This window comes from Quercus lobata, chromosome 5 (genome assembly GCF_001633185.2).
Source record: "Quercus lobata isolate SW786 chromosome 5, ValleyOak3.0 Primary Assembly, whole genome shotgun sequence".
NCBI classification, from domain to species: domain Eukaryota; kingdom Viridiplantae; phylum Streptophyta; class Magnoliopsida; order Fagales; family Fagaceae; genus Quercus; species Quercus lobata.
Genome location: NC_044908.1, coordinates 70,824,994 through 70,897,082, shown reverse-complemented (window position 1 = coordinate 70,897,082; position 72,089 = coordinate 70,824,994). Strand labels below are relative to the sequence as shown.

General features: G+C 36.6%; 3 protein-coding genes and 1 pseudogene across 6 annotated transcripts; all 4 read right to left on the bottom strand.

The window, feature by feature from the left end:
- Positions 1–20,700: 20,700 nt before the first annotated feature.
- On the bottom strand, positions 20,701–26,696 carry LOC115992620 (ankyrin repeat-containing protein At5g02620-like). 4 transcript variants are annotated; one of them, XM_031116845.1, is made up of 5 exons: positions 26,014–26,696; positions 25,648–25,803; positions 22,527–22,733; positions 22,162–22,493; positions 20,701–21,627 (listed from the first exon to the last, which is right to left on the bottom strand). In XM_031116845.1, the coding sequence occupies exons 1-5, from the start codon at positions 26,693–26,695 to the stop codon at positions 20,851–20,853; spliced, it is 2,154 nt and encodes a 717-aa protein (XP_030972705.1). In that variant the 5' UTR covers position 26,696; the 3' UTR covers positions 20,701–20,850. The 4 variants fall into 4 exon arrangements, with proteins under 4 accessions (XP_030972705.1, XP_030972704.1, XP_030972706.1 ...); XM_031116846.1 differs by having other exon boundaries at positions 20,702–20,986; positions 21,158–21,627; positions 22,162–22,733; positions 26,014–26,695; XM_031116844.1 differs by having other exon boundaries at positions 22,162–22,733; positions 25,654–25,803.
- A 6,114-nt stretch (positions 26,697–32,810) lies between these two features.
- Positions 32,811–34,631, bottom strand: LOC115991051. Its single transcript, XM_031114803.1, has 2 exons — positions 33,528–34,631; positions 32,811–33,368 (listed from the first exon to the last, which is right to left on the bottom strand). The coding sequence occupies exons 1-2, from the start codon at positions 34,629–34,631 to the stop codon at positions 32,811–32,813; spliced, it is 1,662 nt and encodes a 553-aa protein (XP_030970663.1).
- A 13,503-nt stretch (positions 34,632–48,134) lies between these two features.
- LOC115991050 lies at positions 48,135–50,638 on the bottom strand (annotated as a pseudogene).
- A 4,999-nt stretch (positions 50,639–55,637) lies between these two features.
- On the bottom strand, positions 55,638–64,424 carry LOC115992670. Its single transcript, XM_031116896.1, has 4 exons — positions 63,856–64,424; positions 63,482–63,651; positions 57,031–57,582; positions 55,638–56,464 (listed from the first exon to the last, which is right to left on the bottom strand). Exons 1-4 carry the CDS (start codon positions 64,391–64,393, stop codon positions 55,688–55,690), a joined length of 2,037 nt encoding a protein of 678 aa, XP_030972756.1. The 5' UTR covers positions 64,394–64,424; the 3' UTR covers positions 55,638–55,687.
- Between the last annotated feature and the right edge of the window lie 7,665 nt (positions 64,425–72,089).

Here is a 72,089-nt window from a genome sequence, read left to right as displayed (position 1 = left end):
ATGCAGTGTTTCGGGAGCCGGTGCAATAGGTATCGGAGAAGATAAAGAATGAGCCCTTTTTTAAATGACCAAACAAGATAGCAGGAGAGCCTAAGAAACGCAACCTGAACCTATAATGCCACTATCATCAGAATCATGAGCATACGACGGAGGATTGCAGGAATTTATGGGACCACTTGGAGCAGCTGGTCCAAGAAGGGAAATTGAAGCAACTCTTGCATCATTCCAGTGGTAGGGGAGGCCAGGCAGGCTCAGAGATGTGTCAGGACAATTCTTCACGACTCCCCCTTAGCACAATAAACGTTATCTTTGCCACCCCCGGGAGGACCGTATCTTGTCCTTCCAGGGTATTATCGGTGTTCCGACCTCCGACCGAGGATCATTGCCAAGCGTCGAAGAGAGTCAGAGCAGACGTCCCCTTGATTTTGGGCTTTTCGGATGAAGATAAGGTTGGAACCATACAGCTCTATGATGATGCTCTGGTGGTCACACTGAGAATTGGTGGGTACGATGTTAAAAGGGTGATGATTGATCAAGGTAATGTTGTTGATATAATGTACCCAGATTTGTATAAGGGGTTAGGTCTGAGGCCAGAGGACTTAGCAGCCTACAATTCCCCTCTGGTGAGTTTTGAGGGAAGGATGGTCGCTCCAAAAGGATAGATCAGACTACCCGTGCAAAACGGTATGGATGTGGTGGAGGTGGACTTCATTGTCGTAGACGTTTTCTCTCCATACACGGCTATTATGGGCAGACCTTGGCTTCATACCCTGGGAGTAGTCTCATCTACTCTACATCAGAAAGTGAAGTACCCATCTGGAGGCCAAGTATTGGAGATAGTAGGAAGCCAGGCTGTAGCTCGACAGTACCTTGTAGCAGCTATACAACATCAACCAGAGGCAGAGACCTCGGCCACCACCGACAATGGATTATAGAAATTAAAACCCCTAGCATTACCCTTAGATGGACCAGCCAACGAGGTAAAATATGAAGATTTGGAGAGGGTAATGGTTACTGATGATCCAGAAAGGTTCTTCCAGGTTGGGGCTAAACTGCCTTTGCAAGAGAAGGAGCGATTGCTGGAATTCTTGAGAGCAAATGTGGATGTGTTCGCATGGAGCCCATATGAAGCCCCAAGTATAGATCCGAATTTCATTTGTCATCGACTCAATGTTAATCCTTCCGTAATTCCCAAAAGACAACCACCTCGGTGACCATCAAAAGAGCAGGCTGGGGCTATCAAAGAAGTTTTTTATCCTGAATGGTTGGCCAATACAGTGGTGGTAAAGAAGAAGACAGGAAAGTGGCGAGTGTGCGTGGACTTCACGGACCTCAATAAGGCTTGTCCTAAGGATCCATTTCCCATGCTGAAGATAGACCAGTTGGTGGATGCAACCGTTGGTCATCCTAGGATGAGTTTCTTGGATGCCTTCCAAGGATATCACCAAATACCGCTAGCATTGGACGATCAAGAGAAGACTGTTTTGTCACCCCTATTGGAAACTATCATTACAAAGTGATGCCCTTTGGTTTGAAAAATGCAGGATCCACCTATCAACGGATGATGACTAAAATGTTCGAACTGCAACTGGGCAGAAACATTGACCTCTACATTGATGACATGGAAAAGTAAGGTGGTGTCCGAGCATGTGGAAGATCTCACGAATATCTTCGGAATACTGAGGAAGCATAAGCTACGCCTGAATGCTTCAAAGTGTTCCTTTGGTGTAAGCTCCGGGAGGTTCTTGGGATACATGGTGACTCATAGAGGAATTGAAGTGAACCCAGATTAGATTAAAGCCATCAACGATTTACAAGCACCTCGGAATCCAAAAGAGGTGCAGAAACTGACTGGAATGACTGCTGCTTTGAACCGATTTATCTCTAGATCGGCCGAAAGGTTTCGTCCCTTTTTCCCTCTACTGCATAAGTGGAAAGGATTTGAATGGACCGAGGAGTGTGCTGTGGCATTTTATCAGTTGAAGGAGTACCTGTCCAGGCCGCCTATCATGTCTAGTCCTGAAGTGGATGAGGTGCTATTTGCTTATCTGGCAGTTGCCTCTCATGCAGTTAGTTTTGTCTTAATACGAGTGGACAGCGGCGTCCAAAGACCAGTTTATTACGTAAGCAAGTCCCTTCATGAAGCCGAGGTGAGATACTTGTCATTGGAAAAGACCATCTTGAAGGTGGTCCATGCAACATGCAAACTTCCGCATTACTTTCAAGCCCATACTGTGGTTATCTTGACTCAGTTACCTCTCAAGTCCATACTTAGAAGTGCAAACTACACTGGGAGAATTGCTAAGTGGGGCACAATCCTAAGTGCTCTCGACATCAAGTATGTACCTCGCACCTCTGTGAAAGGCCAGGTCCTTACCGATCTGGTTGCTGAGTTCGCCGAGTGCCCAGAAGAAGCTAACATGAAGCAAAATGACATGGATGAAAAATCGGTTAGTCTGATATCAACACAAGGTGGTTCCTCTTGGAGGGTATATATGGACGGAGCAGCAAACCAACGGGGGGCAGGATTGGGGCTAGTTTTGATATCCCCTGAAGAGATCATCATTAAGAAGTCCTTGAGGTTAGGATTCTCGGCTACTAACAACGAAGCAGAATACGAAACTTTATTGATGGGAATGAGTATAGTCCAGAAAATGGGTGGGAAGATAGCAAAATTATTCTCGGATTCAAGATTGGTAGTCGGTCAAGTAAGAGGAGAACTGGAAGCCCGAGATCCAAGAATGCAGGGGTATTTGAGTCAAGTTAGGCATATGCAAACGAAATTTGAATCTTTCGTCTTATTGCACATCCCCCGAGGTGAAAATACCCATGCCGATTCCTTGGCAACCCTTGCCACCTCTTCAAACACGAAATTTTCCTCGAGTGATAATCGTTGAAGATTTGCATACACCCACTTCACCAGAAAAGGACGTACGTCAGGTTCATCAAGTTAATCTAGCGCCGAGCTGGATGGATCCCATATTGAAATTCCTCGAAAGTGACACCTTGCTTGAAGAGAAAATAGAAGCTGAGAAGATACGGAGGGAAGCTCCTCGGTTCTGGTTATCCGAGGACAAAAAGTTATACAAACGGTCCTTCTCTGGGCCGTACTTACTTTGTGTATATCCCGAGATGTCAAAGTCACTCCTAGAAGAGCTGTATGAAGGCATTTGTGGAAGTCATACAGGGGGAAGGTCCCTATCACACCGGGCCATTACTCAAGGATATTGGTGGCCAAATATGCAGAAGGAAGCGCAGGAATATGTTAGAAAATGTGACCAGTGTCAAAGGTTCGCTCCAAACATCCACCAGCCTGGAGGGATTCTTAACCCTCTGTCCAGCCCTTGGTATTTTGCTCAATGGGGGCTGGATATTGTTGGCCCTTTTCCTAAAACCTTAGGAAATAAAAAGTATTTGCTAGTCGGCACGGATTATTTCACTAAATGGGTTGAAGCTGAACCTTTGGCTAACATCAGAGACGTAGATGTTAAAAGGTTTATCTAGAAGAATATTATCACGCGATTCGGAACTCCGCGCACTCTTGTCTTAGATAATGGCCTTCAATTTGATAGTAAGGCCTTTAGGCAATACTGTTCAGACTTAGGTATAAAAAACAGATATTTCACTCCGGCTTATCCTCAAGGGAATGGGAAAGCTGAAGCTGTTAACAAGGTAATAGTCAATGGACTTAAGAAGAGACTGGATGATGCAAAAGGAAAATGGGTAGAGGAGTTGCCACATGTTCTCTGGACCTATCGAACAACGCCTCGACGATCAACAGGGGAGACTCCTTTCTCCATGACCTATGGAGCCGAGGCCGTCATCCCTTTGGAAACTAGATTCCCAACATTAAGAACTAGTACATTTTCCTCAGATAGTAACGACGGGCTGTTGGGGAAAAGTTTAGACTTGATTGAAGAGCGAAGGGAGAGCGCAATGGTCCAATTGGCTTACTACCAGCATAAACTCAAGCAAGGCTATAATATTAATGTGAAGCTGAGATTGTTAGCCGTAGGAGATTTGGTGCTGAGGAAAGTTCTAGGAACCACCAAGAATCCAACTTGGGGAAAACTGGGGCCTAATTGGGAAGGGCTTTATCAGATCACTTCAGTAGCCGGAATAGGAGTCCATTATCTGGAAGACCTAGATGAAAAAGCTGTACTACACCCTTGGAATGTAAAAATCTCAAGAGGTATTATTATTAATAAAGGTAGTCTAGTTTGAGTTTTTTCCCTTTAAATTATGCTAATCGTGCATCTTGTGTTTCCATGTCTAATGACATCTATTGAAGTATTAAATAGAAACTAAGTTATGCCAGGTCCTCGAACCACAAGCTTAGTGGAAATTAATACCCTATTGCATCTTGTGAAGTATTAAACAGAAACTAAGTTATGTCAGGTCCTCGGATCACAAACTTAGTGGAAATTAATGCCATATGACATCTATTGAAGTATTAAACAGAAACTAAGTTATGTTAGGTCCTCGGACCACAAGTTTAGTGGAAATTAATGCCCTATGGCATCTATTGAAGTATTAAACAGAAACTAAGTTATGTCAGGTCCTCGGACCACAAGCTTAGTGGAAATTAGTACCCTATTGCATCTTGTGAAGTATTAAACAGAAACTAAGTTATGTTAGGTCCTCAGACCACAAACTTAGTGGAAATTAATGCCCTATGATATCTATCGAAGTATTAAATAGAAACTAAGTTATGTCAGGTCCTCGGATCACAAACTTAGTGGAAATTAATGCCATATGGCATCTATTGAAGTATTAAATAGAAACTAAGTTATGTCAAGTCCTCGGACCACAAACTTAGTGAAAATTAATACCTTGTGAAATCTATTGGGTCACTAAGTGGGTTCCTTGGAAACTAATACAGCCTTTTGATATTAAAGTGCTCGGGCCATTTAGGCTTATGCATTCCAAGATAACAAATTCTCAAATATCGTCCTAAAATCATAGGATTTTTAATCACCTATTGGAGACCTAAACCCCACTAAGCCTATGAACATCATCTAATGTACAATTGAAGTACTGTAAGATTAACTTTATTCAACTTTTAAGCATTCCCTAAAGTTTCAATTGATTAGAAACCATACGTATATATCCAAGATGTCTCCCTGAGACCTCATAGTATTAATGGTTATCACCCATTTTTAATCCCCAATTGTTAATATTTATAAGTTATTTTCTCTTGCAAACAAAAGATAGCCAAAATGAGTCCATTCAAATCTGTTAGGTTCTAAAGTCTTAGGATTTTATGTATTTAGAACTCTAATTTGTATTGTTGGAAAACCATGATCAAAACAATGTGTTTAGAAGTGTTTAAGTCTAGCTCAAAGTTGTGCATCTATGTAAAGTTGGAATCGAGTTAAAACAGGAAAGGATTGTGCCTTTCCGCCTAGCTCGATCGATCGAAAGACAGGCTCGATCAATCGAAGCTCGGGCAGAATGTTTTTTCTGCAGATTCGTCTAACTCAGCCTTAAGTGTTTTAAAACATTTTTAGGGTTTCTTATTTGTCCTAAGTATAAAAGAAAAACCCTAGCCACGTTTTAGTGTTGCTCATATTGCAGTTTGTGTAAATCTCTTGTGAGACCTAGAGAAGTTTTCCTTTACACAAAATTAGGGTTTTCAAGGAGAAGATTTATCTACGCCTTGATGATCAATTTAGTTGCTGTCATTGAAGCTTAAAGAAAACACAAGCGGGTATGCTTGTATCTGGTGGTGAATCCAAGAAAGAAGGAGTCCGTGGATTCGGAGCTTGCACGTGGTCGTGTCAGTAAGTTCTACTGGTTGGTAGCAATAAGAAGTTGAGCGTGGAGGCTTATAAGTCTTATTGTATGAATTTCGATTCTTTCAAGATAGTGGATTCAAGTTTACCTTGAGGATAGCTAGGTCAAATCCTCCCCAGGTTTTTAGCGGTTTGGTTTCCTGGGTGATCATATCTTGTGTTATTTATTTTCCGCTGCTTTGCATGATTTGATCTTTTATATTGTGATAACCTAGACTTGTTTAATTGGACTAAGTAACAACTTGGCTAATTACCTAGGTTTAATCAATTGTTTAAGGGGTCTAAAAAATATCAAAATCAAGATAACACAGTGAACAAGTACAAAAATAAGATAAAACGGCAATAACAATAAGCAAATAGACATAAGAATCCTTACAAAATTCCTAATCAAACTACAAAACAAGTCCTATTTTTTCAACTTGATTTGGAGCTTTGGAGCTTGGCTGGCTGGTTTGTTTGCCTCCGAGGTGATGACTCCCTCTTTATCTTTAGTTGCTTCCCCAGCTGGCAAGACTGTGGAAGCCAAATCCTGTTGAAAGCTTTGGGAGGCCACCTCTGCCTCAAAAGCTGCTGCAGTCTTGTCCAAGGAGGCTTCTGGAGGAGCAGTATTCTCTTCAGCTGGTTCTGGTTGGCCAGGAGGAAGGAGACTTGGAGGCAAAACCTCCTCATTGGGATTAACAGTTGAGGGAGTGGCTTCAGCTTGATTGGATGGAAGAGCTGAGGGCGGATTGCTTCAGGGTAGAATACGTTCTCTGGCCTCCTTAACTCGGATGAAGCCTCAACCCCAGCTCGATTAAGGGCCTTATCTCAAGTTTGGGCGCAGTAGATGCGGTACACCATTGGCACCTCGGCCCTCAAAATCTCCTCGGTCTCAGCTACACCGATCTCATAGCTTTTCTGCTCAGCTTCATTCATTGCCTGTTCAACCTCGGTTTTTGCTTTCTCAGCTTCTTCCCTGGACTTTTCAGCTTGCTCCCTCAGCTTTTGGGTTTCCTCCAAGTGCTTCTTAAGGGCTGCAACTTGCTCCCAAGCTTTCTTCAGTTCTGCATTTGCCTCACGCAAGCGCTTCCCCTGGTCCTCAACCTGCTTTTGATAGCCTTCCAAGGCCGAGTCAGCACTCTTGCGAGCTTGCTCCTCAACAAGTAGCTTCTTCCTTACATCAGCCAAGTCCTGCTCGGATTGTGTCAAAGTCTGTAAAGCCGTTACTCGTTTCTTCCTTTCATCATCTAGTTAACTGGAGCAGATATTGAGCATCTCATCCAGCTTGAAAGTACTTTGGATAACCTGCAAGGAAGAGGTTAACACTATAGTCAGTAAAAAGTACACATCAGTGAGTAATAATCATAAAAAGAAAAAGAAAAGAGTTAGCACTTTACCAGGCCCAAATATCTTTTATTATTGAGGATGAGTTCATTCTTCCTCGCATTCTTTATCTCGGCCATATCTCTAGGGAGCAACAAGGCCTCCTCTATAGCCGAGGCTACGTGACACCCAATGCCACCGTTGAAGTCCCTAATAGATGCATCATCTCGTAGGGGCTCCCCTAGCATTCATGGGTGCTGGTAGCCAGGCTTGAGGCTCAAGAGGTTGAGTGTCAGACCTCTCCTGGCCTCGCTAAGGAAGATGGCTAGTCTTTTGCTGCTTTGCAGTTCGCTGGGCATCCTCCTCGCGGGTCGGACGAGACTTGCCAGCATCCACCACATCCTTCCCCTTCTGCTCCCTACGCCTTTTTAACTCGGCAGCATCAGCTCTGACTGGCTGGGGAGGATGATGAAAAGGTTGGTGAGGAGCAGGAGGAGGAGACTTGAAGGGAAGAGAAGGAATCTGGGATTGCGTCGACTTTGCCGACGCATTCTTCCTGGGCTGATTCTCCATCAACTCCATCAAACTTCTTTGGGGCTTTGTATCCCCATCTCGTCAGGATCTTTTTCGGAGCGTATAGGTTGATTAAAAATCCCAAAGTCGTCCAAGGAGTCTGAGAGTTCTACAACTTCTCCTTCTTCTTCCTCTTCTTCTTTTTCTTCCTCTCCCTCTTCTACTTCTTCTTCCCTGAAGGCAGACTGGGATGAAGAGGCTCTTGTTGAGACGGCGGCCACAAAAAGGGGCTTAGTGCGGGACGTATCCTGGGGAAGTGGGATACCTTCTGGAATGATGAACCCCCTGAAGGCAACACTGATACGGTGAAGCCGAGGATCGCGGGCTCTGATCACGTACTTCGGTGCCTGGAAAGCAAACAAGAGGGGAGTGTAGCCGAGGATTAAATGGGCTGCCCAGAGTTGACCGTCAGCTTTGTTTTCGTATATCTCCGCTTTCAATACCCTATCCAAGCTTTCTTTGTTAACTAACTTAAGGTTGGGTTTGGTGAAACGTCTATCTGCAAAATCATTGAATTAACATAAAGCGTTATTAGGGATAAGAATGCTAAGACTCAAAACAAAACAAAACAAAAAAAAAGGGAAAAGGAAAAACATGTATGAGCTGAACATTATGAATCTATGATTGCATCCCCACCTGGTGTTCCTTCCTCAATGGGGCATGGCAGACCATCATGCCATTCCCTAGAAAAGATAAGGAAATCCTCCTTTAAGTTCTTATTTGAGGTGGGAACGTACTGAATTAGCCTTACCTCGGGATATCTCGACTTGAGATAATACCCTTGCCCCTTCAAGTGGTGGAGGTTGTACACCCAATTCACGTCATGATGGGTCAGGTTTAGGTCCATTCTCTCGTTCAAAGCTTCTATACTTCCCAAGACCCTAAACATATTTGGGGCACACTAAGTGGGGGATAACCTAAAGAACCTAAGGTAGCTCCTAGTAATCTTACCCATGGGGATGGTCATCCCGCCTTCTATTAAGGCAATCATGGGAATAACCACTTCCCCTATTCGTCTAGCGTCGGCCCATTCCCCTTGGGCTGCGTACCTCATACCCACCGTTGAGAGAATCTTATACTTAGAGCGGAAATTTCTCATACTTTCCTCGGACTCAACTAGATAACGAAACTTACCCTCCTTTTTCCCCATTTTTCTAAAGGACTTAGTAGAGAAATTAACGAGTTTAAGATGAAAGTGGTAAAGGTTTTAAGAAAACTTACAGGTTTGAAAGAGGGTCCTCGGACAGGATTTTAGTATTTGTAGATGCCAGGAAAACGACGAAAATGGAGAAAGATAGGTTTAGTGTATAAGCTCTAGAATTGTGTGATTGCTGAAGGTAAGAAAGAGAATTGATTCGAGAATTCCTTTATAGTCGTGCAGAAGTTATGAGCGGGAAAGTTTCCACTCGCAAAACGAGATAGACCCCTTACCGTTCGATTTACATCTCACCGTTGAACGTGGGAGACAAGGTGTCACGCCCCAAACCCCAAAGGGTCTAAAGTATGAGAGAGACGTCTCAAGTACCTGTAAATTTTTTTTTTTTCTTTTTGACAATTCAATCCACATAATTATTATCAAGTGCCAACAACAAGAATTATCATAATCATCCCATAGAATATACCTTCAGAGTAAGTCAGAGCTCTAAGCATTAATTACAAGGACCATAGGCCACAAAAGAATAGAGGTCTGAAAACAACAATTACATAACAACAGCTTGTCCCATCAGTGGAAATACAGTCATAACCACTATAATATACAAAAGAATGAGTCAAGCCTAGTCTAAGATGTACACCATCTAATATATCCATTACACAAAAATTCAGCCTCCATCAGTAGTTAGTCTAACTACTATTAGCCACCAAAAAGTTGTCTCAAAAGATTGTTGCCTACTCTGAAAAGTTATAAAAATAATAGAATGAGACAAAGCCCAGTAAGTAGCACAATAATGGGGGTGGGGGAAATGTAAGTTTCATCTTCAATAATAATAACATGACAAGAATGATTACATAATGAAGCACAAAGTTTCTCAAAGTAAATACCTTGAAACTATATACCATAATCTGTGAGTATCAACAATATAATTTCTAAAACCATAATATCTAACATAAGATAAATTATCACAAATCTACCACACTACCACATAGACCGGTCAGGGGATCCACCCATTCACAACTGGCATGATATTATCCTCTCTGGTATGCAGACTCTTGGCCCCATGGACAGCAACCTCACCCATACCCTCAAGGTTTTTCTCTCCCCCCATGGGCAGCAGAGAGAGCGCGTCAAATAGGACCTCTCTTGCATGTGGTCTCTTGGCCCCATAGACAGCAGCCTCACCCACACACAATCAAGAAACCTCTTCCCCCCATGGACAGCAGGGAAGAACGCGTCATCCAAAGTGAAAGGGCACTGACCTAAATTTGATTCCATTGTCACAAAGACTACGGAAATCAAATCGGGTGATCACCGGGAAATCACACATGGCATAGGGCTAAAATCACATAAACTCACAGGTTACCTTACTTTGAAACACATAGTTCATATCCAAATAGTTTCAGAAAACCTTAAATAATCTAACTTCTACAAAGTTTGTAAGGTTTTCAAACTTCATTCTTGTCAAAAGATTTTCTAACAATTTCTCAAATAATACAAGACAAGATAAGCATCTTTAACTTTTCAATACACCATAAAATCAATGATTTTCTTATCAAAGATTAATTAAAAGATGCTCATTTTTCCATATAACAATTCATGCATTTCCCCAAATATAATATCAAATATGATGCATTTTTCATATATAGTAAGGGTCACAACACAATACTTTTAAGAAAGCATATATCCATATATATCATTTTCCAAAATGTGTTTGACTCAAAGACAATATTTATAAGATATGGTTATTTTTCAAAAATACCCATTAAAAAGCTACTTACCTCGCAACCGCAAAATCCTAATTCTCCAAGCTCCAGGGGGAGATTAGCTAGAACCTAAACAATGTCAAGCAAATCTATCACAATGAGCACAAAGCTTGAAATTGTATCTAACTACAAATTAGGAATTGCCAAGTAAGAACTCAATTAGGCAAGCCTAGTATTCAACCTCACATGTAATGTATTCTACTTCCAAAATTTCTCAAAACACTTTAATTTGCAAGGCATAGACTCCCATTTATACTCATAAATCTTTCAAGGTGTCATATCTAACATCAAAACCTCCACACTTTACAAGTGCTTCCCACAAGATTTTTATAACATCATCAAGTGACTCATGACACCAAAATCATAATTTTCTCCAAGACAAACAATTTAAATCTTTAACTAGCTCCAAATAATCAATAAAAATTATATTCATCATCTATCACATATTCTAACTCAAAACCTCTAAATTTTCACCACAACAAGCCTTAGATAACTATCAATGTAAAAATCATGAACTCACTCATCAAATACATCCACCAAGACCAAAATCCATACATATAAACACATGAATATCATTTCCAAAGCTCTTAAATCACATGAATAACATTATTAAAGCTTGAGTAAAATAACCTCAAACAAGAACATAATACTCATCAAAAAAAGATTTGAACTTTTACCTCAAATAAAATAATGAAGATGCTTTGGAATTCCTAAGTATTTTTCCGGTGATCTTGCCGGAAAAATGATGGTGAGATAGTGTATTTTGGAGTGGAGGCTGGCGGGTGAGTGTGTGTGTGTGTGTGTGTTTCAGCAAAATGAAAAGAAAAGAGAGAAAATGAAAGAAAGAAAGAAAGGAGAGAGCCGGCCAAAGAGAGAAGAGATGTGGGTGAAATTGAGTGGATGAGAATGATGGGTAGTGGGGTTAGGTGGGGGTACACGTGTCCACAAAATTCTGACTTACCTTTTTTTTTTTTTTTTTTTTTTTTTTTTTCAAACTCACGGGATGTTACACAAGGGCGTCGCCAAAATTTAATGCTGCCATGCTCGGGATGCTGAAGCGTCAGGAGCATGCCCAAAACAAAACGGGCATGGGCTTATGACATCAAAATCAATCTTTTCTCTCGAGGAGTCGAAAAGCAAGATTTTGAGGGGCTATTATGGGGGCCAGTTAATCTATAAATTATTAAAATCGTGTTAATTGGGCATGTGGCCCATCCGAGGACATAAAACTATCCGAGGAGGCCCATATCAGGTTATAAGGGTAACCAAACGAAAGGAAGAGTAGGTATCACGTGAGGTGAGTTCAGTATTCGTCCAAAGAAAAAATCCTTCTCGGCAATATGAGTCCGAGGACGACCTGAACTCCATGTTGTTACAAACGCACTTCAGAGCTACGTTACCACTAAAGGTGGAACATAGGACCAAGGGTAAGAAAGAAAAGGTAAACAAATATCTTTAACAACAGCTGCCTCCACATTAATTGCCTCTCAACCAACTCTCTGGCCACATTAATATGGAAGTGATGCCTGAACAGTGATAAGGCAGCCTTACAATTGCTGGTTGGAGGTTCCAGAAGGTGTTGGATGGGACAGGAAGGGATCTCCCGAACCCAACCTACATGTGTGTGGTGAAGATGACACCAAGAGGGCAGTATATAACATGGAAGAATGCATTAAGATGAGGGATCAAAACTTCTAAAGAAATAGGACTTATGAATAAACCTTTTGAAATAAAGAACTGAACTTATTTCAAGGAGAAATTGATCGTTATATTAGTGGTAATCCATCTATAAACATGTTGTTTAATCGTTTTTCTTTTGGAGTTAACCTATCTCTTTGACATCCACGCTCTATAAATTTATTATTTGGGCCTTTAACGTTCGAACCCAATACCAATTTGAGATCGTTAAAAATTGAGTCCTTACAACATATATATATATATATATATATATATATTAGAAAAATAGCATATAAAATTGTGAGACCTCAAAAAATTATAAGGTATAATATTATGAGATAAACTAAAAGTTATATAGTTTTATTTTATATATGTGGGTACCTGCCCCCCATTAATCGGTGTTTGTCCGCTTTGGGAAGCCAGGCCCTCACGGTTTTGTCACGAAAGGGTGGGAGCTAAGGATTTTTTCCATGAAGTGATTGACACCTAGGCTCACCCGAGTCCCACATCGCCTAAGTAACCCTCCCACTCATGGTTTATAAGCTTATGGAGCGACCATAAGTGTACCACTACTCAGCAGCTAAGTAGTGGTACACTTATGGTCGCTCCATAAGCTTATAAACCATGAGTGGGAGGGTTACTTAGGCGATGTGGGACTCGGGTGTGCCTAGGTGTCAATCACTTCATGGAAAAAATCCTTAGCTCCCACCCCTTCGTGACAAAACCATGAGGGCCTGGCTCTCCAAAACGGACAAACACCGATTAATGGGGGGCAGGTACCCACAATATACATTATGAATTATAGGTATATATGTTTAATAGGTTATTTTTTAGATTTCAAATTTTTTAATGATATAATTTGGCACCCTAAACAATATTTCTATCCCCACGAACAAACTTTTTTTTTGTTTTTTTGTTTTTGAAAACAACTCCACGAACAATAGTTATACTCTCGTCTTTCATTTGGGCATGTGACATAAGTAGTGGTGTAGAAGGAATCAGAATTTCTTCTGTGTTTCCATGGAGAATGTGAAAAGGTACTTTAATTAATGGCCAGGCGTTGGGGCATGTATTCTCCAGTATGGAAAGGTACTTAGAACCAATTATTGAGCTGGCTTTGTGAACTGCTTTTTGCTTCTTTTTCTTTTTTCTTTTCTAAAAGGATAAGTGCTTTGTTGAATTGTTGAAAGTGGAAATGTACAGCATCAACTGACTTTTGTGCATAACAAAGATGCCAAAACAGGTAATTGCTAATCTTTTGTTATCAAAAACAATTATTATTACTATTATTATTTTAGAGATAGTTTCAATTTATGGCTTCTATTTTTAATAATTGTGTTTTTTTATCATTTGATCAAGATATTAATTGATTTTTGGTATAAATAAGGGTTGAATCTTAGATCTTTTACTCAATCATAAAAAACTTTATCAGTTGAAATAATTAGAACTCATATTATCAAAACAATTATTCATTTCAATATTTATCATTATATAAATCAAGTTATTTAACGCTTCCATCCGGCTCTTGTTTAAGATCAAAGTCAAATAATTCTCTAAAAACAAATTCTAAGTCAACTATTATACCTATTTGTTTAATACATAATTTTGAAAATTGAACCCAACTAGGAACCAAACTCTTAAAAATAAAAAATAAAATTTAAGACTAGGCACCAAACTCTTAAAAATCAATTTTTTAAAAAGAAAAAGTAGGAAAAAATATTGTCAGTTCAACTAGTAAAATTAAGAACCGAACTAATTCAACCTGTTCTTGGTTGTCATTGAAAGAGAAAACAATGAAATTTGTGTATAATTCTTCTTCCTCTTCAAAAAATTACTAATACCAATCTAATACTTTTTTGTTGAAGACAAATGCTAGGATCATAATAAATTATACAACTTTCACTACAATTTGCTATATGGCGAGTTGTGAATGGTGAGTTTACTCCTCCACATGGCAAGTTGTGACCAAATTTATATAATTTGTTGCAGTCCTAGGCTCCTAGTATTATTGCTTGTTGAATTACGTTCTGTTTGTTTCAGTATTAACGTTTTCTGAAAAATGGTTTTTTTTCCAAAGAGCATTTTCTAGAAAACTATCTCATTTTCCAATGTTTAGTAACGACTTTAAAAATGAGCTTAAGAATGTTTTATGGTATTTGGTATGCAATTTTATAAAAATATTTTTTGTATAATTTAAAACATGTGTATTATGTAAACCAACTAATGTAATCATTATAAATAAAAAACCAAGAATGAATTTAGTTTTCACACTAAAATTTTGACAATAAATACAATCAAAATTAATTAGTTACCAAATTTTCATGATCTCTATCACTCATTTTGCTCATATATATGGACAGTAATGTACGTACGTATGTAAGTACACATAACACACACACACACACACACACACACATATATATATATATATATTTGATAGGGGAATACATTTTCAATATTACTCTAAATTATGTATTTACATAATGTATCAACATAATATATCATTACTGCATAGTATCTGCAAAATGTATCTGCCAACAAAAAAAGTATCCACCAACAAATGCAATTCCCCTAAACAATTATCATTCATTATATAACAATATTATTAGTCCACGGTAAAGATTGTCCCATGTAAATTACTGCATAGTATCTACATAAAGTATTTGCCAACAAAAAAAGTATCCGCCAACAAATACAATTCTCCTAAACAATTATCATTCATTATATAACAATATTATTAGTTCACGGTAAAGATTGTCCCATGTAAAAGCAATTTAGAGCAATATAGGTACTATGTTTAAAATTTTCATCTTTTACTTCATTCATTCTTTCTTCTTCTTCTTTTTTATTTTTTATTTATTATTTTATTTAATTTTTTTGCACTTTATGTACGAAAAAGAAGTAACTTCTGCCTAGAATCCATCAAACGGAAAATTTCTTAGAGAAAAAAGAAAATCAAGCATGAAATTCTAGAATTGAGATTTTGGTAGAGAGAAATAAAATAATTATCGTTGCAAATTTTTTCTCCTTTGTAAGTTGGAGCTATTGATTGATCAGTGAGGGGTAAAAAAATCTAAATAGAGAATTGTGTTACAAAGGGGAAGAGAAACATGTAGAAAAGAGAGAGAGAGAGAGAGAGAGAGAGAGAGAGAGAGAGATCTATGGGAATAGGAGAGACCTGAATTAGTGACAGAGAGGGTGTGAGAAGAAAAAATGCAAAGGGAAGAGAAAACAAAATGAGAAAGCTTACCATGAGAGAGAGAAGGCACCAAAAAATTATGTTTCCCATGGCTACAGACAAAAATAATATTTATAGGAGATGCAACACGTGAGAGAGAGATTGTTTTCCAAAATAATTTTTTGGAAAACAACCTATAGAAAATAAACCTTATTTTTATTAGGATTTTCTGTTGACCAAAGATAGTTTTCCATTGACTAGTTATTTTTGTGCTATCAAACATTGAAAAATGTGGAAAACTATCTTTACAGAAAGTTTTCCAACAAAACAAATAGAGCGTTAGTGAATTGTCACATCCCAAGTACTACTTATTTGGAGTTTTAGAAATGCTATGTCCACAAAATTTTCACAGCAAATTCTAAATGATAAGTTGTTATTAACTGATATTGGTAGATAAAAAAGTTAATTAAGTAGTGGATTCAAATTTTAAATTAGAACGAATAACAATTTACTCTCTAAAATTTGTTATGAAAATAGTATGGACCTAACACTTTTTGTTAAATAGTTTATCAGGGGATTAGGTGAGGAAAATAATTTTTTATTATTTTTAATTTCCCAGTTGAGTGGGTGACTTAATTAAGTCAGTGGGTTATCAAAGTTTTATTATTTTTTTCAATTTCTCAGTTCCCACGAAATCACCATCCCATTTGAAAACATTTTCATAATTATCCTCGTTCAATATATCAGATAAGTATAATATATAGTGTTATTAAATCTATAAATATTATCGTGTAATATACTACACCTAAGATAATGTAACTAAACCTAAATTGTTTAATATACACACACACACACACATATATATATATATATATATATATGCCTATCAGGCTATCATCTTGCTTGATGAGTCAAAAAAATAATCCACAATTGTCAGTCCCCATAATGACGATCAAAGCAAGCATTACACATTTATTGCACGCATTGATAATAAATAGTAACAGATGGAGTAACGGTAACAAATGGATTGTACATCAGACCATCAATTTAGTAACGTACTAGTCATTGAATATAAATACAGGAATTCATTATCAATTATGGCGATGAACAACTATAAAAAGAAAGGGTAACTAAGTCAATTTCTCTTTAGACAACTTTATCTCTTTTTGACTTAAGCATCGGAGTATTTTTGGCTAACTTTCTTTTCAAGCTTTATTGCAGGTTTACATTGAAGACATGACCAACCCAATGTCGTCCATCTACTGAAACGAGGAGGGAGATGGACGAGCTCCGAAATGCAGTGAAGGACAGAGCTGTGGATAACATGGATAGAATGATTCGAAGGACGAACTAACCATTCACCATTGAAGTATTGAATCGCCCTCTCCCACCAAAGTTGCACCTTCCCCAGCTGGAGTCATTTGACAATTTAAGAGATCCCTTGGATCACATCAAGTTGTTCAAAACTTTGATACTTTTGCAAATGACCCCGGACGAAGTAATGTGCAGGGCCTTCCCAACAATGCTGAAGGGCACAGCCCAGCTTTGGTTCGGCAAACTACCCTCACGTACCATTGCAAACTTTGAGCAGCTCAACAAGGGTTTTGTTCATCACTTTATTAGAGGACAACAACACAAGAAGCCAACTGAACATCTTCTCAACATCCGCCAAGCAGAGAGAGAGTCATTGAGACAATACATGATGTGTTTCAATAAAGAGCTACTGCAGGTGGACGAAGCAAAAGATTAGGTCATCTTGACAACCTTCCAAGCAAGATTGCTACCAGGAGATTTCTTTTTCTCAATCACCAAAAGTCCGCCAAAAATAGTAGCGGAACTACTCCACAAGGCCCAAAAGTATATGAATGTAGAGGACACAGTGGCTGCTAAAGAAGTGATGACCAAAAGAAAACGAGACGAAGGGACTAGTCACAACCCCAACAAGAAATAGGAAGTATGAAGCACTGGGCATGCAACAGACAAAAAGAGGAACCTCCTAGATCAAAGGCCAAAATTTACCAACTTCACTCCCCTAGTGATGCCTATTGAATAAGAATTAATGTAGATAAAGGATGAACCTTCTTTACTAGTGTGCATACCGAATTTTGGCTGGTAAATAGGTGCTGGCTCAAAACAAAAATCTTGACTTATTTTTAAAATTTTTAGAAAGAAGATGATTGTTTTGTAAATTTTTTAGAAATGGGAGAATTGAGAGAAGAAGAAGAAAATTAAGAAAAAGAGAAGAAGTAGTTGAGGCTTTCATAAAACATTGTAATTTTACTCAATTCTGGTTAGTATGTCATGTTCGTGTTGTGTCGAGGTAGGAATATTCAACTAAATAGCTCAACTCAAACCCAACCTACTTAATAATCATGTCATGACCCTTCTAATCTAACCTAACCTACTAATAAGATAGGTTAACATGACCCGACTTACTTGATGCGCTTAATAAATGGGTCGTGTTGGGTTGACATGAATGTGACATAACCCATTTCAACTCACTTAATATTAAATGTCACACTTATATAGAAATAAGTTCTTTACATCCCAAATGTAGTGTATATACTTCCAGTCTTCAACCCACATTCAAAATTACATAGTTCAACAAAATATAGTATTCATCTAGATATAAGTTCTTTACACACAAAAAAAAAGTTCATATATTTCAACGCAAATTCAAAATAACATAGTAGAGCTTAGAGATCTAGAATTTGTAAAGTTTCAATTTACAATTATTTCACTTATAAGTTTTTATAATTACTCACTTTTCTTTATAAGTCTAAAATATATATTGGATATAAATTTATTTGACAAATAGAAAATAAAATGAATATTCATTTGTTATACGAGTTAAACAAGTTTTGTTAAATGGGTTGTTTCAGGTTGACAAAAATAAATTGACGTATCACACGTGTTTATTGCAAGTTACGCGAATTGACCTACTTATAACATGTTTTTTATCATGTCAACTTTGGTTCGACCCGTTTATGACCCAAACCCACTAAGACCAAACCTAACCCTTAAAAAGCTGTGCCATGTTTACGGGTTGTGCCAAACATTAAGACAGTACTGTTGCTGCTGCTTCTTCTTCGATTGTCTCCTCTTCCACTTCTCCTTCTTCTTCTTATTTTTTTATTTCACTTTTTAATTTTCCTACTTTTACCTTGTCTTATTATACATCTGCCTATGTGTTTCACTAAGCAAGTTTGAAATTTGTGGTCGAAAGTGAATAGGATATGTCATTATCTTGTATCTTCAGCCGCCCACTTGGTCACAATTGCTATGGTTTTTTTTTTTTTTTTTAATTAAATAGGTTCAATAGTACTCGTTTGATTTTTAACTAAAAAACTGTACTATTATATATATATTTATATATAATGGGGGAAGATTTTTTGAGATATAAAAGGATTTTGGTTATAATTATACAATATAACTGATTGTATCAAGTGTATATATATTATGTATTTTGTTATTATTATATAGGTGAGTATTTTTTTTTTTTTTTTTGAGAAGAATATAGGTGAGTGTATTTAAGGAGACATTAAGATTTAAAATTTTTATTTTTGATAATTCATGTAATGGTTGTCAATTATAATGTATGTGAACTTTGAGTGATGTAATTACTTATGAGGCTATATATATATATGCCTATCAGGCTATCATCTTGTGTCTCGTGTTGACTGTACTGACTATAAGACAATTGATAGTCCAAAGGAAACCAGCGCTAAACTAGGTGCCACAGGTGGTGAACCACTTGGCTGAGAGTTTGATTTATTTCACCAACACACGACTGGATATTGCTTATATTGAACACCTTGTCTGTCAGTTCATGACCACACCCTGATCTGCGCACTATGTTGTCAATTTTAACATTTAATCACATAATTTTAACATCTTATTACCATACTAGAGGTCTCTAGCCTACCATCTTGAGTTTGTCAAACACTCCTCCTGTTTCTCATAAAGTGTAACAACTGTTATGTTCAAGGATTATCATATGTGTGAAAGTGATTGTAAGGACCAGATTTGGGTCTCTAACCCAAAAGTTGGATGGACTTAGGCCCAAATAGCCCAAAATAATGAATTTGTAAAGAGTGGATTAGAAAACTGGACTTTAATGAATCAAACAATAAATAGGGTAGATCTTGATGATAAGAGAATGAAAATAGACAAGTTTTAACTAAAGAAAATCGTCCTCGGCAAAGTCTGAGGAGATTAGTTCTTATATATTACTCTCAAGTTTGGTTACAAATGCAATTCTTGATTGCTACAGTATTTTTTTCTTCTTTTTTTCGATCTCCCCTTCCTCAGGGGTTTCTTACATTATATATCTTCCTTTCAATGATTTTGGCCTTCCATTTGTTGATCATTCAGGTCACTCCTTGAGTGTTTGTCCCATCGAACACCCCCTCTGACCTTTTGTGAGTTGGGGTAGTCAAGACAACATTGTTTAGGAGTCTTCTCCATATAAATGCAGCTAGAAAGTTAGCTGCAGAGCATTCAATGCGATGGTAGCAGTTTTTCCTTAGATATTTCTTAGCTCCCATTCTTCCAGTACATTCATAATGTATGTCCCTATTGGTGGAATTTCCTAGAAGGTTACTTTGAGCAATAGGATATACATTTGATCTATGCTTCGTTTATCCGAGGAGACACTCCTCCTCAGACCATCTTTTCCAACCTCTATTTGCATTTTACTTATGAGACTCTGAGTTTAACACCCTTACAATTGTTTATTCGTCCTCGGACCAATCAACATCTTCGGCTAAGGCTCAAGGCCCAATATACAATTTTGGGTCCTTATCCCTACAGTGATTTTACATTTTTTTTTTTGGTAAAATCAAAATTCTTTCGAGAGCACTAAAAGATACAGTATTATTTTAAACTCATACCAGGTGGAACTCATCACAACCTCAAACATTCTTTTTAAATGCTAAGGGTTTTTTTTTTTTTTTTAGGAAACTATATAAATTTATTTCACGGAATGTTACTCTATATAATGAAAAAAAAAAAAAAAAAAAAAAAAAAAAAAAAAAAAAAAAAAAAAAAAAAAAAAAAAAAAAAGAGGCATTCCTCTAATCAGTTGACTGCCTCTATATTCTCTTTAGCAACCTTAGGAAGCTTTGGACAGTTAAGACCCAAGAGCGAGTCCAGATAGTATTTAAATCGAAGTGTTTATATAGTTTTTTTTTTTTTTTTTTTTTTTTTGGGCTAGAACAATTCCATAGTAACCAAAAATTCAAGAGTCGATTAAATACTATATATCAGACCAAAAAATATTATAGAAACCATAAATTCAAGAGTTATATACATATCAACACTGTCTGTCTCTCTAGTGCCCATGAAGAATTCCCACGCGTATCAAGACAGAAGACTGTTTTTCATAAGTTCAACAACTTGGCTTTCTTAAACCGAGAATTGCATGGTCTGTGATGTATCATGGCAACCCCAGTGTTCTCCCACTGAGTTGTCTCGACAGGAATTATTATTGCTCCCACCTTGAAGGCGAATGGAGGAACTACGAGTTTCGGCTTTTCGATTGCTGTAGAAGAAATAGGTGTCCGTAGACATAGTAAGGCAAGGAAAAGCCTCTATTATTTTCTTGAGCAAGTACTTGTAAGTTTTTGACAGAGAAAGATAAAGAGGGAAATATGCTAGTGCAAAGATGCCAACTGGAAGGAAAGAAAGGGAATAGAGGAGAATTTTTGTCCACCTTTCTTTGCTACGTATCATTAGGATGATCGTTGCAGAAAATGCTATCATCATCATTGAAACGGAGAGAAAAAGAAATGTGAAGCCTAGCATGAGCTTGTTGGGAAGCGAATGCTTGAAGTCTTCTAATCGAAATGGTGCTGTGAGGATTGAAAGAAATATAACCACTGAGGTCAAAGCACAGGTAAGTGAGAGTACATCAGTTGCTGTGAAAACCACAAAGAAAGAATGATTGAGAAGGACAGGAACACCAGTATTCTGATTAGGACCTCCTGGTATTGTGTAGGCTGCGGCAAAGGCAACTGTCGCGATGAGAACTGCCACAATAGAGCATCCTTCTGCAGTGTGCTTTAGCCAATCTCTGGCAGCATTCCGGAGCTCTGTGTTGTTTTTAGCAAATAAGCCTTCAGCAGTAAGCTTCTTCTTGTTCCGATGATCAATGAAATGGGCTTTTGTGATAGACTTTACTCGCTGCACGCATAAACATATACATGAGAATCACATTGATGACCAGCCAAAAATACATCCTTTGAAGAGGCCATCTTGATTATATATACATCAGAGGCTAAATCAATTAAATCCCTCTGGATTAAGAGATTGTAAATTCCCCAAAACTAAGTATAATTTCAATTGAAAAGTTTAGGATACAGCACCAAAGGAATTATACTTAAATTTTACTATTTTTAACTAAATAAGGCTATTGAGGGGATATTTGAGAAACTGAGAAAAAAATAATGCAGTTAGCCTAAAAGCCATTGCTAGTTGCAACTACTTTTATATGTTGATTAGGATCTTCTACATTTTAAATTGACCTATTGTATGGTTCAGATTACAGAAATATGTACCCAATATCATATCAGCTAAAATTTTAAACGAGATTACAGTATGTACACAATTAAATATAAGAAACAGGCATCTATCGATTTCAATTGAAACCACACACACACAAAAGTAGACTGATAATGTTTTTGTAATAAATGAGAGTGGTGTTATTAAAAATAGCACCTCAAACCAGAGCAGCTCCTCCTGCAATTCGAGTGCAGGGCCTCGCAATTTTTCAGGGACATAATCTTCTCTTTTTATTCCAACCATATGCAGAATGGAGTTCCCATCATTGTCAAGCCTCCGAACCAGCCACCTCATTGCTACTTCCATTGTCAACACAAGCTTGAAAACCTCCAACTGGCGGTACTTGATAGCTACATGCAATATGGTCCGCCCTTCATTATCAATGTGCTCAACTGCCTGAGGGTATATTTCAAGTATTTCTCTAACGATCTCTATGCACCCTGACTTAGTTGCTAGAAACAATGGCGTAATTCCTCCAAGTTCCAGTACTTGTTGCAAAGAAATAGAAGAGGGCAGCTGATCTGGGTTATCCACATTCTCATTTGTAGTTGAAACATCAGTACTTCCATATTTGTGCAGCCTTGGTTTACTCGTGTCAATTCCAGAACCAGTGATCTCCCACGAGGTATCTTCTTTTACTAACAGTTTGGCAAGCTCTAACGCTGATTCATGGCTTAACTTTTCCTTGGAAATGTCATTGCTCTCGGCCGAACTACAGCACATTTTGACTTTTGAAGAGTGAAAGTAATTAGTAGCTTTATATAGACATTATAAACACATAATTGCTAAGAAAATTATAAGTAAATAAAAAATTCCAGGCTCTTCTAAATTCATCCATCAAATCATGCAAAGATTTTATCCTTGAGTAACCTGAAGCAATTTCATTGCTAAAGAACTATTCAATATTGTATTTTAAAGGTCTGTAAGGATTTGTAGGGTTTAATATCTTTTTTATTATTAATAAAAAGAATAAAAAAATCCCTCTAAAAAAAGGCTTAAAGATGAACTATAGTCTGTAAACGACAAATTCTAAGGCAAAAACAATGCCTTTAACTACAATTTATATTTAACGATGTAGCCTTAGAAATTATAGTTATATATAAAAGTTATAAAAAAAAAAAAAAAATGTATTAGCCAATAAACTAAATAATTGTACTACAATATTGTTGGTCCGAAATTGAAATTATGCACAAAAAAGGACACGGACTGGTAATTTAATAAGTTTATATAAAAACCTCTCCTTAACTTATTAAATTATTGGTCAATGTACTTTTTAAGTTTAGGAGGAAGTTCAAGATTGGAAGTTAGCAGCATATTATTGTATTTATTTTTAATTATTTTAATAAAAATTTGCATTTTTAAGAGAGCATATAACGTCAAGAAATTATACAATTTTTGTCGCATACGTAAACACTCAACACAGTATATCTGTATATGTGACCCGTCAAATCATTGATGACTCTTTCATAAAAGTTTAATACATTTAAAAATGAATGACTTTCAGTTCACCTACCAAACTATTGGACATTGATTAAATGTGACTCAAACCATTGGCAGTGAGGTCAACATCATTTCTACATTTACAATGCAAAAAACAGAGTAAAGGAATATCTTAATGCTTTGGACCATGAGCAGGACAAAGATAGGAGAGAGAAATTGACTTCATGGATTTCCCCTCCTAAAAACTATATAAAACTAAATGTGGATGCTGTTGTCTCACAGACTTTTACCTTCTTAGTTGTGGTAGCAAGAAATGAGTTTGGAGAGGTGTTAAAGTTATGGGTTAAAATTCATGATTTATGCACTCCTACTCAAGCTGAAGTAGCTGCAATTCTGTGGGCTCTAAACTTGGCTATTGCTGAAAATTGGTGCAACATCATTGTGGAGGGGGATTCAAAAATATGTTTTGATGCCCTATCCAAAGCAAAAGATCCAATTGATTGGTCCATCTCCTCCATCATTCGTGATGCTGCTGACATGAGTGTATCTTTTGATAATTGTGAGTTTGGCTGGGTTAAGAGATCTCTAAACTCAATAGCTTATTCTGCTGCTAAATATGCTATTACTCTTAAAGTAGGTTTCTTGTGTAATAACTGTAATTTGCCTCCCCCTATCTTGAAGGCTTATAGACAAGATTGTTGTACCTCCTGTTGTTCTGCTTAATCTAATGAAATGGCAGATTATCAAAAAATAAAAATAAAAACTAAATACATTTAAAATGATTTGACTTTCACCCAATGAGCTATTGACATTGATTACTACACAAAATGTACACAATTCATGTATTAAGTGCTGATACAATGCTAAAAAGTTACTATCAGAAGCAGATACAATAGGTTGAAACTTTTTCTAGAAAAAAAAAATGTTGATATACTAAAATAAAATATGGCCAATATGTGTGAAATTATGTAGGGGCAAGGGTCAAGGTTTAAATTTTTAGGAGAGAGTTTCATACACATATACACTTAAATTAGACTGAAATAGAATTTTTATCTTGTATCAAAATGAATTATGTAAGTATTGAAGTTTACATTAATTATGATGTAAGAATACTTCCCTAAACTATTACAATCGCACACATCGACACACTCAAATAATAATAATAATAATTTTAATAATAACAATAATAATATGGTTTAAATCAACAATAGAATATTATGTCTAGCTCTATGATTGAAGGAGTTCAACCATGGATAGGTGGAATTGGATCAAGGTGTCCCATCCACTACATATAGGGTGGGAAAAACTCGGAATGGAAACAAAGGGGGTTGGAGTTATTAGTTATCCATAATTGGGTAGCTTCGACATTAACAAGAAAGTCAATATTGTACTGATACCAGTCATATTTGGTGATATAAATTTTACATCAACCATAAAATCGGTACTCGTACTTTGTACTCTTTTAAATATATTGGATAAAAAACTAATAAGAGATTTTTTTGGGTATTTTAGTTGTTACAATAAAAAAATTAAAATTGAAAAAAGTTATAAAACATTTTATCTAATCTAATACATTAGTTTAATGTATTTAGGTTTACAAAATATGTGAATTTTTTTTTTTTTGAGAATAAAAAAAATCTGAATTTTAATAACATGTTATAAAGATATAAATAAATACATTCATACAACTATGTGTGTGTGAGTTTATAAATAGCATTAATCTCGAAACAATATACTAGTATCACAATATACTAGTATCAATAAGCATTAAAATATTTTCTCCTACCAAAATTGCAGATACGAAATTTACTCTCTTGAACAGTGATGTGAGAGAAAGTAAGTGAGTAGTTATGAGAGCATAAAAATGAAGATAAAGCAACAGGGGCAAGAAGGAAAAAAGACAAGACAGGACAGGGGAGCAAAACCCATCCTCACCTAGTCACCTCTACAAGACGAGTGGGACATAGTTGGGCCAGGTGGAATAAGCAGGACGAGTAATTTATATGGTTTTACCCTCCCTTAGCTGGATCTTGACATTAAAGAAGTATTATATATGAAATAAAAAAATTACCTTTTTTATTACCAAAAAAAAAAATTACCTTTTGACAAGAAATATAAAATGGAAAATCACACCATTTATATCTGCTGAGAAGGAGAAAAGAAGGAAAATAGTGTTGATTATGTTGACTATATGATATTTACCCTTACTGGAAATTCTCTTGAGGAATCCACGCCTGCGCACCGGTTCAAAAGCTTTGGGGTTGCATGAGAGAAGCTGAAGAGCGGTCATCCCATCTTCGTCTCTTTCACCAACCAAATACTTGAACCGTCCGTGTGTAGCGATTTCCAAAGCTAAACCTGCTCTTATGTCATTTTGTGTATGGAAACCACAACCCAAAACACAAAGCAAATTCAAGACAATCAAAGGAGAAATTATGTAAATACAATTAGAATGGTGATATAGCTAGCTAGTTACACAAACACAATATGTGTACTGTAATCGGGTTTTGAAAATACGATTTCACAAGCTGTTTCCTGCGACTAGTACGCTAAAGTGAGGGAACTAACCAAAGTGCTGAGAAAGGATGGCGATGTGAAGAATAGTGGTCTTGTCATTCCTCTGAACAAAATTTTGCATGTCCTTTTCACCATAGTTTAAACTTTCATCTGCCAGAAAGTTGAAAATCTCAGTTTTACCATAGCGAGCTGCTCGAAAGAGTGGGGTTTCTCCAAGCTCGTTGCGCATTCTTAACAACTCTTGATCTCTCTTTATCATCTCTTCTGCTACCTCCACCGAGCTTCCGTGGTCGAGAGTAGCTGCCTCGTGGAGGATTGTGTTTCCAGAACGGTTTTTGCGGCCCAATTTGTTGTCATGGCAGGGAGGCAACTCTTTGAGAAGACTGAGTACCAAGTCAGCTTGTTTCGAGTAAGCGGCCTTGTGGAGCACTGTGTCTTCGTGTATGGTCAGTATGTGTAACGCGTGGTCCTCCATATCTGCACAGAGTTTTAAAACTGCTTTCGTGTCTTCTTTCAGTAGAGCTTCGTACAGCTTTCCATTTGATTCATGATCTTTATAAACAACCCTTTTTTCTCCCGTGGAAGCCATCAATTGAAGCTGTGAAGAGGAAAGGGAGGGAGGAAGGTTTTCAAAAATCAGAAAAAGCTGGTTTATAGGTATGGAGGTTTGGTTTTTTTGAAGGAAAATATTAAAGTAAAGAAATTTATTCAGATAATGCTGCTTACTCCTCATCAATTATATTCGTGAGATTTAACTTTAGCTTTATAGCTTTATAGCAATTATTGTTAGATTTTTTTAGACATTTGTGGGCTCAGATAGTGCAGTATACTTTATATGATTTGTACTATATTTCTTCTTTTACAGTAATGCTATTTATGTCGTGGAAATGTACAATTGTCCTTTAATTTTTTTTTTTTTTTAATGAATGGAAAAGGTCCTTATGTGGATGATTATTGACCCGACTTATTTAAACACGCTATTAATAGCATGGGGTACTTTTGGGCACATTAAGATTATTTATATTGTGACATAACATTTTTATAAAATACACTACTTCAACTTGATAACTTCTAAACTCATAATTATGACCAAATTCGAGACTCACTATTTTTCCTTTTTTGGATGCCCTATAAAAGCATTGGTTAATGAAAAATAAAAAAGAAACTTATATTTTTAATAGATTTCTATATTTCTTATATATTAAAACTTTTTAAAAAGTGATCCATTAATAAATAGTTTAAGAGCACATGTTAATAGATTTTTTTTTTCTTTTTTTGTACAGTAATGTTATGTTTGGTGCGGAAATGTGCACATCTAATGCCCCAACCAAAATTTCTAATTCCACTGGGAGAGGCATTTCTCAATCAATTCATATTTTGATTCTTAGGTGTTGGGATCAATTTTGGAATGGCAAGCTAATTAAGGGAACTTGAGCTCATCAGCCTGGGTTCAAAGATATGTATATATAAAGGAATCAAATCCACTACTTATCCCATTATAAGGATGAAGGCTAATAGTGCATGGTAAAGAAATACTCAAAAACACTAATTAACTCACCAAGTGACAAGTATAGCTCAAGGTATATTTGTCACTTGGTGTTTTGATTTTGCTTACTATAATCACATGACACTTAACACTACCTTATTTATCATACAAATTCCATATCCTCACTCACCTGTTATACTGACAGCGACTGGATCCATTATCATTCATAACAATTTGCTCCTGATCGATGTTTACCTGGTACCAAAAAATTTTCTTAATCTTTTATCTATATATGCCAACAGTCAACTAACCGAGCTAGGACTTGAACAAGACAGGTGATAGGGATCCATTAGATTATTACCCAGTCCACTTCACCCTTTCTTGAGTTGTGGCATTCTTATCTACGTCATGCTTCCGTATCTTGTGTTTAATCTTTAAATTATAGGAGTTTGTTAGGTCAAGTCAATTTATGGTCATTTAATTGTACTTCATATCAATTAGAATAACAATTTGCATTACCATCTAATATATACTAATATAAGTGAGCCTTTGACTCTTGTTACATTTGATTTTTTTTTTTTTTGGTCCGGCTTCTGTCCAGTGGAAGTTTTCACTGGACACTTTTAAATTCAGATACGTGCCCAAGAGTAGACACATGTCCACAATCCAATGTGCTCATTGGACACAATCCACACCCTTTTTTTTTTTTTTTTAATCTACTATGTGGAGTCTCTCCCTATCCCTATCATGGGACTGTCATGTTGTTTTGTTATATTCATTTATGACATTTGGCAATTTTAATGGATTTTTTTTTTTAAAAAAAAGGTCATTCCAAATTTTTTAATATATATCTTTTTTTTTTGTTTTTTTGGTAAACCTTTTTTAATATATATCATGACTTTGCTCAAATGATTGTTTTGTCACATTAAAATATTGTGTCATGCTAATGCTATGGAATATAAGTTATAAACACTATTTTCCCAATTCCCCATACACTGTTTTGTGGCACTATCTTCCTCACATTTTGCCCATGCGCATTTCGGTGAAATTTGTTCAAGTTGAACGTAAACTTCACCATATTATACACTTTGTTGATGCTCTCGTCCATTCTACTCACACGTTCCTATGACTTTTTGGGGAAGTAGTTCTCAATAATGTCTATTACTGATGAAGTGTAAACTCGTCAATCGTAGTAGGCAGATAGAACTCCCCGTCAGCACCTGTGTATCTTCTAAAAGGGGTCATCGGTATGGTGCATACCACAACGCCTCCGATGCCAAAGTTAGAACAGTAAAGTAATTCACAAAACTAGAAAGTAATAGGTATTTTCTTAGAGTCTCAGTATCTATGTACCTTATGCTGCCAATGTAAGGACTTTATATATGTGATCTTGACTGCTAGCTGTTCGGGTGTTAATGCCTCTCTTTTGTAACGCCTCCAGCCCAATTATGGGGCTTTTATTAGGCTCCAACGGTCTGTTTTGCTGGTTTCGTAACTGCCCAGGTTACTTGCTGGCACCATTGAATGACTTTCCTTTCCTCGTCGGTGATGGCTTGTTTGTCGTCAGGGGTGACCTCGTCACTAGGTTAACCTCGTCAAGGTAATGTGTTCTCGTCACTCCCATCAGTTGCCCCCCAGGTTCTGTGGTCGCCAGTGACGTGTCATGAGGGCCACAGAAGGTGAAAGGTTTCTTTTCCTGAGTTGTTTGTGACGCTTGGGGTTTCATTTCGAATTTAATGTATGATGGTGGCACAGTATGGAACGTGGCCACGTGGCACATGCTGATTGAGGGTATTGATGGCATGACCCTTGGGTTTCCCACTACTTTTCAGTTTCCTTGGATTTTTGGTTTCAAAAACTTTTCTTTTTCCTTCACTCTGATTTTTCTTTCTTTTCCTGCTCCGAGTGTTTGTCTCTTTTGCTTGTTTCTATGATTATTCTGATTTTGCTCCGGCGACTTTGACCTTGCTCCGGCGATGAATTTCTCCGGCCTCGACTGTTCCGCTTTTCAAGGTACGCTACTTCTTCGATTTTTCTCAAATTTTTTCTTCATGGCCCCCTTATAAATTCCTGATTTTTCCTTTGTCTTTTACTTTTGTTGTTTTCGTGTTTGATATGTGGGCATTTAGGATTGGGTATCCCTTTTCATGGTTAGTTCTTCTGAGGTTTGGGTAGCTTGCCCCTCAGTTTCTTTCTTTTTTGCTCGCTTAGGGGCGGTTTTGAGTGTTTCCGGGGACTTTTTTCCTTTAATTGGGGACTATCTTTTTGAAGGTAGTGGGTTGAGTGTAGTTCTAGGGGAGCTATCTCCAATTTTAGGCCGGTCACTGGCCTAGTTTGAGGGAGAGACGAGGAGGATGTCGGAGGTGAGATCCAGTGAATTAGACACTGGGTTGTCGTCTAGCGGCGGCCCGGTCGAGGGTGATACAGCCGTTTCCACCCCTCGTCAGGTTAGGGCTTTTTACGCTCTTAACGAGGGGTGTGGGCTGGACGCTGACACAATGGCTAGGTTTAAGGATAGGTTCCAGTTTCCTGCGCGAGTCTGCGTTCATCGGCCTGGTCCTGAGGATCGGGCCTGCCACTTCTTTCCTGGTGAAGTATGCTTCTACAAGGCTGCTTTCACTTCTGGACTTAGGCTACCCGTCCATCCTCTGGTGAAGGAGCTCTTGGATCACTTTGGCATTGCCCCCGAGCAACTCATGCCTAACTCCTGAAGGATAGTTATCAATTGTATGGAGATTTGGCTGGCTGCCAACGAAGATATGATCAAAGTGAGTGAGCTCATCCACATCTACCGTTTAAAGGAATCGAAAGAGTACGGGTATTATGAACTAGTCCCTTGGACGAGGGGGACTAGAATCATTAAGGGTTTAGCCTCGTCATTCAGGTACTGGAAGTCACGTTTCATTTTCGTGTCCAGGGATGACTTTGAGACCCCTTCTAGCGAGGCTTGGGGTGATATCCCAAGATTACTTCATCGGTGGGGAACCCCAAACTTAGGTGCGTCCATGTTTCTTCTCGTCTGTTTATTTTCGTCTTGCATGTTTGGTCGTCACTAACCACTAGTTCACTTTCTTTTGCAGTTAAAAAACGCCCCAAATTGAAGAGAAAATACCAGGGTCGTGTTCAGAAGGCAATCGAATACGCAAAGTTGATTGAGAGTTGGGACGATCTCCTTGAACCACGGACACTTGCTTTCTACTGCTTAGGCCCGGATCCATCTCCTTACGTTTTGCGCAGCATTAACATCGAGGAGAAGAAGAGTATGTGTTTACCTCGTCAGTACTGACCTTCACTTGCGTACTTTGGATTTCTTAGTCTTCTTCTTCTTTTTTTTTTTTTTTTTTTTTAAGAGATGACAACCAAGTTCAACAAAGATATGTATGTCAAGATAAGGTCCAAGAAGGACGAACCCTTGGTTAATATTGGTAAAAAGGGAGTTCGTATTACGGGGAAGGGTCCGTCTGTCCTCCCCTCTGTAGATGCCACTCCCATCGTCTCTGGAGTTGAGAGTCTACAGGTGGTTTCGCTGGCCACTTCAGTTGAGGAGATCCCTACCCCGTCATCAAAGAGGCTGAGACTATCAGCCAAAGACAAAGAGAAGGAGAGAGTTGGCTTGTCCGTCTTTGACGACGAAGGTGTGGCTGTGGAGCAGGCACATAACGTTGTGAAGGCTGAAGACCTTAAGGTCTTTTCTGGAGTGCCTCTCAATTTGGTTGCAAGTCAGCACGTTCATAAGATTGTGCAGGTAAGGCTGTTTATGCGTTTTCCTTGGTTTCTTTTCACATCAATTTCCCCTTTTTTTTTTCTTTTTTTTTTACTGACGCACCTAGCTTGCTTTGTCAAGTGTTGGGGAGAGCCTTCACCTTGCTTCTGAGTGTCTCACTCAAGAGGCTAAGGTGGCTTCTTTGACGTCCAAGATGGAGGCTCTGGAGAAGGAGAACTCGACGCTGAAAAAGGACCTCATAGAGTCGATGGACGAGGCTGCCACATTGAAGGAGAAAGTCAAGGCTTTGAATTCCGACCTTAGGGTCGAGCATCAACTGAATTTGGAGAAGGACAACCAGCTTCAGGCGGCAAAAGAGAAGTTGAAGACGATCGCTGCTAGGTCCGTCGAGGCCTTTCAGCAAACTAAGGAGTATTCCACTGTACTCTTCAGCTGGTACTTCAAGGGTTTCGAGCTCCTTCGCAGGTACCTCGTCAAGCACCCTACAGGGGTTGATCTGCCGAATTTGGATCTAGAAGTGGTAGATCAAGAGATGGCTGCTGACGAGGCTGCCCAGTCTTCTGCACCTGAAGGTGATGCCCCTGCTGCTGATGACGCCCCTATTGCTGAGAATGTTCCCGCTACTATTGACAATCCCGTTACTGACGCTCTAGACACCCGAACCTGACACTTAGGAAAATTTATCTTTTATATTTGCCCGTTGTGTTTTAGGCCTTTTTGGAGTTGTATATATATATATATATATATATTTTATATCTATTTTCAGAACAATGTCTCTTGGCCCTCCGTTTTATGGGTCTGTAGGAAAAACAAGGATAATTGCCCTCTGTTTTTGGGCTTTTTATGATTTAGTTCTTACCCGTTTTTGTGGCTATGCTCCTGTCTATGACCATGCATGTGTTTGTGATTTAACATAAACTTCTTAGCATACCTTGTACTTAGCCGGTACTTAGCGTAAATTTCTTTAGCCGTGATTTGCTCGTCACTCTTTATCCTTGATGAGGGTTTTTGTCCTTCTTCTTTTTCTCCTTGTTCTTTCTCTTGCGGATTCGTCAGTATCCTGAGTTCGTCGAGTGGGACTTTGTCAATTGCGTAGGCTTTAGGATTATGTCTACGTCACCAGCACGTTCTGGGGACATTCACTTTCTTTTGTGCCTTCGTGAGTGACTTACATCCGTCAAAGAGGAATCTTATCACTTGGCCACTTTTTGGTGACTTACATCCAGTTAAGAAATCTCGTCACTTCGGGATTCGTCAATGATTTACATCCGTCTTGGCGGAATCTTATCACTTGGCCATTTTTTGGTGACTTACATCCGGTTAAGGAATCTCGTCACTTCGGGATTCGTCAGTGATTTACATCCGTCTTGGTGGAATCTTGTTACTTTAGTTTGCCTTATACTCGTTGGCATTGTCGTCAGTAACTTACATCCGTCAAGGCAGAATCTTGTTACGTTAGTTCGACTTACAATTGGCTAGACCTGTTTGCATAAAGACATCAAAGAATAAAGTTTTTTTATTAAATTCAAGAGTGACTGCATTTGTCTATTACATCTTCTGGTGGTACTTTTTTAAATGCTCAATGTTCCATGGTCGAGGGAGCCTTTGTCCGTCCATGGTTTTCAGGTGATAACTTCCTTATCTTGAGTAATGAATGACTCGGTAAGGACCTTCCCACGTAGGACCCAACTTTCCCTGGGTAGGGTCTTTAGTTGCTGTGGTAGTCCTGCGTAGGACGAGGTCTCCTATGTCCAGTCGTCTGAGTTTGACCCTCTTATCGTAGTATTCGGCCATCTTTTTCTGATACTTCATCATCTTGCTGGATGCATTGTCTCTTACTTCGTCCAGACAATCCAGGTTGAGTCGTAGTTTGTCGTCGTTGATCCCTTCGTTGAAAGTTCCTTGTCTGATGCTCGTTACCCCCACTTCGACTGGGATTACTACTTTTGTGCTATAGGTAAGCCTGAAGGGGGTTTCTCCTGTCGGGGTTCTGGCGGTGGTTCTGTAAGCCCACAAGACATTTGGTAATTCTTCTGGCCAGGCACCCTTCGCATCATCTAGTCTGGTCTTGATAATCTTGAGCAGCGTTCGGTTCGTCACTTCCGTCAACCCGTTTGCCTGAGGATGCCCTGGAGACGAGAACTGATTCTTGATCCCAAGGTTTGAACAGAATTCCCTGAAGCCTTGGCTGTCGAACTACCTCCCATTATCTGATATGATCGTCAAGGGAATCCCGAACCTGTAGATTATATTCTTCCACACAAAGCTCCGGATCCGAGCCTCAATGATCGTTGCTAGGGCCTCTGCTTCAACCCATTTCGTGAAATAATCAATAGCAACAAGTAGGAACTTTACCTGACCTTTACCTTGGGGTAGAGGACTGACGATGTCAATTCCCCACTGTGCAAATGGCCATGGGGAAGCTATAGTCATCATTTTCTCTGTTGGAAGCCGTTGCACATTCCCGTATCGCTGGCATTTGTCGCACCTCTTGACGATTTTAGCAGCGTCCACCTGCATGGTTGGCCAAAAATATCCTACTCGTACTACCTTGTTCACCAGGGATCTTGAGCCAGCGTGGTCACCGTAAATTCCTCCGTGGATTTCTTCCAGGATGTATCTAGCCTCTTCCTCGTCGACGCACTTCAAGTAAGGCATAGAGAAGCCTCTCTTGTACAAAGCGTCATTCAGGATGGTGAACCTGGCCGCCCTCTTCTTGATCCTTTTAGCTTCTTCGGTGTTCTGAGGGAGGCGCCCGTCCTGGAGGTAGGATATTATGGGTGTCATCCAACTGTCTGTGCTCTGGATGGTGAATGTTGCAATTTCTTCGATACTAGGGTGTTTCTGGACTTCCATCGCTAGATCTGTGCTAATCTTCCCTTCTTCTGATGACGCTAGTTTTGATACTTCGTCAGCTCCCATATTCTGACTTCTTGGGATCTGCACGAACTCCACTATGTCAAACTCCTGAGTTAGATGTTTCGTCAGCTTAAGGTATTTCTGCATCCTTTCTTCCTTTGCTTCGTACTCTCCCCTAATTTGCCCGATCACTAGCTTTGAATCACTTTGGATCAACAAATTTTTAGCACCAAGTGCCTTTCCAAGCCTCAGTCCCGTCAGTATCCCCTCGTATTCAACTTCGTTGTTGGTGGCTGGGAACTTTAGTTGGACCCCATATTTCAGCACTTCTCCGTCAGGGGTGGTTATGACGACCCCTACTCCCCCCTTCCTCTGGACTGACGAACCATCAGTTTGTATCGTCCATCTGTCTACCTTGTCGATAATCCTGTCCTCGTCTGGAAGAGTGAACTCTACGATGAAGTCTACCAGAGCTTGCGCCTTGATCGCTGTTCTGGGATGGTACTCGATGTCAAATTGACTAAGTTCAATTGCCCACTGAACCATCCTGCTTGCTGCTTCGGGCTTGTTCATTGATTTCTTGATCGGTTGGTCCGTCATTACAAGAATGGGATTTGCCTGGAAGTATTGCCTTAGCTTGCGCGAGGCTACTACTAGCGCAAATGCAATCTTTTCGATCCTTGGGTATCTGGCCTCAGCTCCTTGGAAGGATTGGCTGATGTAGTAAACCGGGAGCTGCTTCTTGCCCTCTTTCTCTGATCAGGGCTGCACTTACTGCCGAGGCTGACACTGCCAGGTATAAGTATAGGTTTTACCCTTCTTTGGACGGGCTTAGGAGAGGTGGACTGCTCAGATAACGCTTTAATTTTTGGAACGCCGCTTCACACTCGTCAGTCCAGGCAAAAGCCTGCTTCAAAGTCTTGAAAAAGGGCAGGCATTTGTCTGTAGCCCTAGAGACGAACCTATTTAAAGCCGCTATCCTTCCTGTGAGTTTTTGAACGTCCTTAACGGTGTTGGATAAGGCCATGTCGACGATGGCTCGTACTTTCTTTAGGTTGGCTTCTATTCCTCTCTGAGACACCATGAATCCCAGGAACTTTCCTGAGGCAACCCCAAAAACACACTTACTTGGATTCAACCTCATCTGGTGTTTTTTGAGGGTTGCAAACGTTTCCCTCAAGTCGTCCAGATGTGTGAACTCTTCCTTACTCTTGACGAGCATATCGTTCACGTACACCTCCATGTTCCTGCAAATCTGTTGACTGAACATTTTGTTCACCAACCTCTGATACGTAGCTCCAGCATTTTTCAACCCGAAAGACATTACCTTGTAACAGTAGAGTCCTTAACTTGTGATGAAGGCGGTCTTCTCCTAGTCTTCCTCAGCCATCTTTATCTGGTTGTACCCTGAGAAGGCGTCCATGAATGTCAGTAACTTGTACCCGGCTGTGGAGTCCACGAGCTGGTCTATTCTTGGTAGTGGGAAGCTGTCCTTTGGGTATGCCTTGTTCAGGTCGGTGAAGTCTACGCACATCCTCCATTTCCCGTTTGCTTTCTTTACCAGGACGACATTTGCGAGCCATTCAGGATAATACACCTCCCGGATGAATCCAACCGATAAGAGTTTGGTAACTTCCTCTGCAACTGCCTGATCTCGTTTTGGGGCGAAGGTTCTTCGTCGTTGCTGAACGGGTTTCCGTTCTGGGTTCACATTCAGCCTGTGCTGGATGACTTCTTGAGATATGCCCGGCATGTCCTCGTGACTCCATGCAAAGACATCTAGATTCTCTTTAAGGAACCTTATGAGTCTTGTTCTCATCTCGGAGCTCAATGTCGTCCCTATCTTGGTCTTCTTGTTCGCTTCTCCTTCTACCGATTCTACTGTTTCCAGGGCCTCTATCCTGTCTTCTTCTTTTTCTTTAATCATCCATGTGTGGTTCTCCTTCCTAGCCAAGACAGCTTAATAGCATTCTCTTACCAGGACTTGATCACCTTTCACTTCACCGACGCCATTATCTGTTGGGAATTTCACCTTCAAACAGTAGATTGACGTCGCCGCCTTCCACTTGTTGAGGGTGGGCCTCCCAATGATGACATTGTAGGATGAGGGACAATCTACCACCAGGAAGTCTACTTGTCTGGTCAACTGTACTGGGTAGGTCCCTGCCGTCACCGTCAATGTTACTATGCCTTTGGGGTAGGCCCTGTCTCCACTGAAGCTGACGAGTGGAGAGTCAAAAGGGCGAAGTCTTTTAGGATCTAGTCTCAGCTGTTGGAAGGCTAGGAAGTAGATGATGTCCGCGGAACTTCCATTATCAACGAGGATCCTTTTGGTATTGAACCCTTCTATATTCAGCATTATGACCAGGGGATCGTTGTGAGGCTGCTTCACTCCCATGGCGTCTCCTTCACTGAAGGACATGTCCTGGTATGTTCGTCGGTGCTTGGACGGAGGTATGGCGTGGACGCTGTTCACCTGTCTCTGGAATGCCTTTTTGAGTGATTTAAATGATCCTCCTGAGAACGGTCCTCCTGTAATCGTGTTTATCTCCCCGATCACCTTGTGTGGAGGTTGGGACGGACGGTCGTCATCCCGGGAGAAGGATTCATGCTGGATTTTATTGTCTTCCCTGAACTTACTATATTCTCCTTTCTTCACATATTTCTGTAACTTCCCTTTCCGTATTAACTCCTCTATTTACTCCTTTAGATCTCTGCAATCCTCTGTGTGGTGGCCGCGGTCTTTGTGGAACTGGCAATATTTGTTCTTGTCACGGACATTGGGGGATGAGTGTAATGGCCTGGGCCATTTGAGATAATGCTCGTCCTTGATCTGCATGAAAATTTTGTCAACAGGCATAACCAGAGGAGTAAATCTTACCGTCCGAGGATTTTTATCATCCTTCCTCCTGTTCCCGTCATTGTTCCGACGGTCTGGTCGATCTCTCTTTTGCCCCCTACGGTCGTCTTCCCTCTTGGCCTTGTCTCCTGGCTTCTCGACATCTTTTATGGCAGTTAAAGCATCTTCAGCATTCATGTACTTCTGTGCCTTCAGGAGCATTTCTGCCATCGTCTTTGGGGGGTTCTTTGCGAGGGAGGCCACGAGGTCTCTGGACCTCAACCCCGCTTTAAAGGTCGTTAGCTGCACCTTGTCATCATCTCCATCCACCTCTAGAGTCTCCCGGGTGAATCGTTTGACATACGACCTCAGAGTTTCCTTCTCTCCCTGTCTTATGGTGAGTAAGTAGTCTACTGGCCTCTTTGGGCGTTGCCCCCCTATGAAATGGCGCAAGAAGGCACTACTTAACTGATCTAAGTTGTCTATGGACGAGTTTGGCAACTTCGTAAACCATTCTCTTACAACTCCTTTGAGAGTCATTGGGAAGGAACGACACAGTATCTCGTCAGGTGGTTGTTGAAGACCTAGAGTCATCTTGAAGGTATTAAGATGATCTTGTGGGTCTTTTAGTCCGTCGAATGGCTCGAGTTGAGGTAAGCGAAACTTTGACGGTACAGGGCATTCAAGTACCACGGCAGTGAAGGGTGAATCCGTAGCCCTTACCATTTTGTCTACGCTTCGTTCCGTCTTCTCCTTAATGGCGCTCCTCAGTTCGTCCATTTCCTTTCTCATTTCTCGAAGGAGATCCGAGTTCTGCTCGTCTGGAGTAGTTGGCCTCTGAGGGGTTCCTCTCCGGTGACTATCCCCTTCTTCCTCCAAGTTGCCCTTAGATCAGTTCTCTTCCTGTTGAGCCTGTTGAACCTATTGGAGCCGTAGCTTCATTTCTTGGTTCTGTTTGGTGAGTTCTTCAATGGTGGCTGCAAGGGCTTGGACTTGCTGGGCCAAGGCTACTGAATCTGGGTTGGATTCCATCTGAATGTAGAGGGTTGACGGAAACTACGTTTTCAAATATGAATTTGAGAATGTCGTCCCCACAGACGACGCCAAACTGATGAAGTGTAAACTCGTCAGTCGTAGTAGGCAGATGGAACTCCCTGTCAGCACCTGTGTATCTTCTAAAAGGGGTCACTGGTGTGGTGCTTGCCACAACGCCTCCGATGCCAAAGTTAGAACAGTAAAGCAATTCACAAAACTAGAAAGTAATAGGTATTTTCTTAGAGTCTCAGTATCTATGTACCTTATGCTGCCAATGTAAGGACTTTATATATGTGATCTTGACTGTTAACCGTTGGGTTGTTAATGCCTCTCTTTTGTAACGCCTCCAGCCCAATTATGGGGCTTTTATTAGGCTTCAACGGTCTACTTTGCTGGTTTCGTAACTGCCCAGGTTACTTGCTGGCACCATCGAATGACTTTCCTTTCCTCGTCGGTGATGGCTTGTTCGTCGTCAGGGGTGACCTCGTCACTAGGTTGACCTCGTCAGGGGTGTTCTCGTCACTCCTATCAGTTACAATCTACGTCAAGAATACAACTAATTCTAAACATATTTTCGCAATTATCCTGACTGGTAAAAAAAAAAAAAAAAAACATATAGATTCGTGTAATAGTAGCAGACAGTCATAATATACCATGTAGAATAGTTGTCAAAATGTATGTGAAATTGGTAGCAGCCCTTACATCAATAGTGGACCTACACATCTTTTAGATAATCAAACAACTTGTGAATATCTTTATGGCACTCTTTCTGACCACAGCTACTTCAAGTGTTCGGTTCTGTTTGTTTGTTCTCCTCCAACCTCATGAGCCTACTAAACCAACAGCGCTCTCAACCTTGCGGTTTTATTGAGTGTTTTGTTCATTCGACTGCTAGTATCTCAAAGTGAGTCTTTTTATCTTTTAGCATGTAATTGAAACTCAACTGTACGATATGTAACTCTAATTGAGATGAATATACAACTTATATATATGAATAGTCTGACTGTCCGAGTACCTAGGAATTTAAGTAAATTGAAGATTTCCAATTCAAGGCCTACAACTAATAAGTCAGGCGTAAGCTGTAAAGTTATACGTAATAAAAAATTCATAACTTTAATTGTTTGGCCAACGATAGAATCGTGTGAATTTCGATGATCAAAGCAGTCCAAGCCTCCACTTTTTGTGTAAATTGCTTCATTTCAGTTTTTATTTAGTTGAATTTTCTATTTATGATAATTTTCTCTTTTGTTATAATTTCTTATATATAAAAAGCACCAATGTCCGCTACAGTATTTTAATACTGTGCATTCAGTGTGTTTGTACTGTGTAAGCATTGTAACGGTAAATATAGCGGTAACAGTACTTTGGTGAGGCACTTCGCTTTTTTTTTTTTTTTTTTTTTTTTTCAGTTTATAACAGTAACTGCTACAGTAGTTACAGTTTTTTTTCCCCTTCCGTTTGTACTTTTTTCCCTTTTATATATATTGTTTTACTGCATAACAAATTTCACAATATTTTTATAATTATTGAGGTATCAATTTCTTATAAGTCAAAATAAAATAATAAAATATGAAACTGTGACCAACCACAACTGAAAATAAATGTTTTGTGATAATATTGTGACACTTGTTAGGTGAATGTATAAAAACTACCGTACTTTTAGTTTGTTTAAGTGGCACTGTAGCTACAGTAGCTACAAAGTTTTTTTTTTTTTTTTTTTCTTCAATCTTCCGTTTGTATTTTTTTTAAAAAAAATATTTATAAGAACCCGTATATATATTATTATACTGACACAACAAATTTCACAATATTTTCACAATTATTAAGGTGTTAATTTCTTATAAGTCAAAATAAAATAATAAAATATGAAACTGTGACTAACTACAACTGAAAATAAATATTTTGTGAAAATGTTGTGACACTTGTTGGGTGAATATGTAAAAACTATGTTCAATATGTATTGTTCATCGCTTTTTTTATTTTTTTCCCAATCATCGATTTGTGCTCTTTTTTCTACAATATTTTTGCACTGTTTATATAGCGTTTTTCACTGTTCATCTACAGTTCCATTTTGGTTAGCCACTTTGTCTTTTTTTTTTTTTTTTTTTTAAGTTTTGAACAGTAGCTACAGTACCAAGCAGCACTGTAGCTACAGTAGATACTTTTTTTTTTTAATAGTCTTCTATTTGTACTTTTTTTCCTTTTTATATATATATATATTACTGTACATCCAGTGTTTTTGCACTGTGAGTGCACTGTAGCTGCAATAGTGCTTTGGTTTCGTGAATCTTTTTTTTTTCTTTTTTTCTTTTTTTCGTTTATTCAACCATTTTGTTTATTCAACTGGCACTGTAGCTACAATGCCTAATTTTTTTTTTCTTCAGTAATTGGTTTGTGTTTTTTTTTTCTTTTAAATATTGATGTAAGCTAACATTTATATTGTTATAGTGACACAACAAATTTCACAGTATTTTCACAATTATTGACATGCCAATTTCTTACAAGTCGAAATAAAATAATAAAATATGAGTCTGTATCCAACCACAGCTGAAAATAAATGTTTTATAATAAAAGCGATTGTGCTGTTACAATGCTTCAGTACTGTGCATCCAGAGTGTTGGCACTGTGCAGCACTATAGCTGCAACAATGCTTTGGTTTCGTGAGTCCCTTTTTTTTTTTTTTCAACCCTTTTGTTTATTCAACCGGCACTATAACGAAAGTTTTTTTTTTTTTTTTAAATATTGATATAAATTGACATTTATATTGTTATACTGACACAACAAATTTTACAATATTTTCACAATTATTGATGTGTCAGTTTCTTACAAGTCGAAATAAAATAATAAAATATAAGACTGTAACCAACCACAACTGAAAATAAATGTTTTTAAAAAAATGTTCCAACACTTATTGTTATCACAATATTTTCACAATTGTTGAAATCTCAATTTCTTATATATCAAATAAAAAAAAATGCTAAATCCACAACATTTTAACTTTAATTTCACAACAAATCATAGGAAAGCTATTATTGATGGATAACACTAAAGGGTTTTTTTTTTTTTTTTTTTTTTTTTTTTTTTTTTTTTTTTTTTTTCAGTAATCGGTTTGTGTTTTTTTTTTCTTTGAAATATTTATGTAAGTTGGCATATATATTTTTATACTGACATAACAAATTTCACAATATTTTCACAATTATTGACGTGCCAATTTCTTACAAGTCGAAATAAAATAATAAAATATGAGACTGTGACTAATCATAACTGAAAATAAATGTTTTGAGAAAGTGTTACAACACTTATTATTATCACAGTATTTTCACAATTGTTGAGATCTCAGTTTCTTATAGATCAAATAAAAAAATGCTAAGTCCACAACATTTTAACATTAATTTCTACCATGCCTAAAGTTTTTTTTTTTTTCCCCAGTAATTGGTTTGTGTTTTTTTTTTCTTTTAAATATTTATGTAAGTTGGCATATATATTGTTATACCGACAAAACAAATTTCAAAATATTTTTATAAATATTGAAGTGTCAATTTCTTACAAGTTGAAATAAAATAATAAAATATGAGACTGTGACCAACCACAATTGAAAATAAATGTTTTGAGAATAACAATAACAATGTTATCAGTTTAAAACCAATAATAACTTGTCATTTACAATTTGTTCTAAAATTGTTATGAATGTAGCATTTCTCTCAAATAAAATAAAAAAAATATCCATTTGGATCCTAAAAATAAAGATATTGTAAAAATATTGTGATATTTTTTTGTATTCTTAGACTTCTTTTTTAATATAATCAAATCGGGTGAGCCAAAATTCATGATTTCACATACAAAATCTATATTAATTTTCTCACTACTGGAGGCCGCTACGCATTCAGTGTGTTTGCACTGTGCAAGCACTGTAGCTGTAGCAGTACTATGGTGAGGCACTTCGGTTTGTTTTTTTTTTTTTTTTTTTTTTTTTTTCAACAGTAGCTATAGTGCTACAGTAGTTACAGTTTTTTTTCCTTCCGTTTGTATTTTTTTTTTTTTTTTTTCATTTATATATATTGTTTTACTACACAACAAATTTTCTTATATATAAAAAGCACGAATGCCCGCTACTATATATAAAAAGCGGCAATGCCGCTACAATGATTTAACACTGTACATTCAGTGTTAAATCACTGTTTATTTGCAGTGAAATTTTCATGAGGCTTTTTTTTTTTTTTCTTTTTTTTACTTTTTTTTAAGTTTTGAACGGTAGCTACAATACCAAGCGGCACTGTAGCTAGAGTAGCTACACTTTTTTTTCTTTTTATATATATTGTTATACTGACACAACAAATTTTATAATATTTTTACAATTATTGAAGTGTCAATTTCTTATAAGTCAAAATAAAATAATAAAATATGAAATTGTGACCAACCACAACTGAAAATAAATGTTTTGTGAAAAGCGACAATGCCGCTACAGTATTTTAGCAATGTTCATTCAGTGTTTTTGCATTGTTCATCTACAGTGTCATTTTGGTGAGCCACTTTGTCTTTTTTTTTTTTTTTTTTCCTTTTAAATATTTATGTAAGCTGGTATATATATTGTTATACTAACACAACAAATTTCACAATTATTAACATGTCAATTTCTTACAAGTCGAAATAAAATAATAAAATATGAGACTGTGACCAACCACAACTAAAAATAAATGTTTTAAGAAAATGTTACAATACTTATTGTGCAGTACTTTTGGTTTATTCAATTGGCATGGTAGTTATAGTGCCTAATTTTTTTTTTTTTTAGTAATCGGTTCGTGTTTTTTTTTTTTTTAACATTTATGTAAGCTAGTATATATATTGTTATACTGAAAAAACAAATTTCACAATATTTTCACAATTATTGACGTGTCAATTTCTTACAAGCCAAAATAAAATAATAAAATATGAGACTGTGACCAATCACAACTAAAAATAAATGTTTTGAGAAAATATTACAACACTTATTGTGTAGTGTTTTTGGTTTATTCAACTGGCACGGTAGCTACAGTGTCTAAAGTTTTTTTTTTTCTTTTAAATATTTATGTAAACTGGTATATATATTGTTATACTGACATAACAAATTTCACAATATTTTCACAATTATTGACGTGTTAATTTCTTACTAGTCGAAATAAAATAATAAAATATGAGATTGTGACCAATCACAACTAAAAAAAATGTTTTGAGAAAATATTACAACACTTACTGTTATCACAATATTTTCACAATTGTTGAGATCTCAGTTTCTTATAGATCAAATAAAAAAATGCTAAGTCCACAACATTTTAACATTAATTTATACCGTGCCTAAAGTTTTTTGTTTTTGTTTTTTGTATTTTGTTTTGTTTTTAGTTTTGTTTTTTTTTTTTTTTTTTTTTTTTTTTTTTTTTTTTTTTTTCAGTTATCGATTTGTATGTTTTAAAAAAAATATATATTTATGTAAGTTGGCATATCTATTAACTATATAAAAAGATTCAAAGGCTCATGAATAGTATTTTTTTGGTTTATTCAATTAGTGAGGTGCACTTTCTCTTTTCTTTTCTTTTCCTTTTTTTTTCCCTTCAAATATGCCAGTTGGTTTGAGCTTTGTTTTTGTTTTTGAGATCTTTATATGTTTACATTGTAAATACACAAAAGTGGTTAATATTATACACATTTGCACAAAAAATGGTAAATATTGTACAAATTTTGTAAATGTGTACAAAATTTGCCAATTTTTTTGTGTCTACAATATAAATTTACATTGTAATTAAGTATAATGTATACATAGAGATATTATGAAAATGTTGTGACGCATGTGTCAATTCCTTATAGGTTCAAAATAAAATAAAATAAAATAATAAAATATTATATCAAGATCTAGCACAACTAAAAATGTCGTGACATTTTGTTGTTATTACAATATATTCACAACTATTGAGGTGTAAGTTATAGGTCAAAATAAAATAATAAAATATTAGATTGGGATTTGTCACAGTCTTATACGATTGAAATTAACTTTTTATGATATAATTATCAAAATTCTTAAAATTAATGTCTCTTTTGATTAATGTAAATCTCTATGTATTTTAAAAATTAAATTATTTATATCTTTATTTTGTGATACAAATAAAATCTAAAATTGATCCTAATCACTATTTTTTTTTTCATAGCTAGCACGTGCTGCCTTGACTAGTTTAATTTAAAAGTGAGAATAAGGTCACATTAGTTTTTGGATGTTTACTACGGACCATGGTATTAAATTATTTAATTTTCTTCCTTTTTTTTTTGTCTTTTTTGGTGATTTTTCATTTTTTTAGCATAATTTTGTGCCTAGCACAAAATAAAGTTTTCTACAATTCATTTGTGTTTTCTAGGGTTCTTTGTGTGTCTACTAGCCACTCTAAGACATAAATTACATTTTACCACCTTAAACTATATACTAGATTACACTTTGCACCATAAACTATTTGAATGCATGCTTTGCACCATAAACTATAACTTTTGTTACACTTTACACCTCAACATTAGTTTTATTGTTAAGTTAGCAAAAAATTAATAGCACATGAGTGATTTTTGCTTAGATGACACATTGTTTAATAACAAAAACACCCTCTCAAAACAATTAAAAACAAAAACTTAATTCCATTAATTTTTTTCCAGCTATCTCTCTTTCATGCATACAAGAAAATCTCTCTCTTTACTAATAATCTAAAGCCAAACCAGATTAATGACATGAAACTAACTCTAACAGCTATAGCAGATTCTGTAAATCACGCTAACCAGAATTTAGTTCCACCTGTGCTTTCAATATATAATTAACCAAGTAATCCTAGTGCAAGAAATGCTAATCCAACTTCGGATTCAAAGGGTAAATCTTAGATTGTGTTTGGTTCTCACTTCTCACAATTCATATCTCAATTATTAAAAAAAAAAAAAAATCAAAAGGAGAATGGTCACAAAAAATATTGAGATGAAGCTCAAGGACCATGTTAGAAAAACTCAATTAGATTGAGCCTTTTGTATCCAAAACCTTTTAGATGCAACTCTAGCATTGGAGTTATTATTCATATTAGAATGATGTACAACTCCAAGATTGGAATAAAGGTTTAATGCCTTTACCAACTCACCAATAAGTATTATAGGATCTTATGCTTGAGGTATAAGTACTTTTGGCTTATTTGTTCGCTTTACAGTTTGCAACTTGAAATAGTTTGGATGAATATGTCCAGTCTTTCCACAAAATGACAAACTTATAAAGGTCTATCATGCAACTTATCCTTAGGAAAAGGAAGATTCTTAGACTCAGACTCTTTAAGATCAACCATAATCTTCTTAGGAGGTGGTGTAACTTCTACTGGTTTGACAGTCTCACTCTTGGGAGGCTCTGAAGAAGAAACAAAGTTTGTGGAATAAGTTTCAGACACAGAGATGCTTTCTTCAAAACTTAGACTAGTTTTGTCTAAGGGAGACTTCTGAATTTTCAACATGTGTTCAAGTTTAGAACTAGCAAACTTATTTGTTTGTTCTCTTGCAACAGATAATTCTAGTTCCAAATTCTTAACTTTATCAAGCAAGAACATGTTTTCAGTCTTCATCTTATTAATCAATTCATTAGCATCAAACAATTTCAACAACAAATTTTTCTTATCAAGTTCAAGAGAAGCAATTTTCTTCAAACTTATGTCAACATTCATAGTATCATTTGCAGCAACCTTGCAAAGCTTATTATAGGCTTCTTGCAAATCAACATTCTCAGAGAGTTCTTCATCAAAAGAGTTCTCATCACCCATAACACTTTTATCAACTATAGCAGTAGCTGTGAAAGCAATGAAGTTTCCATCCTCATCACTACCAGACTCATGATCAGAAACTTCATCATCACTAAGGGGTTATAGCCATAGTTTTACCCTTTTTTCTCAAGAATATGAGATATTCTAATTTCACATGACCATACCCTTAACAATCAAAACATTGTTGACCCATGGAATTATTAGAGGTTTGACCTACTCTTTCTTTAGATTTATCAGTATTATTCACTTTAGTGGGTTTATTCCTCTTAAAATTCCTAGGTTCGGCATTGTTTTTACTTCTTGCCCTTCTGTAAAAGAGAGTTCATCATCAAATCCATTACCATCAACATCATCAACTGACTTAAGAGCCATTTATTTGGATTTGTTTGTCTTAGGTAAGTCTAGCTCATAGGACTAGAGAGATCCTACAAGCTTATCAATAGGGATGGAGTCCACATCCTTACTTTCAGTAATGGTAGTCACTTTGGGTCTAAAATCCTTAGTCAATGATCTAAGAATCTTCCTAAGAATCTTAGATTGATCATAAATTTCACCCAAATTATAAGCAGAGTTAACAATATCATTCAGTTTAGTATAGAATTCATCAAAACACTCATCATTAGACATTCTAATACTTTCGAATCTGGTAGTTAAATGCTGCAGTTTGTTAAACTTAACTGCCTTTAGGCCTTCATCCACAGTTTGGAGAATATTTCATGCAGTACGAGCAACCTCAACATTAGAGATTCTCTATAATTCCTCCATAGAAACAGTATTAAAAATAGCATTCATGGCTTTGCTATTAAAAGTGGCTGCTTCTTTCTGAGAAGTTTGCCACTCGCTTACAAGAGTAGTCGGTTTCTCCCATCCGTATTCAATAGAATTCCAAACTCTCTCATTTGATTTCAGAAATACTTTCATCCTTACTTTCCAATAGGCATACTTGTTCCTATCAAAGTGAGGTAGGATCATAAGAGAGTGTCCATGTTCCATGACAACAGGGGTCAAGAATCAACTCTTAGATCAAAGGATCTAAATACAAGAGCTAACCCGCTCTGATACCACTTATACGTTTTTAGACCACTTAAAACACAAGTTGTTTAACCTAGTTATTTAGCCAAGTGATTATTTAAATAAATTATTCAGATCTATTTTAACACAATCAAATCATATCATGTAAATAATGCAGAAAAGTAAATAACACAACGATATGATAACCTAAGAAAACCAAACAGGTAAAAAAACCTAGGGATGTTTTAACCTAGTTATGCTCAAGGTAAAATAGATCCACTATGAAAGAATTGAAATTTTTACAATAAGACTTAAACCACTAACATCCTATTGCTACCTCGTGTAGAAAATTTACTACCACGATCACGTGATAGCTCCGAGTCCATGGACTACTTCTTTCCTTGATCCACTGCAACCACAAGTACTCCCATTTGTGACTTTGAGACTCTACTCAAAGGTTTCAAATCTCCTTTAAATTCTTTATGCAACAACTGAAGCGATCATCAAGTTCTTGACATGAATCTTGATAACCCTAAGTATATATGAAGGTAAACACCTCTAAATCTAACAAGAGATTCAAAACACAGCACATCGAGCCTAATTTTCGATCGATCGAGCCTTGTAGATTTAGCCAATAAATCATGCAATTCACTCAATTCCAATTTTACAAATAAACATACTTTGAGCAGCCTAAATCTAGACTCTAAGTTTTGATCATGGTTTGCCAACACATTACACATTGAAGTTCTAATACATTTAGTTCCTAAAGTTTTAGAACCTAACAATTTCACCAACACACGATTGGATATTGCTTATATTGAACACCTTGTCTGTCAGTTCATTACCACACCCTGATTTGCGCACTATGTTGTCATCTTTGGATCCTTCAATATGTGAAGGACACATTCTTCATGGTCTTCTTTTCTCATCCTTTGCTTCCCACATGTTTCCTTTACAAGTTAGAGTTTTCTTCTAAGCCATTCTCTTGCAGCCTGCTAACACCTCCTTCGAGATGCTCTGTTACACGTTGGTATACCTCAGCATGCCTATCCTGCTTATTGTGACCGCAATAGTGTAATTCAAATTTCTACAATGATGTATTTGACAAGCACACCAAATATGTCGATATCAATTACTATTTTGTCGTCACTGGTAATAGTGCACGCTAGTGGCAGAGCCAGGAATTTATATTTGGGGGGGCCATGTATAATTTTTTTTTTTTTTTTTTTTTTTTGTGTGTATGAAATGTAAAATAGTAATATACAATATTTCATAACTGAGTATGTATAAACCAAAGTATATTTAATTAAAATTAAACAATCATGAGACAAAATTAAAAAAAAATGATTTAATATCTTTAATCAACTATAAAATGGGCAAAGTCGCAAAACATACAATAACATAAAAGCTAAACATCTTTGTTCAAAACTGTAACCTATGCTCTTTAAGAGATCTAAAGTCATCAAGTATTGAGTTAGTAGTGAAGTTCTCAGCAATTTCCTTTTCAATGTAGACAACTAAGTTGTCTGAGAGAAACTCGTCCTCCATTTTGTTGCGCACTCTTGTTTTAACAATTTTCATAGTTGAAAAGGCTCGCTCACCAGTTGCTGTGGACACTGGAAGAGTCAAAACAAGGCGAATCAATCGATCAATAAGAGGATATACTTGTGACTTTTCTGTCTCTACTAACCTTCAACATAATTCTGCCATAGATGACAAATTCTGAAACTTCAAATGATTTTGCACATCATGCTCAAATAGCTTCAATTGAATTTTCAAACCAGTCCTATCACGCTCAGAAAAATTAAGAGGATAATATTTCTCAACAAGACGACATATATCATCCACATTAAAGGATTTGTAAGCATCCTTTGGATCCAAAGCAGAGCAAAGTGTCAAGAGTTCTATTGGTTGTTCACCAAACCTATTGTCAAGCTCTTGTAGTTGAACATCTATTGTAGCATTAAATATATCAAAATGATAATGATGCTCCACTGTAACATGATCCCTTTTCTTACGACTTCTACCTTCAACATATTGAGCACTTAGATCTGGAATATCAATTTCAAATATTTTGGAGAATCCTATGACATTCTCAAGAAAATTATCCCAGCCATCTACTCTTAAATTTTGGATGAGTGCCTTTGTTGCTGAAACTAAATTTTGGGTATTTGAGATGTCTTGAGATTTCTGTTATAAAGCTTGACAAAGAACATCAGTAATACCCATGATTTCCTTCATTAGATGTAAACTAAATATAAACTCAAATGAATTAATCATTTTATGAGCTACATTTGCATCTCCACGTTGCAAGTAGGTGGACCCATCTTCCTTTATATTTTCAAGCACCAAACAAGTTGGACCAAACATCCTTATTAGGCTACAAATAGAATTAAAATGAGACCCCCAACGAGAATCTCCAGCCCGTTTTAGAGTTCCAATTTGGTTTGCTCCTATTCCTGTTTCAAGTTCATCAATAGCTAACATTCTAGCAATTTCTGCAGGTTGAGCAGCTCTTAGTTCATCATTACGTTTACACGAAGAACCAACTATAGTGATAATGAAATTTAAATTCAAGAAGAATTCATGGATAGGGATTACCTCTCTTGATGCAGCAACTAATGCTAATTGTAATCGATGAGCAAAGCAATGCACATAGTATGCATAAGGACAATCATTAAGAACTAAGGCTTGCAATCCTTTCCATTCACCACACATGTTGCTAGCACTGTCATATCCTTGTCCACGAATATTTTGAATGTCAAGACAGTGACAAGAAAGAATAGCATATATTTCGTTCTTCAGGGTCAATGCAGCAGTGTCTTTAACATGAGAAAGATCAAAGAACCGTTCTTGTATAAAGCCATCATTGTCAACAAATCTCAAAACAAGAGCCGGTTGCTCTCTCTTTGACTTATCACGTGACTCATCAACAATAATACAAAATTTGGAATCCCCAATGTCTTCATGAATCTTACTCCGCACTTTGCTTGCAATAACATGTAGAATCCCCTTCTGAATTGTAGGTGAAGTGTATTTAGCAGATTTAGGAGCATTTTCCAAAACAACTTGTGCAACCTTATCATTATAAGATGCCAAAATTCTAATCATCTCAAGGAAATTTCCTCGGTTATTTTATTGAAGGGTTTCATCATGACCTCTAAAAGGACACCCTTGAAAGGTGAGCCACCAAACAGTATCAATAGAAGTTTTCACCCGCAGTCGATTATTTAGAATTTGTTCAGAACTTTGCACATTCATCACTTTATCTATATGCACTAATCATTCAATAGATCATCACAATATTTCACAGCATTGTTGTGGGGTGAGCAAGGATCTTCTCCAACATGATTCAAAAAGGCACAATTCTTTCCATTATTGACTTTTTTCCAATTTCTAAATCCCGTGAAAGTAAATGCATCACAGCCAGGGCGTCTACTTCTTTCCATGGTAAAGAGATAACATGGTAGACAGTATGCAGCATCTTTAGTAGGAGAATACTCCAGCCAAGAAGAAAATTGAGTGAACCAAGAAGCTTGAAAGCGACGAGGATGCTTTTCTCTAGAAAATGGATAGTTTGAAAGACGAATTTGATATGGTTTAGCTTTTAAATAAGCACGTCTAACTTCATCACGTATATTGGCTGGATAGTTACACATTTCAATGCGCTCTCCTGGATCTCGTTTTAAAATTCTAACATCAACTTCATTGGAACTAAGTGGTGAAAATTTTAAATGAATTTCTTCAAGTTCCACTTCCACCACTGACGGTCTAGAAGGATGTTTTTCGGGATCAATTCTTGGAGATTTGGAAGGATGCTCATTGGAAGTTGACGCTTCAACATTAGAACCTAAAAGTGTACTATTTTCTGAATTACTGTCTTCATTTTTTTTGAAGAATGAGTCAATAGTCCTAAACTTGCCCATGACCTAAATTATCAAATTAAGTTATCACTTATATTAAATAAAAGACAAACAATCATTTAAATGTCAATACATAAAAAAGAAAAAGAAAAGAATAAACAACAACTAAATACATGAATATATATATTGTCTATAATATATTGATTATTATAATAATAAATAATATATTATAAGAAATTTAAAAAAGAAAGCAATGAAAAAAAAAAACAAATACCTGAAGCACACGATGACACAGCACAAGCACAAGCTGTCAAGCACAATGAACAGAAGCTTCACAAATTGAGTCACAAATTGAGGGGCCCACAACAATAGCTTACTGACAATTGTAATGAGAAAGGAACAAAATTAGTTACTTTTTATGGTCTAAATTCAACACATATCACGTTTACCCAAGAAAAATTGAACACAGTACATATATTTGGGTCCGGCTCCCCTCCCGTTTGAAACCCTCCTATTTTCTCCATTTTTTATTTTATTTTGATGAAGGACACGTGGTAAAGAAGTAATCTAACGATTAGAAAAACGCCAACACAATCTCTCTATTTTTCTAATCTTCTTTCCCTCACCTCTCCTCTTCTCTTTGCAAATTATCGTCATCACCTGAGCATGAGAGACCCATCAATGGAAACTTTATTCAACACAGGATACCAAAGGAAATGAAATCCAGTACCTCTCTTCTCTAGATGTTTGCCCAGAAAGACAAGAATTAAAAAGAAAAAAAAAAAAAAAAAAAAAACTGCTGCGAAAATCATTGTTAAATATAACAATATAAAAATCCGAAGATATTACCATTATCAATTTATTTGAATCATATAGACATAATATGGATCACAAAAGAGGGAATATTACTACATAGCAGAAGCACTAAGCCCAACCTCCAACGGTAAACAATCCCAATTAGGATTTTGATGCCTCTTATCTCCAACTGCAGACCCATCCACATCGACGAGCCACAGTTTGATTTGCTTTGAAATCTGGTTTTGAATCATAGCTTGCAGTGTGGGTTGCGTTTACAGTTGCCCAGTGACGGCGGTAATGTTGTAGAGAGAAGAGGACAGCCAAAGAATGAAATTAAGATGAGAAAAATTGAGTTGGTGTTTTTCTAATTCTTGAGTTGGTTTTTTTCTTTTTTTAATTCTTGTCTTTCTGGGTAAAAGATCTAGAGAAGAGAGGTATTGGATCTAATTTGCTGGATTTGATTTCCTTTGGAATCTTGTGTTGAATAAAGCTTTCATTGATGGGTCTCTCATGCTTAGGTGATGCGGTAATTTGCAGTGAGAAGAGGAGAGGTGAGGGAAAGAAGATTAGAAAAATAGAGAGATTGTGTTGGCGTTTTTCTAATCGTTAGATTACTTCTTTGCCACGTGTCATTCATCAAAATAAAAAATGGAGAAAACGGGAGGGTTTCAAACGGGAGGAGAGCCGGACCCCATATATTTAACTATTGCAATTCTGGAAAGTGCAGAACAAAGAGACAAAACCTTTACCTTTAAAAAAAGGAAAGAAAAGCAAAGAACTAAAATCTGAAAATATTAAAAAAAAGAAAGAAGAAGAGGGCAAAGGCAGATGACAGTGCAGTGGTTGTGGCGAGAAGGACTGAAGGAGGCTAAAGGCAAAGAGAAAGAACTGAAAGAAGAAAAGGAAGAAGAATGCAAAGCCCAAGTCCTCAACGAAGACAGAGAGAGTGAGAGAGAGAGAGAGTCACCTATTGAAAGATTTTTTCTGTTCTGCAATTGCAAGACTGCTGCAACTGTGTGGCGGCATGTGGGGGAGACAAAGTTTCAGCCTTTTCAATTTTTTTTGTCGTTTACAAGTAAGCCCTATGAAAATTAAAATTTTTTTTTCTCTTTTATTTGTTGAGATAATTGTTTTTTTGGCCTAATTTGTTGAAGTAATTGTTAAAATACCTGTATTCATTTTAAAGGTTTTAAAGGTGCTAAATATATAATTATTGTAATTTGTTTACATGTATTTGTGGATTATATTTTATTGAAATGAAAATTATATTTATTTTTAAACTTTATATAGATATATTATCAGGGATGGTGGGGTCAAAATGACAAAATTATTTAAGGATCTTCAAATTATTTAAGATAATTTATAAAAAAAAATTTGGGAGGCTAAGCGGAAAAATTTTTGGGGGACGGGGGGGCCAAGGCCCCCTCGGTCCTCACGTGACTTTGCCACTGGTGCACGCTCTATTTTTTCCAATAACTCATGCTAATTCATTGCCAATTTATCTACCAAGCCTCACCCTCCAAGTTTGTTTGTTTGGTTTTTTTTTTTTACCAAACTACCATCTCGTGTTTGAAGGAAAATGTTTGAATATTAATTTAGTTTAATTTTAGGACCATTGTCACAAAGTTTCAGGCCCATTGTCATCATGCACAACACTCATACTATTTTCGTATAGACTGCTACCATTTCTTGTAAAGGATCCATAAAGTGTGCTTATAATAAGCTTCACATTTTATAGTTTTATACATTAAAAATAAAAATCTTATGTTATTTTTTTCTCTTTTATCTCTCTTTATTTTAACATGTACAATAAAGATATCGTGAAATTCCGACCAATTTTTCACTTGCAAAGTTGCAGTATATCACACTCCTTTTTTGTCCTATTATTTTTTCTATTTTTGTTAAAAAATCGATTTTCCTAAAAACTTAAATTATTAGAAAATTGTGAATTTAATAATTTAACATAATTCTAACACTCCCGACTTTAAATAGGAGGTTGAGTAGAGGAGACATGATCAAACTTAAAACCTCCTACTCTGATACCATATTAAATTATCAATTGTCTCAAAAATTTAAACTATTGAAAATTAAAAAATGATAAATTTAATCATTTAATTACATAATTCTAATATCTTATTACCATACTAGAGTTCTCTAGCCTACCATCTTGAGTTTGTCAAACACTCCTGTTTCTCATAAAGTGTAACAACTGTTATGTTCAAGGATTATCATGTGTGAAAGTGATCTTACAATTTTTTTTTTTTGTAAAATCAAAATTCTTTCAAGAGCACTAAAAGATACAGTATTATTTTGAACTCATACCAGGTGGAACTCATCACAACCTCAAACATTCTTTTTACAAGCTAAGGTATTTTTTTTTTTTTTTTAAGGAAACTATATAAATTTATTTCACGGAATGTTACTCTATATAATGAGAAAGAAAAAAATAGGCATTCCTCTAATCGGTTGACTACCTCTATATTCTCTTTAGCGACCTTAGGAAGCTTTGAACAGTTAAGACCCAAGAGCGAGTCCAGATAGTATTTAAATCGAAGTGTTTATATAGGTTTTTTTTTTTTTTTTTGGCTAGAACAATTCCATAGTAACCAAAAATTCAAGAGTTGATTAAATACTATATATCAGACCAAACAATATTATAGAAACCATAAATTCAAGAGTTATATACATATCAACACTGTCTGTCTCTCTAGTGCCCATGAAGATTTCCTACGCATATCCAGGGCCGGCCCTTTCATTAGGTCAATTAGACCATTACCTAGGCTTCTAAGTGGAAGGGAGGCCCCAAAATTTTGAAAAAGTAGGGATAGGTAGGAAAAAAAAATTAGTTTAAGAAGAATAAAATAAAATTTTGGCACATCCTTGTAACTAAAGGAAAAAAATTCTAGTATATCTTGCTAAACATTGGTACCACCAAAAATTCTTTGCTTTAAACAAAATTAATTATCCCAAAAATAACGTCATTATCCTCTAGATAAACCAAAATTCAACAAAATAAACTACAAAATCCGGTCAAAGAAATTAGCAACAAAACAATCACAAACCACAACAAATAAAAAATATACAATCCCTAAAATTATTACCGTTTCTATTTCTCATTCTTGCTCTCTGCCTCTTTCTCTTAAGTCTCAGCTCTTGCTCTCTGTCTCTCTCATTCTTTCTCTCTACTGGCTTCCTCCAATCTGAATCAATAATCATCCGATCACATCTGAAGACTCTAATCTGAACTGAGGACTGACCAACTGAGGTATAGTTTTGTTCTCTTTCTTTTGATTATGCGTTTTTGACTTTTTGTTCTCTTTCCTTTTGTTCTGTTTCTTATCTATTTGCTGGCTGGGGGCCACTAGGCCTACTTCTACATTTTATTCTGGCTGGCCGTTGGGCCTCGAAGACTTGAAGTAGTTTTTTATTTTCTTTAAAAAAAAAAAAAAAAAAAAAAGCTTGCGTTTGTTTTTTATTTATTTATTTTTATTATTATTTTTGTTATAGGTGATACTTCCATAATAGGGTCTGTTTTGGCTGGGCTTGGTTTATTCTTGTCTGGCTGGGCTTGGACACTTGAAATTCTATTTTGGTTGGGCTTCGGTTTTTTTTTTTTTTTTTTTTTTTCTTTAAATCTTGCATTTTTATATATGTATATTTTAGTTATTGGTAATATAAAGAGTAAGTCTTTAGGCCATTTTAGATACACACCATTATAAGTTTTTTTAAGACATTCTCCTATCTTCCTGTGTGTGTGTTAAAAATACTTAGTATACTTATAAAAAAAAAAAGTAAGTCTTTATTTTATGCAGGTGTTATTGTCTGGTGAAATTAAAATAATACTTTTTAATCAAGTTCTATTGCTCTATACTTGAAAGTTATTTTTTATTCTAGTCTTTATAAATATATTGTTTGATTAGAAATGTTTACTATAAAATATGTATCTGGATATGAAAAACTTAAAAAAAAAAAAAAAAAATTAATTGAGTCTCAAAAAGGATGAATGGATAAATTTGTTATTAGCAATAAAAAAATACAACACAAAATTTAGATGAAAATGTTACAAATAAGCATGAAATTTACCAAAAAGAGTTAGAAGATAATGAAACGATATAATTGCAAGAAAACAATGATGTTCAATTTTGCAATACAACAAATATTGATAATGAACTTCAAAAAAATTTAGAACATAAATTAAAAAAAATAAAAAAAAATCTTATTTTAATTTCTGCCTTATGCCCCAAAATGTCTAGGCTAGCCCTACGCATATCAAGACAGAAGACTGTTTTTCATAAGTTCAACAATTTGGCTTTCTTAAACCGGGGATTGCGTGGTCTGTGATGTATCATGGCAACCACAGTGTTCTCCCACTGAGTTGTCTCGACAGGAATTATTATTGTTCCCACCTTGAAGGCGAATGGAGGAACTACGATTTTTGGCTTTTCGATTGCTGTGGAAGAAATAGGTGTCCGTAGACATAGTACGGCAAGGAAATGCCTCCATTATTTTCTTGAGCAAGTACTTGTAAGTATTTGACAGAGAAAGATAAAGAGGGAAATACGCTAGTGCAAAGATGCCAACTGGAAGGAAAGAAAGGGAATAGAGGAGAATTTTTGTCCACCTTTCTTTACTACGTATCATTAGGATGATCGTTGCAGAAAATGATATCATCATCATTGAAACGGAGAGGAAAAGAAATGTGAAGCCTAGCATGAGCTTGTTGGGAAGCGAATGCTTGAAGTCTTCTAATCTAAATGGTGCTGTGAGTATTGAAAGAAATATAACCACTGAGGTCAAAGCACAGGTAAGTGAGAGTACATCAGTTGCTGTGAAAACCACGAAGAAAGATTGATTGAGAAGGAGTGGAACACCAGTATTCTGGTTAGGACCTCCTGGTATTGTGTAGGCTGCGGCAAAGGCAACTGTCGCGATGAGAACTGCCACAATAGAGCATCCTTCTGCAGTGTGCTTTAGCCAATCTCTGGCAGCATTCCGGAGCTCTGTGTTGTTTTTAGCAAATAATCCTTCAGCAGTAAGCTTCTTCTTGTTCCGATGATCAATGAAATGGGCTTTTGTGACGGACTTTACTCGCTGCACACATAAACATTTACATGAGAACCACATTGACCAGCCAAAAATACATCCTTTGAAGAGGCCATCTTGATTATATATACATCAGAGGCTAATTCAATTAAATCCCTCTAGTACTGGATTGAGACATGTAAGTTTCCCAAAACTACATGCAACTTCAATTGGAAACTTTAGGGTACAGCATCTGAGGAATTACACTTTAAAGTTTACCATTTTTTAACTAAATAAGGCTGTTAAGGGGATACTTGACCCTTGGCATGTTGTCTACCAAGAAACTGAGAAAAAAAAAAGTGCAGTTAGCCTAAAAGCCATAGCTAGTTGCAACTATTATATGTTAATTAGGATCTTCTACATTTTAAATTGATCCATGTCATGATTCAGATTAAATATCATTAATATGAATATGTACCCAATATCATATCAGCTAAAATTTTAAACAAAGTTAACAGTATGTACATAATTAAATATAAGAAACAGGAATCCATTGATTTAACTTGAAACCACACACACAAGTTAACTGATAATGTTTTAGTAATAAATGAGGGTGGAGTTACTAAAAATAGCACCTCAAACCAGAGCAGCTCTTCTTGCAATTCGAGTGCAGGGCCTCGCAATTTTTCAGGAACATAATCATCTCTTTTTATTCCAACCATATGCAGAATGGAGTTCCCATCATTGTCAAGCCTTCGTACCAGCCACCTCATTGCTACTTCCATTGTCAACACAAGCTTGAAAACCTCCAACTGCCGATACTTGATAGCTACATGCAATATGGTCCGCCCTTCATTATCAATGTGCTCAACTGCCTGAGGGTATATTTCAAGTATTTCTCTAACGATCTCTATGCACCCTGACTTAGTTGCTAGAAACAATGGTGTAATTCCTCCAAGTTCCAGTACTTGTTGCAAAGAAATAGAAGAGGGCAGCTGATCCGGTTTATCCACATTCTCATTTGTAGTTGAAACATCAGAAGTAGTACCTCCATATTTGTGCAGCCTTGGTTTACTCGTGTCAATTCCAGAACTAGTGATCTCCCATGAGGTGTCTTGTTTTACTAACAATTTGGCAAGCTCTAACGCTGATTCATGGCTTAACTTTTCCATGGAAACGTCATTGCCCTCGGCCGAACTACAGCACATTTTGACTTTTGAAGAGTGAAATTAATTAGTAGCTTTATATAGACATTATAAACACATAATTGCTAAGAAAATTAAAAAGAAAAAAAATTCCAGGCTCTTCTAAATTCATCCATCAAATCATGTAAAGATTTTATCCTTGAGTAACCTTAAGCAATTTCATTACTAAAGAACTATTCAATATTGTATTTTAAAGGTCTGTAAGGATTTGTAGGGTTTAATATCTTTTTATTATTATTAATAAATAAATAAATAAATAAAAGTCCTCTAAAAAAAAGGCTTAAAGATGAACTATAGTCTGTAAACGACAAATTCGAAGGCTAAAACAATGCCTTCAACTATAATTTACTTTTAACCATGTAGCCTTAGACATTATAGTTATATATAAAAGTAAAAAATTAATGTATTAGCCAATAAACTATATAATTGTACTACAATATTGTTGGTCCGAAATCGAAATTACACACAAAAAAGGACACGAACTGATAATTTAGTATGTTTATATAAAAACCTCTTTTTAACTTATTGAATTATTGGTCAATGTATTTTTTAAGTTTTTAAATAAATTCGAGATTAGAGGTTAGTAACATATTATTGTATATATTTTAAATTATTTTAATATAAAATTTCATTTTTAAGAGAATATAAGGCATAACATCAAGAAATTATACTATTTTTGTCACATACGTAAACACTCGACACGGTATATGTGACCCTTCAAATCATTGATGACACTTTCCTAAAAATTTAATACATTTAAAAATGAATTACTTTTAGTTCACCTACCAAACTATTGGACATCGATTAAATGTCACTCCACAAATCATTGAAGATGACTGTCCTAAAAACTGAATACATTTAAAATGATTTGACTTTCACCTAATGAACTATTGACATTGATTACTGCACAAAATGTACACAATTCATATATCAAGTGTTGGCATACTAAAATAAAATGCGGTAAATATATGTGAAATAATGTGGGGGTAAGAGATGGGTTTAAATTTTTAGGAAAGAGTTTTATATATATATATATATATATATATATATATATACTTAGATTAAATTGGCGTAAATTTTTTATCTTATATCAAAATTAATTCTGTAAGTACAGAGCTTACATTAACTACAATGTACATAAGCATACTTTCCTGAACTATTACAATCACACACACAAATAATAATAATAATAATAATAATAATAATAATAATAATAATAATAATAAAATGGAGAGATTTAAATCAACAACAGAATATTATGTCTAGCTCTATGATTGAAGGAGTTCAATGACAAATACTATGATTGAAGGAGTTCAACCATGGATAGGCGGGATTGGATCAAGGTGTCCCACCCCCTATATATATCGGGTGGGAAAAACTCGGAATGGAAACAGAGTGACTTGGAGGTATTAGTCATCCATAATTGGGTAGCGTTGACATTAATGATGAAGTTAATATTGCATTGGTACCGGTCATATTTGGTGATATAAATTTCACATCAAACATAAAATTGGTACTGGTTTTACAATAAAAATTAAAATTAAAAAAAGTTATAAAACATTTCATCTAATCTAATACTTTTTTTTTTTTAAAATACTAAATATTTTTAACACACACACACAGGGGAGAAGGTTTTAAAGAAATTTACAATGGTGTATATCCAAAAAGTTTTATCTAATCTAATACAATAATTTAATGTATTTAGGCTAATATTTGGGCTTACAAAATATGTAGATTTTAATAACATGTTATAAATATATAAATAAATACATACATACAACTATGTGTGTGTGTGTGTGTGTGTGTGTGTGTGTGTGTGTGTGTGTGTGTGTGTGTGTTTATAAATAGCATTAACCTTGAAACAATATGCCAGTATCAATTAGTATCAAAATATTTCATTCTCCTACAAAGACTGCATTCAATACGAAATTTACTCCCTTGAATAGAGATGTGAGAGAAAGTAAATGAGCAATTATGAGAGCGATAAAAAGAAGACAAAGATAAAAGAAAGATAAAGCAATAGAGGAAAGATGGGTTGAGATAATACCAGAGAACAAAGTAGGGCGGGATGAGACAAGACAGAACAGGGGAGTAAAACCCATTAAATTATTGGTCAATGTACTTTTTAAGTTTAGGAAGAAGTTCGAGATGGAAGGTTAGTAGCATATTATTATATTTATTTTTAATTATTTTAATAAAAAATTGCATTTTTAAGAGAATATAAGGCATAACGTCAAGAAATTATACAACTTTTGTCGCATACGTAAACACTCGACATAGTATGTGTGACCCTTCAAATCATTGATGACTCTTTCCTAAAAGTTTAATACATTTAAAAATGAATGACTCCTCAAATCATTGAAGATGACTATCCTAAAAACTGAATACACTTAAAACGATTTGACTTTCACCCAACGAACTATTGACGTTGATTATGCACAAACTGTACACAGTTTATATAAAAAGTGCAGTTATAAGGAACGGACGCTATAAGTTGAAACTCTCTAAAAAAAAGTGTTGGTATACTAAAATAAAATATGGCCAATATTTGTGAAATTATGTAGGGATAAGGGCCAAGAATCAAATTTCCAGAAGAAAGTTTCATACACATATACACTCAGATTAGATTGGACTAAAATTTCTATTTTGTATGAAAATGAATTCTATAGGTACGAAGTTTACATTAACTACGATGTAAGAATACTTTCCTAAGAGCATTCTATCCTATCCTATTTTATCAACCCAAAAAGTTACTTTATCAATTATACCATACCATTTTACAATACACCCGGCATCCCAACTTTTATTTTACCATACTACACATTAAAATAATATACATTACCTATTAAAATAATATAACATATTCTAATTCAACTCTTCCTCTCTCTTCTCCCCCAACTCTCTATTTCTCTTCCTCGGTCTCTTTCTTTGAACCACCAACCACCTGAAGCCTGGCCACTGGCAACCGGCAAATAGGAACTAGCCACCACCCAAACCTAACCAGTCACTACCACCAGCCACAAAAACCAATCACCACCACCATGCCACACACCAACCACCAAATACCAATCATCAAAAGCCATTAAATCAAACCCATTAAACCAAAAACCAACAAACCCCAATCAAAAGCCATTAAATCCCCAACAACCCCCACAACCAACCACTACACCAACCATAAAAACCATGCACCACCACCATGCCACACACCAAGCACCAAAAGCCATTAAATCAGAAATCAACAAATCCATTAAATCAGAAAACCAAACCACCACCTTGAGAGACCAAACCACCTATTAAATCAAAAAACCAAATCAGAAATCAACAAACCCATCAAATCACCACCTCCACCACCATCAATCACCACCACCGCCACCAACACATCACCCACAAACCAAAAGCCAAAACCCATCACTAAGAGAGCCGAAACCCATTAACCATAAAATCATCACCCTTACCCACGAACTTCAGAGACCCATAACCCACACTGACTTGAAAGAGCCACACCCATGAGCTAGAGGAGTGAGTCGGACTTGAGAGACCCATGGAGAGAAGACGGAGAGGTAAGGAAAGAGAGAGTTGAGAATGAAAAGGAGAGACAAAAGAGAGAGGAGAGAGAGAAAGAGAATAAATGTGATTAAAAAAAGAGATACAATAGTACTACAATGCCATTGTACATTTACGATGGCATTGTAGTACAATGCCAAAAAATTTTACAATTTTACACTTATAGCAGATTAGATGAAGCTCACTTTTAGTGCCATAATGCTAAAATATGCCTACATATGGCATTTACAATTCCTAATGTGAATGCTCTAAACTATTACAATCACACACACTGACACACTCAAATAATAATAATAATAAATGGAGAGATTTAAATCAACAACAGAATATTATGTCTAGCTCTATGATTGAAGGAGTTCAACCATGGATAGGCAAGATTGGATCGAGGTGTCCCATCCCCTATACATACAGGGTGGGAAAAACTTGGAATGGAAATAGAGTGGGCTAGAGGTATTAGTCATCCATAATTGGGTAACTTCGACATTAATGAGGAAGTCAATACTGTACTAGTATCGATCATATTTGGTGATATTAATTTCACATCAACCATAAAATCGGTACTGGTACTTTGTACTCTTCTAAATATACTAGATAAAATACTTATCAAAGATTTTTATTTATTTATTTATTTTTTGGGTATTTTAGTTGTTACAATAAAAAAGTTAAAATTAAAAAAGTAATAAAACTTTTATCTAATCTAATACAGTAGAGCAACCGCATCAGTATGTCTAAAAGATTCCGTCTATTTTATACAAAAAAACTTACTTTTTCTATTTTACACCATCACTTTTACAAAACACCCACATCAATTTATCTATTATACATACTTTTTCATTAAAATAATTTTTTTCTCACTTTTTCTGTTATTTCCCACCTACCCCCACCTAACTCTTCTTTTTTTTTTTTTCTGAGAGTTTGAATACACTCATTTCTTCTTCTTCTTTTTGTCCTTATCTCTATCTTTGCCTCTATTACTTCTCCTTTTTTTTTTTTTTTTTTTTTTTTTTTTCTACTTTTGAGAATCTTTTTCTTTCCTCTTCTTCTTTTACAATTTGGGTTTTATATTTTTATTATAGATGATGATTTTGGGTTTGGTTTGATTAAGGGCAGTGTTTTTGGGCGAAGAAAGCAAAATTTCGGTTTGGGTTTTTCTTTCTTCTTCTTTAGCATCTTCTTCTCCTTCTTCTTTTTTCAATTTCAATTTCAATTTGATTATTTATATGAATTTGTATATGGGTTTGATGAATTTGGATCTAGATTTAGAAAGATTTTGATGACTTTGTGGTGTGTCTGTGTTGTTGTGGTGGTGGTTGGCAGTACTGGGTTGCAGTGGTGGTGGTTAGTGGTGCTGGGTTATTGTGATGGTCAATTCCTTCTTCTTCTTCTTCTTCTTCTTGGTATTGAAGAGTGGGTGAGAGAGAGTCTGACAAGGCAAGAGAGAGGAGAGAAAATATATATATATATATATATATATAAAAAATAATAAATAGAAGAGTTACAGTAATTGTGCAAGAGTCTGACAAGGCAAGAGAGAGGAGAGAAAAAAAATATATAAAAAATAATAAATAGAAGAGTTACAGTAACCGTGCATATATGCACGGTTACTGTAGCAATTATGCATAAATGCACAAGTTTACACCCACTGATGTGGGTGTTTTTTTCTCAAAATGTGTAAAATGAGCAACTTTTTCTATTTTGCAAGATTTTATACATATTGATGCTCCTCTTAGTTTAATGTATTTAGGATAATATTTGGGTTTACAAAATATGTGGATTTTAATAACATATTATAAAGATATAAATAAATACATACATACAACTATGTCTGTGTGTGAGTTTATAAATAGTATTAACCTCAAAATAATATACTACCAATATCAATAAGTATCAAAATATTTTATTCTCATTAATAATAGTAGAAGTGTTTGTGGAGGTTCAAGTTTGTAGAAAAGAGTTTCACACATATATATACTTAGATTAATCTATAATAAAAATTTTATCTTATATAAAAATAAAATAAAATAATAAATTATTCTCCTACTAGAACTGCATTCAGTACCAAATTTACTCCCTTGAATAATGATCTGAGAGAAAGTAAAGGAGCAGTTATAGGGGCAAAATGAAATAAGATAGAACCGGAGAACCAAGTAGAGCAGGACGAGAAAAGACAGGACAGGGAGCAAAACCCATCCTCACTAAAGAAATATTATATATGAAATAAAAAATTCCTTTTGACAAGAAATATAAAAAAGAAAATCACACCATTTATATGTGCTGAGAAGGAGAAAAGAAGGAAAATAGTGTTGATTATGTTGACTTTATGATACTTATCCTTACTGGAAATTCTCTTGAGGAATCCACGTCTGCGCACCGGTTCAAAAGCTTTGGGGTTGCATGAGAGAAGCTGAAGGGCGGTCATCCCATCTTCGTCTCTTTCACCAACTAAATCCATGAACCGTTCGTGTGTAGCGATTTTCAAAGCTAAACCTGCACTTATGCCATTTTGTGTATGGAAAACACAGCCCCCCAAAACATAAAGCAAATCAAGAACAGTCTAAGGGGAAATTATGTAAATACAATAAGAATGGTGATATAGCTAGTTAAACAATATGTATACGGTAATTCGGGTTTTGAAAATACGATTTCACAGACTGTTTCCTGGGACTAGTTAAAGCGAGCTAGGGAACTAACCAAAGTGCTGAGAAAGGATGGCGATGTGAAGAATAGTGGTCTTGTCATTCCTCTGAACGAACTGTTGCATTTCCTTTTCACAATAGTTTAAACTTTTATCTGCCAGAAAGTTGAAAATCTCAGTTTTACCATAGCGAGCTGCTCGAAAGAGTGGGGTTTCTCCAAGCTCGTTGCGCATTCTTAACAACTCTTGATCTCTCTTTATCATCTCTTCTGCTACCTTCACCGAGCTTCCGTGGTCGAGAGTAGCTGCCTCGTGGAGGATTGTGTTTCCAGAACGGTTTTTGCGGCGCATTTTGTTGTCAGGGCAGGAAGGCAAGTCTTCGAGAAGACTGAGTACCAGGTCAGCTTGTTTCGAGTAAGCGGCCTTGTGGAGCACTGTGTCCTCGTGTATAGTCAGTATGTGTAACGCATGGTCCTCCATATGGGCACAGAGTTCTATCACTGCTTTCGTGTCTTCTTTCAGTAGAGCATCGTACAGCTTTCCATTTGATTCATGATCTTTAGAAACAACCCTTTTTTCCCCCGTGGAAACCATCAATTGAAGCTGTGAAGAGGAGAGGGAGGGAGGAAGGCTTTCAGAAACCAGAAAAGCTGGTTTATAGGTACGGAGGTTTGGGGACTTTGAAGGAAAATAATAAAGTAAAGAAATTTATTCAGATGCTGCTCAGTACTTCTCATCAATTATATTCGCGAGATTTAACTTTAGCTCTCACCAAAAAAAAAAAAAAGGATTTAACTTTAGCATTACAGCAATTATTGTTAGACTTTTTAACCAAAAAACAAAAAAATTATTGTTGACTTTTTTAGACATTTGTGGGCTCAGGTTGTGCAGTATACTTCAAATGATTTGTACTACATTTCTTTTTCTACAGCATAATGCTATGTTCGTCGTGGAAATGTACAATCGTACTATTTTTCTCATTCTTTCTTTCTTTTTGTTTTGTTGAACGAAAAAGGTTATATGTGTGATGATTGATTCTAAACGTTTCTAGACTCTTTAAAACATAAGATGTTTAACCTAGTTATTTAGTCAAGTGATTATTGAGATAAATTATTTAGATCTAGATTAACATATTAAAATCATATCATGTAAATAATGTGGAAATATAAAGAACACACAGTATGATAACTCAAGAAAACCAAACCGGTAAAAAACTTGGAGAGAATTTAACCTATCTATCTTCAAAGTAAAACAGATCTACTATAAAAAAAATTGAAGTTTGTACAATAGAACTTAAGTCACTAACATCTTATTGCTACCTCGATTAAAAAACTTACTACCATAACCATGTGACAGCTCCGAATCCACGGAAAACTTATTTCCTTGATCCACTGCAACCACAAGTACTCACACTTGTGACTTTTAAACTCCACTCAAAGGTTTCAGATCTTCTTTAAAATCTTTATGAGTGATCACCAAGTTCTTGATATGAATCTTCATCTTGATAACTCTAAGTGTGTATGAAGGTAAACACCTCTAAATCTCATAAAAGATTCAACACACAGCACATCAAAGACTTTTAAAACGTAGTTAAGGTTTTTTTCTTTTATACTTGGAGTAAAACATAAAACCTTACACGTGATCAAACAGGCTTGGGCTGAATTAGAAATTCTGTAGAAAAATAAATCTGTACAAGATTCAATCAGTCGAGTCTAATTTTCAATCAATCAAGCCTTGCAGATTTAGTCCAAAAAATTCTACAATCACTCGATTCCAATTTTACAAATAAACACACTTTGAGCAATCTAAACCTAGACTCTAATGTTTTGATCATGATTTGCCAACACATTTCAGATTGTAGTTCTAATACATTTAGTTCTTAAAGTCTTAGAACCTAACAGATTCTGCTCACTTAAACTTGTTATTGATGTTGTGGGGCACCCTTGGGCACATTAGGACTACCCACATCGTGGTACAGCATTTTTGTACGCACAACTCGAACCCTGTAACTCTTGAATTCACAAATATAACCAAGTTGGAGACTTACTATTTTTCTTTTCTTAGATGCTATATAAAAGCATTGGTTCACAAAAATAAAAAAGAAACTTATATTTTTAATAGTTTTTTTTTTTTTTTTTTTTTTTTTTTTTTTTTTTTATATTTATCATGTATTAATAAATACGTTACGTGTTAATAGGATCTTTTTATTTCTTTTTCTTGTACAGTAATGTTATGTTTGGTGTGGAAATGTGCACATGTAATGCCCGAACCAAAATCTCTAATTCCACCCTTGTCTGGGAAGAAGCATTTCTCATTCAATCCATATCTTGATTCTTAGGTGGTGGGGTCAATTTTGGAATGGCAAGCTTATTAAGGGAACTTGGGCTCATCAGCCTGGCCTCAAAGATATGTATATATATTAAAGGAATCAAATCCACTACTCATTCCATTACAAGGATGAAGGCTAATGGTGCACAGTAAAGAAATACTCGAAAACAATATTTCACCAAGTGACAAGTATAGCACAAGGTATATTCAAGGAAGTCAATCTCGTAACAAAAGCTATACCAGTTTGACCAACGAAATGATATATTTTGATACCGGTCAATACTGGTTTACCGTTTCGGGTTTACCGCTATTTAAAAAAAATTGTTTATATTTTATAAATAAATAAATAAATATTATTTTTATATTTATAACTTTAATTATTTGGTAAAAGTTAATTTGTTAAGCAATTAAACTTGTTAAGCTTATAATTTTATTATTAAAAAAAATGAACAAAGGTAAAAGTATAAGACCAAAAAAAGAAGGGGTAGTAGGTGAGAAATGAGATATTACGTGAGAGGGGTTTGGTAGAAAAAGATTAAATAAATATAAAAATCAAAATGGTGGGTGACCAAACACATGCCTGATGCCTCTTGCCAGTTGCCTCCCACCCCTATTAATTTCTTTTTCTTTTTCTAATCCACATCACACGCCTATGACCTACAAGTACAACCTACATGTCATTACAATTTCCAACAAGCCCTCATCTTCACACAATTAAACTTATCACTTCACTATCAAACATTTCTTTATTTTCCAAGACTCTTTTACCTCCATCATAGCTCTCTCTATCTTTCACCTCAGACTCTCTCTTTCTCTTAAAGCTTCAAACCTTCAACCCCTTCTTAAGGACTCAAAGCTTGCTGGATATTTCCTGGTGCCGCCACTCTCCACCAATGGCACAACTTCATCGTTAGTGTAAAGACGAGTTAGAAATGAAGGGAGCTAGAAAGTATGGCTACGTGAGGGGAGGGGAAGAAGCATTTTGAACGTAATTTTGTACCGGTCCGGTATCCATTTATCGGCCAAAATCCGGTATATATCGCGGTATGGCCAAAACAACTCCAATATGTCCAATATTTAAACTGGTATGAAATGCTAGTATTTCTGTACCGGTGAAGGTTTCAGCATGATAAATACTAGCCATACTGGCCGGTATGGTAGGTGATTGTCTTCCTTGGCTATATTTGTCACTTGGTGTTTTGATTTTGCTTAGTATAATCACATGACACTTAACACTACCTTATTTACTATACAAATCCCATATCCTCACTCACCTGTTATACTGATAGCAATTGGATCTGATGATGCCAAAAATTGTCAGTGAGCCACACGATCCTCACATGTTCTAGACAGAACCTGCGAAACAGAAACAAAGAAGACCTTGCAGAGAGTACCAGTGTGGTACCAGCCAAATACCCTTCAAAGGTTAAGTTAGAGAACTTTCACAACTCTAAAGTGCCAGAACTAGGATAAATTATGCGTACCTTGGTTTGTGAGGGCTTTAAGGCTTTTATAGTAGCGTAAAACTGACATTCATTTCTTGGCAGAAATGGTCTTTCCTTGTAGGGAAGATCCTCATAAATACACGTATCTTGTAGGATCCTTTCCTTATAGGAATTCCCGTGATTAGGGTTAATCGTGGGGTACAAGATATTTCATTGTATAGACATTCGTGGAGGCCAAGAAAGGCCACGCTGGACCCGTCGTAGGCTTCTTTCTTCTCATCGGCTTCTTTCTGTTGGCCTTTAATCCCATTCGAGTATACCCACTGCCTCATACAGATGTCGTCAGGTATTGAGTTGAAGTCGTCGGCCTATGGTATCACCATTTTTGTCCCTCTGTATGTGCAAGTGAAGTTGATGGGCTTATTGGGGCCCGTCGGCTTCCTCGCATGTAGATGAGTTTACTCTCTTCCAGAATTACCCTTATCAGCTGCCCCCTACTCCATGGCTCTGTCGACTTTAGCTAACAAGTCATGGAGTTTAATTTGTAACTTTTCCATTATTTTTTATTCGTTGGAAAAAGGGGCGTTCATTAATGGCTCTTTGAGCAGCTGCCATCAAATGCTGGGACACATGGCACAGGCTGGTTGGCCTCATTTATGAACAAAGGTGTCGCTTTGTTTCCCGCACTCTTTCGTTCTATAAATAGCTTATTTCCTCCTCTCATTTTTCTTTATTTCATCTTTGCAAATCAGCTTTGACATAGGCTTGGACATCCTTCTGCATGGTGAATCAATAATATCCAGCCCGAATCAGCTTTTGCACCAACGACCGTGACCCGAAATGGTTCTTGTAGATCCCCTCATGGACTTCTCTCATAACATAGTTTGCTTCCTTAGGGCCTAAGCACCTTAGGTACGACCAAAGAAGCCTCTTTTGTACAAGACATCTTTTATTATGATGAATCATGTTTCCTAGACCTTTAACTTTCTTACGGCCTCCTTACCATCAGGTAATGTGCCATCTTTCAAATAAGAAACTATCGATGTGGTCCAATTGCTTCCCGAGTCTATTTCTTGCATACCGACGCCATCTATCAAAGGTAAGAGCTGAACAAAAGAAAGTACCTTACTAGGGATGAGCATGTGTTCTGCTAATGTGGCTTTCGCAGGACAAACGCCCATCTTTTTTCTTACTTACTCTATGTATTTCTTCATTCTTTTCCCTTTGCATTCGTAGTCACCGTTCACCTAACTCGTGGCCACCTGAGAATCGAAGTACACAACCACACTCGTGGCCCCTACGGCTTTGGCGAGATCCAGTCCTGCCATTAAAGCCTCATACTCTGCTTCATTGTTGGTCATAGGGAAGCCGAGATGAACCATACACTCGATCCCATCCCCTTTTGGAGAACAAAGCACTATACCTGCTCCACCAGCCTACCTGTTAGATGATCTATCTGTGTGAATACTCCATTAAGTATGCTTTTCTGCCCCCTAGTCTTCCATGTTGGTGAATTCCACAATGAAGTTAGCGACCACCTGTCCCTTTATGGCAGTACGTGGGCAGTATTGTACGTCAAACTCGCTTAATTCTATTGCCAATAACGCTGCCCGTCCAACCGCTTTAGGTTTACTCATTACCCATTGTAGACGCTTGTTTGTTAGAACAACCACAGTGTAGGCCTACAAGTAAGGCTTAAGCTTACGGGCTACGATAACTAAAGCGTTGGTGAGCTTCTCCATCGGTGGGTACCTCTCCTCTGCACCACAGAGTGCCCAGCTAGTATAGCATACGGGCTTCTGCACCCTGTCTTCTTCTCTGACTAAGGTTGCACTGATGGCAGCCGGGGAGACGGCCAGATAGAGAAACAGCCCTTCCCTTGGTTTAGAGGGACTTAGCAACGGTGGGGAAGAGAGGTATGCTTTTAGATCATCAAAAGCTTGTTGGCATTCAACTATCCACTCGAAGGACTTCTTCAGCATGTGAAAGAAAGGTAGACACTTGTCCATCACCCTCGAAATGAACCTGTTCAGCGTAGCCACCTTGCCATTGAGGCATTGCACTTCTTTTATGTTCCTTGGTGGTGCCATCTCTATTATGGCCTAGATCTTGTCTGGGTTGACTTCGATACCTCTCTAAGACACCATAAACCCTAAGAATTTTCTAGCTGCCACCCCAAATGCGCATTTGCTTGGATTGAGCTTCATGCTATAAGAGCGGAGGGTGTCAAATGTCTCCTTAAGGTCGTCTAAATGATCGTCCTCCCTTCGGCTTTTCACTAGCATGTCGTCTACGTAAACTTGGACATTTCTTCCAATCTGATGTGCAAACATTTTTTTCATAAGCCTCTGATATGTTGCATCCACGTTATTGAGACCGAACGCCATCACCTTATAGCAGAAGAGGCCTTGACTAGTGACAAACAAAGTTTTCTCCTGATTAGCTTCGACTAATTTGATCTGGTTGTAACCAGAAAATGCGTCCATGAAGCTCACTAACTGGCATCTTGCTGTTGAGTCTACCAGGATGTCAACCCACGAGAGGGGGTAGCTATCATTGGGGCACGCCTTGTTCAAGTTCGTGAAGTCTACACACATCCTTCATTTCTTGTTGCCTTTTTTAACCATCACTACATTGGCCAGCCAATTAAGGTAGTACACTTCCCTGATGAATTCTGCATTTTGTAGTTTGCAGACTTCTTCTGCTATAGCCCAGTCTCATTCTTGGGCAAACACTCACTTCTTTTGACGGATAGGGGGAAAAGAGGGTGACACATTCAACCTATGCACCATGACTGAAGGGTTGATCCTAGGCATGTCTACATGACTCCAAGCAAAGACGTACTGGTTTTCTTTTAGGAATACCATGAGCGCTTGACGGATTAGTGGACTAATAAGGGTGTCAATCCTAGTCGTTTGCTCAGGCACAGAGTTATCGAGAAGTATCTCCTCCAATCCTTCAATAGGCTCTGCAACCATCCTCTATTCTTTAATGCTCATGGTCTGCAAGTGGTCGTCCATCTCCAACATTGCTATGTAGTACTTGCATGTTGCCACTGGGTCCCCACGTACCTCTCCTACTCCATACTTGGTAGGGAATTTGATCATCAAGTGATAGGTTGAAGTCATGACCTTCCATGAGTTGAAGGTAGGTCGACCCAGAATGGCATTGTAGGCAGATGAGCAATCGACAACAAGGAATGTAACATCCTTAGTAATTTGCTAAGGGTAGTCACCGACCGTCACAGACAATGTGACCATACCGAAGGGGTATACCCTTGTTCCTTTAAACCCAACGAGCAGCGTGTTGGCTGGTATGAGTCACTTTTTCTTGATCCTCATCTGCTAGAATACCGGGTAATAGAGGATATCAACAGAGCTTCCATTATCAACTAGGACCCGATGAGTGTTGTAGTCCCCTACTTGAATACTAATAAAGAGTGCATCGTCGTGTGGGTGATGGAGATGTCGAGTGTCTTCTTTCGAGAATCCAACTATAGGGTTGTCGACTCATGCCATCTTTGGGATGAAACCTGTCAACTGGAGATTCTGAACCATCCTAAGGTAAGTCTTATGGGCCTTCTTGGATGAACTAGAAGCCGTGGTGCCCTCTACAATCATCTTTATGTCCCCTATGGATAGCTTGGGGCGTTCATTATCCCTTCTAGCAACTTGTTTCTATGGTGGATCTACCCTTTCTTTGCTGACAAATTGTTGCAGTTTCCCTTGACTAATAAGGGCTTCAATCTGTTGCTTCAAGTCATAGCACTCAAACGTGTCGTGACCATGGTCCCGATGAAAACAGCAATACTTGTCCCTGGACCTCTTACTGGGATCTCCCTTCAACTTGTCAGTCCACATCAAGGCCGCATCATCCTTGATTTGCATCAAGACTTGATCGATAGGGGTAGTCAGCGAGGTGAAGTTCCCAAATCTTCCAACGGGGGGCTTGGAACGCCTATCCTCCCGTTGATCTCCGGCTTTGGTCTTTTTCCGTCCCTTGTCCTATCGTGTATCTTCTTGTCTTTCCCTCTTCTTGGGTTTCTCCTCTCGAGTTAGTAACATGTCTTCAGTGTTCATGTACTTAGTAGCTCGATAGAGCACGTTTGACATGGTCTTCGAGTCATTTTTGTATAAAGAGAACATAAACTTCTCCTTCCGCAATCCATTAGTGAATGTAGTAACAAGTATCTTGTCATCAGCCTCGTCTATCGAAAGGGCTTTCTTATTGAAGTGGGTTATGTAGGATTTCAGCATCTTATCCTCCCGTTAATTGATGCTAAACAGGCATGCAGTGGACTTCTTATACCTGTGCCCCTCGATAAAGTGTGAGACAAACTACGTTCTCAATTCCTTGAAGGTAATAATGGAGTTAGGCGTCAACCTACTAAACCATACCCTTGTAGGACCCTTCAACGTAGTCGGGAAGGCTCAACACATGATCTCATCTACCACGCCTTGCAAGTGCATAAGGGTTTTGAATGACTCTAAGTGATCTAAGGGATCCTTTGACCCTTT

What these genes read in the sequence shown, in the direction of transcription:
- LOC115992620 (XM_031116843.1), bottom strand. Translation starts at nt 26,695, where the DNA reads ATGAGGAGTAAGCAGCATTATCTGAATAAATTTCTTTACTTTAATATT. An exon ending in CAAGAGAATTTCCAGTAAGG is followed by an intron (nt 22,734 to 25,647) that starts GTAAATATCATA and finishes ACTCTTCAAAAG; the next exon opens with TCAAAATGTGCTGTAGTTCG. An exon ending in AGGAGCTGCTCTGGTTTGAG is followed by an intron (nt 21,628 to 22,161) that starts GTGCTATTTTTA and finishes TTATGCGTGCAG; the next exon opens with CGAGTAAAGTCTATCACAAA.
- LOC115991051 (XM_031114803.1), bottom strand. Translation starts at nt 34,631, where the DNA reads ATGACGGACCAACCGATCAAGAAATCAATGAACAAGCCCGAAGCAGCA. An exon ending in TACCCCAAGGTAAAGGTCAG is followed by an intron (nt 33,369 to 33,527) that starts GTAAAGTTCCTA and finishes AATGGGAGGTAG; the next exon opens with TTCGACAGCCAAGGCTTCAG.
- LOC115992670 (XM_031116896.1), bottom strand. Translation starts at nt 64,393, where the DNA reads ATGGTTTCCACGGGGGAAAAAAGGGTTGTTTCTAAAGATCATGAATCA. An exon ending in GTAAGGATAAGTATCATAAA is followed by an intron (nt 57,583 to 63,481) that starts GTCAACATAATC and finishes AGTTCGGCCGAG; the next exon opens with GGCAATGACGTTTCCATGGA. An exon ending in AAGAGCTGCTCTGGTTTGAG is followed by an intron (nt 56,465 to 57,030) that starts GTGCTATTTTTA and finishes TTATGTGTGCAG; the next exon opens with CGAGTAAAGTCCGTCACAAA.